The sequence below is a fragment of the Eupeodes corollae genome, chromosome 3 (genome assembly GCF_945859685.1).
Source record: "Eupeodes corollae chromosome 3, idEupCoro1.1, whole genome shotgun sequence".
Taxonomy (NCBI): Eukaryota; Metazoa; Arthropoda; class Insecta; order Diptera; family Syrphidae; genus Eupeodes; species Eupeodes corollae.
In genome coordinates this window covers 81,202,918-81,275,006 of record NC_079149.1, presented here as the reverse complement: position 1 = coordinate 81,275,006, position 72,089 = coordinate 81,202,918, and the positions used below count along the sequence as shown (strand labels likewise).

General features: G+C 33.7%; 4 protein-coding genes and 1 pseudogene across 7 annotated transcripts in view; 3 read left to right on the top strand and 2 right to left on the bottom strand.

Moving 5' to 3' along the window:
* Positions 1-20,740, bottom strand: part of LOC129949637 (insulin receptor substrate 1) — a 26,813-nt gene extending 6,073 nt beyond the window's left edge. The window contains exons 1-6 of the mRNA XM_056061209.1: positions 19,900-20,740; positions 6,633-7,047; positions 6,391-6,571; positions 1,525-1,650; positions 1,310-1,455; positions 852-1,137 (exon numbers count right to left, since the gene is read on the bottom strand). Coding sequence (XP_055917184.1) covers positions 852-1,137; positions 1,310-1,455; positions 1,525-1,650; positions 6,391-6,571; positions 6,633-7,017 — 1,124 coding nt within the window. The 5' untranslated portion in view covers positions 7,018-7,047; positions 19,900-20,740. The remainder of the gene's footprint in view (positions 1-851; positions 1,138-1,309; positions 1,456-1,524; positions 1,651-6,390; positions 6,572-6,632; positions 7,048-19,899) is intronic.
* Positions 20,741-28,169: 7,429 nt separating this feature from the next.
* On the bottom strand, positions 28,170-29,529 carry LOC129950642 (uncharacterized; annotated as a pseudogene).
* Positions 29,530-29,771: 242 nt separating this feature from the next.
* Positions 29,772-41,102, top strand: LOC129952109 (cell division cycle protein 23 homolog). 3 transcript variants are annotated; one of them, XM_056064548.1, is made up of 6 exons: positions 29,772-29,864; positions 30,940-31,725; positions 31,799-31,978; positions 39,872-40,036; positions 40,098-40,534; positions 40,603-41,102. In XM_056064548.1, exons 2-6 carry the CDS (start codon positions 30,957-30,959, stop codon positions 40,840-40,842), a joined length of 1,791 nt encoding a protein of 596 aa, XP_055920523.1. In that variant the 5' UTR covers positions 29,772-29,864; positions 30,940-30,956; the 3' UTR covers positions 40,843-41,102. The 3 variants fall into 3 exon arrangements, with proteins under 3 accessions (XP_055920523.1, XP_055920521.1, XP_055920522.1); XM_056064546.1 differs by having other exon boundaries at positions 29,808-29,936; XM_056064547.1 differs by having other exon boundaries at positions 29,817-29,920.
* Positions 41,103-47,960: 6,858 nt separating this feature from the next.
* On the top strand, positions 47,961-57,158 carry LOC129951987 (serine/threonine-protein kinase Genghis Khan). Of its 2 annotated transcripts, XM_056064390.1 has the most exons (7): positions 47,961-48,152; positions 48,241-48,442; positions 48,500-48,765; positions 52,619-53,758; positions 55,971-56,560; positions 56,622-56,764; positions 56,969-57,158. In XM_056064390.1, exons 2-7 carry the CDS (start codon positions 48,250-48,252, stop codon positions 57,019-57,021), a joined length of 2,385 nt encoding a protein of 794 aa, XP_055920365.1. In that variant the 5' UTR covers positions 47,961-48,152; positions 48,241-48,249; the 3' UTR covers positions 57,022-57,158. The 2 variants fall into 2 exon arrangements, with proteins under 2 accessions (XP_055920365.1, XP_055920364.1); XM_056064389.1 differs by lacking the exon at positions 56,969-57,158 and having other exon boundaries at positions 47,962-48,152; positions 56,622-56,869.
* Positions 57,159-62,778: 5,620 nt separating this feature from the next.
* Positions 62,779-72,089, top strand: part of LOC129952220 (nitric oxide synthase) — a 22,052-nt gene continuing 12,741 nt past the window's right edge. Inside the window, exons 1-9 of the mRNA XM_056064706.1 lie at positions 62,779-62,934; positions 64,790-65,225; positions 65,298-65,434; positions 65,660-65,822; positions 65,987-66,078; positions 68,786-68,927; positions 69,425-69,564; positions 69,981-70,155; positions 70,215-70,396. Of these exons, the coding sequence (XP_055920681.1) occupies positions 64,836-65,225; positions 65,298-65,434; positions 65,660-65,822; positions 65,987-66,078; positions 68,786-68,927; positions 69,425-69,564; positions 69,981-70,155; positions 70,215-70,396 (1,421 nt within the window). The 5' untranslated portion in view covers positions 62,779-62,934; positions 64,790-64,835. The remainder of the gene's footprint in view (positions 62,935-64,789; positions 65,226-65,297; positions 65,435-65,659; positions 65,823-65,986; positions 66,079-68,785; positions 68,928-69,424; positions 69,565-69,980; positions 70,156-70,214; positions 70,397-72,089) is intronic.

Below are 72,089 nucleotides of genomic sequence, written 5' to 3'. Positions count from 1 at the left end.
TGGCTTTAAATCAACAGAAACTTACGTTCTTGACCCTAACAACCTCTTTACAGCCATGCGTTTTCCTTAGGTCTGATGCTTTTAACCCTATTCGGGATAAAAGTTCTCTTTCCCAGCCCTAGAGAAGATAGAACACTAATAGTGTACTTATCAAGGTTAGAGGCAAGAAACAAGTCAAGGGTGTTTTCTGCTCGACCTATCACGTCCGATATTCGAGTGGGCTCGTTAAAGAGCTGAGTTAGGTGGTACAACTCAGCGAAGATCACAGCACACACTCCTTCGTATGTTGTCTGGCCCGAATGTTGAAGCCATGAAGACTTGTGTACATTGAAATCGCCCGTAACAACGATTTCAGTGCGAGGATAGGACGAAACAATTCTTTGGATGGAATCAGGCAAAGCATCACGAGACGTTGATACTCTGTCTAGATTAGGGCTTCGATTAAGGAAACAATAGTGAGTGATTTGCTTATTTACGGAAAATTACGGTAAGAGCTGATAAACAACATCACTCCTAATGTAGATGGCGATAATTAATTAATTAATTGCAATTCTATTTTCTTTAGCGCATCACTCCACGGTAACAGAAGCGAAACTAAAAACGTTTTTGTATTGCTTACTGATGTAAAGATTTAAAGACAACAGGGCCTTGAAGTTTTGTAATAGAATTTATGGCATGACTAGATATACGAATAGAATGACTTACAAGTCTAAACTGTTCCAATATTGAAAGGGACCTAATTTTATAATTTTTGTAAAAAAAAATTGTATACAGTTTTCAATTAATCACATGAAATAGAAAAACCCTAAAATTATATCATTAGTTTAAACCTTTTCACAATGAAAACATACTTATAAAAACGTGTTGATGGATAACACGGACTTTCGTCTGTAGATGGGCAGTGTTTCATACTATCAGTTTCATCGATACTCAATGTTGATCCATCACTTTCAGAGGCGTTATTGTTGATTGGAGGACTATGGCTACGTCTGTTGTATGCTAGGCTTGGCACGGTACTTAAGGACGACATCGTTCTTGAGGGAGGCATTGATGAATTATCGCATTTGTTGTATCCACCTTCTGTGTTAGCTCGGTTTCTCGAGGATGGGAGGCTGTCGCATCGATCGCGATTTAATGCTAAAAAATAGAAAATGATTTGTTACTTTAATATGTACATAAATTAAATTAAACTAAGCAAACATATAAATCTTTTATCTAAATCAAGTTTGTGATGCGTTCAACTAATTTACTTAACAAGTTTAATGACATGGTTTTCGCAAAAGATGAGATGAGTAATGGAAATACTTACTGCTTATCGGCGATGAAGTTATAGTTTTACCACCAGAATGAGTCTGCCTGCGTTGAAGAATATTAACTGGCTTTGATGTTTCCGTTGCTGATGATGATCTCTTACGCATAGGGCCATACGAATCATCTCCACTAGTAGACATAACACTTTAAGGTAAAATAAGTAATATTAAAAATTATATTGTTTTGATGAGGAATTTATTTATTATTATATACTTCAGAATCATGGTATGCATATTTTGAGCAATCAATGCGTCTTTTGTCTCCATCCAAAGCTCACCAGCTCCAATCATGCTATGTCTTCCAACCTCCATGTAAAAATAACACTTTGAATCGCCACATCTTTAAAAAATAAAAATTACGTTTTAATATTTGTATGACTTTGAGAATATTAAACTTCAAAAACTTATGTATCCTTGAACCAAGCACGCAAAAAAACAGAAAATTGAAATCTGTATGAAACAAGTAAACCTGCGAAACAATACAACTTTGTTTAAAGTAAAGGAGCTACGCACAGGCTCACAATACATATAAAAAGTGAGTTCACTAAATCGAAACTGGCTCCAAAAATCAAAATCAAATAAAAATAGAAGGCAGCCTAACGATTAAACACAACAAGATAACAAGCCATCGTGAACCTCGATTCAAAAGCAAAAACGATAAGTGTAGAAATGGCGATCTCAAGGCAACCTAGCCTGAGATCTAATTAGCGCTGTAGTGCGCCGTTTTGATAAACGATAAGTGTACTTTTATTATCTTATTTTCACAAATCTTAAATCGATTCCAATCGAAACCATATGGCCAACGAAATCTAGTGATGTCCTTCCAAGAAGAATTTTGGGACACATGATAAAGTTGGATCGTTCGTAAATAACTAAAAACACCTATTATAAATAAGCCGCGTAAAACGAAGAAGGCTCCCATACCCTACACTCGTATCCCGTAAGCTTGTTGGGCTGTGCCCTTTATGATAGAAACGATCATCAAAAAAGGGCGGATTTCCTGAGTTCGATCTCACCATAATTGTATTTAAGAAGCGGCTATAAAGTTCTCTTAAGAATATGTATATATGAATGCAGTCAAAACTAGGCCCAATAGTTTCCAATTTATCATTCCAATTTATACAGCTACTTAACACACAAAATAACTTTTACAATTGAACAGGCCTCAACACAGAAAAAAAATGAATTTTAAGAACAAAAAAAGGGAGACGATACCTCGGCGAATGCCTAGGGATAGATAAAAGAAAAAAGACATTACTAGCAGCAAACTTTTTGACGACCTATGTGACGTCCGTCTCGTCAATGCCATAGAAAAAAAAATGAAATTATCAAAAAGGTCAATATAGATCAGATAGGTGCTCCTAACCTAAAATTCAAGAACATGTTGTTTAGTAAAGTACTACCTCAAGTTTCGAAGTTTTTTGCAACATTTAAATCATAACTGGAGCTATGTACATATTTTGTTTTTGGAATTCGATAGTCATTTATACACAAAAATGCTATAAATGAAAATCTCTTTATGAAAACCAAAAAAATAATAAATATTTGTAAATAACACCAAGTCAATAATATTTCAAAAGTATATACTCTGTTCAACAATTATAATCAGCACAGGGAAAACAGGACGTTTTCCTCTCACTCTGATTGCATTGCTTTTATAAGCGTGTCACCTTTAAAAAGATGTGACAGGTTTTGTTCTCAAATGCTGTAAAACCCAAAAGATCCTTAATAAAATCCACTGATGGTAAATATGGTTTTCTTTGCGGAGGAGGAGTATCGCCGATAAACTCATCTCTATTATAAAGGCCGCTTCGGAGGGTTCCGAATGTAACGTCTTACACGGAGGTAGCTTGTTGGGCGAGTTTGGAGTCTAAGGCGGAGTCTGACAGGGCTGCGTACTGTCACCAATTCTGTTCTTATTAGGTTGGGTTAGGTTGGAGAGGCTGTCCAGATGTCATTGACGCACCTAGAACTCAAGGGTCCATTGTGATACCACTAATGAGGTTACTCATGGGAGAGTAATGAACTTAAACAAACCATTTTGTATTTTTATTAAAGTTAGAGAGATATTTTGTGTCAATCGTTGCCAGTTCAATGGTATTATCGAAGAAGGGATTACCGAGAAAGTTATTCCTTCTAATGGAGGGAGCTGGACATGTACATGGAAGGTACTTTGTCTGCTCAAGGATATCAAGCCTTTTGACCGTTGTCAGTCAATGCTTGGCCATATTTGCTTGGTTGCTAGGCAGGTGGTACTCTGTGACCATCTAGCATTTGTTGATTCTAGAGCATATTGTTTGAGAAGATATTTGCTTGTAGCAAGTGGTGTTCCTATGTTAAGTTTTTGTCTAACATTAGGCAGAAGTGTTCCGTTTTTTGCGAGCTCAAATGGTGATGAGTGATATTCTGCGGTCAGCCTTGACGAGAAATGGTGGGATAAATGGATTGTAACAACATACCTGATATTGACTACGCAGACAATGTGTTAGCTATCTCATAGGAGAATGGGTCTCCACTTAATAACAACAAGGATGGGTAGAGAAACAGAAATCGAAGTGCGAAAAAAATCAGCAATGGAAAAACTAAGATGTTTAGCCTTGGATCCTCCCACTCATCCTCTCTGATAAAAATTGCTCAACAACCAGTAAAAAAAAAGTCAAAAGTTTTCATTATCTTGGAAGCATTGTCTCTACTGAAGTCGGAACCGAAGAAGATATCGCTAGACGGATCAGGAAATTGAAATCTGTGTTCGGAATGTTGTGCAATGTTTTTTTTCTTCTTTTTTTTTGTATATTGAGCAACGATTTTCAGGAATCTACAGACCTTCATTTATAGGTTTCTACAAAACCTATAAACCCAATGGTACGAAACCTGGCCCAATTGTATATTCAATGAAGAACTATATAGGATAACGGGCCAGGAATCCATTGACACTATTATACGAAGGCGCCAGTGGCAGTGGAAAAACATATCTTCATACATTTAGCAACCATCAATTTTTTGAATGAATGAAAAATATGTTCAAAAAAACACTAAAGCACATGAAGCAAGGCACAATAAACTTAATGCAAGGCAGATAAAAAGTAAGTTATAATTAGAAGAGTAGATAAAGTGTAAGGCACCATTAAAAACAAGCAAGATTAAGATTTGCAAGAAATTACATGACTTGTACCAGGGAGTGAGTATTCTTTATTTTTAGTAACAACAAAAAATAATCAAACCAAATTAGTGGCCACCCTGGCAGTATAATGGTTTGGGGAGTCTCTGGTTTTCTAGGAAAATGTCTCTTAGGTTAGGTTAGGTTGAGGGGATGACAGTTGCTGTCTTTACCGTCACACTTAGATCAATACAGATCCCTTGTGATACCCGTGAGTGTTGCTACACAAGCTAATAAGAAAAACCTATGTGTTCAGTTAGTCAAGCCATTAAGAATGTTAGTACCGTACCGTACCGTGGCGTACTAGAGAGTTTCTTCCTTTTATGGGAGAGTGCGGGAAAGTGACACAGAAAGTGCGGAGTGTCTTCATGCACCTCCTCGTCACCGCATCCTCTACATAGATCATCTGAACTGTTTCCCATCTTTTTCATATGATAACCTAACAGATTATATTCGGTTATTATGCTTACAAGAGATAGAAGTGATCCCTTGTGTAGCTGCATAATTCTTTCCCTTTGTTCGTTAAAACAGGGCCAGATCTTTCTTGTAGTGCCGCAGGTGTCAAGAAGGTTCCACCTTTCATCGGCCTTGATAGTTATTCTTTTTGAGATTTCCTGTTTTAAATAACAGGTAGGGGTGCTAACTAGCTGAGCTTGGCTTACGTCAAGCATTGGCCCTAATCTTGCTAATTTATCGGCTTTCTCGTTGCCTAGTATATCGCTGTGGCTTGAACCCAGCAGAGTCTAATGTTGTGCTGTGCGCCATACCTTAAGCTCTTCGCGGCAGCATGAAACAAGCTTCGATGTTACCTCAGTTGCAGTAATCGCTTTTATTGCTGCTTAGCTATCAATGTAAAAGGTGATATCAGATCGTGGTATCGGCATCATTGATGCCTTTTTAGCAGCTGTTGTCACTGCCAGGACCTCCGCTTGGAAGAAGCTACTGTAGTTTGGAAGGATAAGCGAGGCGGTTAACTTGAGAGATTCAGAATAGAAGCCTGCCCCTACACCAGTGTCCATTTTAGAGCGATCAGTATAGATAGCTATTGATGACTCACTGGAGTATGGTATATTATCTATCCATTCCTCTCTGCTTGGGATGGCGGCCTGGAATGGTTTATGAAAATCAAGTTCGGGTATTTTATAGTCTGTTGTAGTACCCATAACTTTTTGAAGGATCTGAGCATGTCTTATGGAACTGTTTATCCAGACTTTAGTTTGACTATATCTCAGGGAGTATATTAAGGGAGTTAGATTGAGTATAACTTCCAGTCCCGCAGTTGGAGTGGATCTCATTGCTCGCGTAATGCCAGTGAACGCATGTCTTTGAACTTTTGTCAAAGTTTTCAGGTTCGTGCTCTTTTCTAAAGCTTTCCACCATACCAAATTACCATAGGTTAGTATTGGTCTAATTATTACCGCATACATCCATCTGATAATTTTAGGATTCGATGCCTTTATGAGTCTATCTTTGGTGTTCAGATCTACCGAGATACTTTGCGTGTTCAGAGATTTTAAGAGGGCAGCCTTCAATTGAAGGTATTTTAAAATCAGGTATTTTGCGCTTGTTAGTAAATAGCACTATTTCTGTTTTAGTGTTTTAGCTGGATTGACCGTCAGCCCACAGTTCTAGGGCTTAGTGGCTCATAACTCTCAATTAAGAGATGGAAGAGACCTGCATTTTGTATGTCGAATGTGAACGGCTAATTTGAATTACTTTTGGAGGATTTGTGTGAATAAAACCTTATCTGGAACAGTATTTCTTACGCAAATACTTGCTTTTCAATTAAATAATTGCTATTAAATTTATAACGTGTGAAGTTTTCTCTTACTTCATTTACCCCAAAGTTGTCAAAAATCTTACTTTGTTTGAAAAATTTCGTAAAAAAAAAACAATAAATTTAAAACAAATTTGTTAACATGCCTCCTTATTGATGTCAAAAAGAATTCAATAACTGCAGCTCGCTGTTCGCCAATATTTGTACGTTCTGAGCCAATACGTATCAGAGTTACCGACTTTGACGACAAACACACATGGTAACTCCCCAAAATGCCCTTTTTCTCAGCCAAACCTTTTCTTTGGACCACAACTTGCCATACATGCTCTAAAAATAAAAGAAATTAATAATGATTTTTATTTTCCAAATAGTTAATTGTTTTTCTTACCATAGTATGGTTTCGGTGGATCTGCAAATATATTTGGTCCAGTTTGAAGTTTGAGCATTGATCGAAGCCAATTATTCATTTCATCTTCGGAATCCAAAACAATACCAAAACCATCATCTTTTGTAGACAATGTTATAACAAAATCGTGTTTGGTGTCTAAACGGCGATTAATGTTTATACAGCTACTAAGTGTTATAGACCGTTTTGGATTAACTTTGGATTTGAATTTCTTTTCGTTGTCATAATATTCTAAACGTGCTGGAGATTTTCCGCATTCTTCGTAAAGTACAAAATACTTTTTTTTCATTGTTTTTAACTTCTTAAGGTATCCATGGAGTACAACACCATTGATGTTCAAAATCGGTTTGTTTGTGTTAGAAGACATTTTAAAACTTTATTTCTCACAGTGCTGACACTGAAAATAAAAAAAGATACATTTTGTTAATTCATTGCAAGCAGTGTCATAGAAGCTACAAATTAAATAACGTCGATGCAGATCGAATATCTCGTAACCAAGGAAAGTTAATTTTTCTGGAGAGACAAACAATTTTTTATGAAAATATTTACCACGAATAAAATTAACCTGTTTTTATTTTATACGTTTAACTTTGAAACAATTGTTCTTGTTGTTTACAACAGAAGTACATCATAACCTAATAAGTGAACTTTTCTGGGTTGCGAGGTATTTGATCTACAACTAATAGGCCCCATACACTACACATGCCTGCATGCGCAAGCACAAAAATGCGCAAACACTTTTTCCCCATACACTACGCATGCAAACTGTACAAAATTCAGTTTTGTGTTCACCGCTGAACAGAAAACTTTAAAAAATGTCAAGCTCCGACTCCGCTGCTGCGGCAATTTTGATTGCTTTAGCCCTTGACTGAGCAAATGTAGCACACACACCACTCATGCTTGCATGCACAAGCAAGAAAATATCAAAATTTTTTGATATTGCTCATGCCGCTTGCACAAACACACAGTTCACACCATACACTGGCAGTTTGCATGCGCAAGCACTGTATGCGCATGCAGGCATGTGTAGTGTATGGGCCCTATAAGATATGCGTATTTTAAGTGTTTTCTCAACTTGGTTTTTTCGACAAAATCATACTAGATCAAAACATTATCATACCATAGCAAAGCAAAATGTACTGCATGGTAACAATCTTTGATTGTGTTCCTTTTAGTGATTTATTGCATTTTATATACGAGTTATCGGATTAAAAGATAATTAGACTTGGTGATTTGAAAATAGACTGATTAAAAAATTGTATTTATAAGAAAACGATTGCGTAGTACCCGTGGCGTGATAGGTCGTTGGACTGTCATGCCAGAGATCTTAGGTTCAAACTCTGCCTGTGTCATCTAGTTTTTTTTTCACGGGTACTGCCTATTGCAAGAAATTGACAAAACCTCCAAGAATATTTCTTGTTATGAAAAGGCCTTTCTCCAATTAGCCTTTCGGATTAGGCTTTAAACAGTAGGTCCCTTCCATCCCTGACAACATTACTCGCACACAGGAATGGTAGTAACGGACCCAAAAACTAATTTATTTTAAATAAAACATGAAGGTTCTGCAGACAAATAACAAACTAAACCAAACATAAACCAAGTGAAAGCTATCAAAAAATCAAATCTAAGATAATGGATGCATATTTAAAAAAAAACACCCGGTATATTTAAAAATTTGAATCCAGAGGTCTGGGTTCAATTCCTGCCTTTGTATGATTAAATGAGCGATTTATTCAATTATAGTAATTAATGCTTTGGTAGTGTATTAAATAAAGATAGAATTCCAAAACATCATCCTGGCTAAAGCCAAGAGTACCCATCTGAACGTTAAGATTGGGCTCTATAATCTCCCAGCACAAAATGGTAAAAGAATCATGGTTATCAGTTAAGAAAACTAACTAAACGGTAACATATTAGGTTAGGTTAAAGTGGCTGCAGATTCAGAATCCACACACTTAGCTTTTGGTCTAAGTGTGTGGATTCTGAATCTGCAGAAAGGAACATTGTGATACCACATGCATCTAGAGAATTACTTCCTACCAGTGGAACCATTTTGAGCTTTTTGTAAAGCGAAGAAGCGCACGTTGGTAAATTGTACCACCTAGAGTTTGCTATCGCAAAAGCTGTTTCTTTTAGCAGAAGTTTACAAGTAGCTATCGGTATACCTATCTTCTCCCTTTCAGGTGAAATAGGTATGACGGTTCAATTTTTAGCGAGTTCAACATATTAACATCGTTACAAATTGAAGAAGTGTGTAAACGGTTTTGAAAACAATTCTTATTTTTCATGGAGTTGCTATTTTATGTGTTGGCTATAATACTAATCAATGGACTTTTGAAATAAGTCTGTAGGCCTTCTATTTACAAAAGTAGCATCCAATTCAAATATAAAAAAGATTGCTACCTGCTCATTTTAATTGTTTTACAGAACTCTTTTTTCCACTGTTAAAGAGTTAATTTAAGAAGTCTACTATTAGACATCTCAAGCCCTTTACACACATAATCAACTCGTAGTTTTAAGATTTCATAACGGTGGCAATCCTGTCTTGATTGTTATCATGCAATTGGTTGTTGAGCTTGGAAGATATTTGCATCTTTCAAGTATTTCTTTAATATGCATACAGTGGCGGCAAATTAATTAGAACCGTTTTTTTTATGAATATAATCTTTGGATTAGTTGGTAAAAATATTTCATTGATTCATTTTTTTAACTCTCTTTTAACAAACAAAGATGCATGTGATCTTATTTACAACAAAAAGTGTTTTCAGCTGTAAAATAAATAAGACAGATATTTTAGTTAGCATGTATTTATAACATTTTGAATTAAATTAATGTAAATTTTGCAACTTAAAACGTTAGTACTTGGTGGGGTTAGACTTATATTTGACTACGAGGTGCTCACATATTTTCGTGGCAATTCTGCCATGCTTCCTCAATGCACATGAAGTGTATTTTAGATCGTTTTCTTGTTCTCTAAACAATAGTTTCTCCGCTGCACCAGATAATATTCCTCCACTTCTTTTAAAATTTTGTAAATACAATTTAGTAGCCCCGCTGTGTTATATTTTCACCATTTCTTTGCTACAAGGTATATTTTTAGATACATGGAAACATTCTCTGATTACTCCTCTGCATAAATCTAAGGATCTAAGGGATCTGTGGAAAATTATAGACCTATTGCTAAACTTCAGTTAATTCTAAAAGAATTTGAAGCAATCGTTAAAAATAAACTGTATAATTTAGTTAAAAATCATATTTCCCAGCATCAGCATGGCTTTGTGCTGTCGACCAACCAATTATCAATATTTACGAATTATAGTCTTGGTTGTTTAGAAAATCGCTTGCAATTTGACGTTATTTACACCGATTTTTCAAAGGCATTTGATTGTGTGCAACACAATATTCTTTTGAAAAAAACTTGAGCTGCTAGGGTTTCAATCAGCTCTCCTTGACTGGATTAAAAGTTATTTGGTTGGATGTAGTCAATATGTTAAAATTGGTGATGTTTAATCAAATAAAATAATAAACTTTTCAGGTGTTCCTCAAGGCAGCCACCTTGGGCCACTTCTTTTAATTCTTTTATACAGTGTTTTTTATATGCCGATGATCTCAAGATTTTTAGCTGTGTAAGATTAGATGCCAGTAAAATTCAAAACTGATATTGACTGCATTGTTAACTGGTGTGCTTTGAATGGTTTATATTTCAATTCATAAAAGGTGCAAGTGTAAATTATAAGAAATTTTGTGAAAAAAAAAAACAGTATTGGGTTTTTGGCTTTTATTTGGATTTCCCATAGTTTTTATTTTGTATGACTTTTTACATTCAATTTGGAATTTTTTTATGACTGGGGTAATATTAAAGGGTAATGTAAAATTTGAATCCCTGCATATTCAGGATTTTATATATAATGCTCGGTGTGATCCAATTTAAATTTATTTGAGACTGTGATCTTCTCCAGTAAACAAAGTGCGCATCATGGTAAAAGTTAAGTAATTAACTATTGAAACTCGATCCGCGATTATGACCCTTATTGAAGAAGGCCATTTGGAAAGAGAAATCGCCACAAAACTGAAGATATCCAGTTCACAAGACCATACAGCTTTACTCTAGTACCGGCGGTTTTAAGGATAAGGTAATAAGGTAAGGACGACCTAGAGTTACGACGAAAACCGAAGATCTGCATATCATCACCATAAGCAAGCGTTCTAGGAAAAAAACAGCAGCAGAAATGCGCGCCAAGATCAATGAAATCCGGGACAAAATCATTATCTGTACCAACGATACAACGAAGGCTGGACGTTTTGGGCGCGTTGCAGTGCGGAAACCACTTCTACGACCCCAAAACAAGATCAAACGGTTGGAATGAGCCAAATTCCATAAGGATTGGACAGATAAAGACTTCAACAGAGTCTTATGGAGCGATGAGTCCTAGTTTGAGATATTTGGTTTAAATCGCAGAGTGTACGTCAGACGCAGTGCTGACCAGAAGATGCTACCAGACTGTTTGGTCCCAACTGTAAAGCATGGAGGCGGTTCAGTAATGGTGTGCGGATGTTTTCCTTCGATGCAGTAGGAAATCTAACACGAGTGATCGGACGAATGGAAAAAGAAGTCTATAAAACGATATATAAAACCTCGTAAGAAGATTCTCCAGAATTGTAAAAAAAAATATTGAATTTAAAGGATGAAAACTCAATTTAAGGCTTTTATTGGTTTTTTTTTTAAATAAATAATTTATGTTTAGTACAAAACTCTCTCTTCACTTTTTTCACATATTAACTTTTTCCCTAAAATTTCAGTTTAGGGGTTAAAACTCGATATTTCTCATATTTCAGAGGTGGTCTCAAACTTTTGACCGGTAGTGTACACTGGCAATCGACAATAGGGCTTGAAAGAAGGCGTCTGTGATCATTGGATTTGAACTCCCGAATATTGAAAGAAAAATACAAAGTGTGGTAAATCATTACACATTCGCAAACCAGATAAAGGTAAGCAACAAACTAATATTCGGTTTTTTGTTTTCTTTGCTGAGCTTGACATATGCCCCCATTACAAGTTTGTCTATTCAAGAGTACCGTTAAGTTTGTCTATTCAAGAGTACCGTTAAAATAATACATTTCTAAAACAATTTAGTGTAAGATCGTTTGGTTTTACTTAAAAAGTTAATCGTGGGGCGCAAAAAAAAAATGCAAGCCTTGAAAAAATAAACTTTGTTATTTTTCTCCATAATTTAGGTAAAACATATAAAAAAATCCAAACACTGTCGGTGATATTGATCGGAGGTATAAAAGACAATGAAGGATCGAATTAAAGAAGCAGATGGGTCAACTAAAAAAAAGTTACAACGAAAGAAGAACTTTACAGTAAGAAAAATTTAAGCAAATTCTGGTTAAGTGCATCAAAAATTGTGCAAGAAGTGTTAATGGAGCAAAACGAAAATATCTGCATCAATAGTACGCCGAACCATGAAGACAATTAGTCGTGATTAAACCAAAAATAAGGATGTAACTTGGTGGGATGATGTAATATTTGCTGCCGAAAGTTAGTATAACCTCTTTGGAACGGATGGAAGTTATGGTATGGCGCAAGCCAAATGAAGTGCTTAAAGCAGGAACACCAAGTGAAGCATGGAGTAGCACATCATAGTTTAGAGGTGCATTTCGGCAAGAATCATGGGAAATTTAGTATTCATCGACGGTATATTGAATAAAGAATACTATTTGCGGATCATAAAAGAAAATTTAAGGCAAAGTGCTAAAAAATTGACATTTTAAGGAATTTTAAATTTTACCAGAACAAAGAGCCGAAGCACAAGCCACATGTTGTAAGGGAATGGCTTCTGTATAACTATATAAAAGTTATCCAAACACCTCCAAAATCTCCAGACCTTAACCCAATCGAGAATTTTTGGGATGAATTGGACCGTCGAGTTTGCGAAAACCCTGTCTCGTCAATAAGTGCACTAAGGCAACGGCTTCAAGAAGAATGGAGCAAAATAGGCAATGGTAAGCAAGATTAATTAAAAATTTAATATAAGTAAGTAAAAAAAAACAATATTAATGAAGTGTTATTTTTTGAGCTGTCGTATTCTTTATTTATTTTATTTTCTTGATTTGCTATTTTATGCAGTACCCGTGGCATGATGGTTGGACTGTCATTTAATTTAAAAATGTATATATATTTAAATTATTAAATATAAAGTACTAGCTTTTAACCGCGACTTCGTCCGCATTAGATAGTTTTTTCGGATAGTAGTATTAAAAACCTGAGCTGTATTTTTTTGTACTTATGTTTGAATTGTGCCGAGATGCGATGAGGCCATACTAAGTGTGATCGTCATAGTTTAGGTTAATACATTTGAAGAAGAAGATAGGTTACTGTAATACATTTTTATATACGACGTTTTTGTTTTTCCTTCCTTGGCCTGCAACACCTGCAATTTTCAGCGTTTGCCCCTGAGCTTTATTTATTGTTATTTCAAATGCAGCTTTCAGAGGAAACTGCACTCTTTTAAACTGAAACGGCAAATCTGTTGAATTTATCGGAATGCGGGGAATTAAAACATTTTTTCCTTTTGCTATTCCAGTCTTGATTATAGCTTTTATAATATTTCGTCCTAGGCGAGTAATTACATAACTTTGGTGCGTCAAGGTTTCTTGCTAGCTACTTGCTCCGTGTGCATAACGTTGTCTACTGAGAGGTACTCGACGATATCTCCATCCACGTCCGACATAATTTGTTTGTTTATCTGACTAAGTGACATGAATCAATATTTGCGTCAGAATCCCATGACAAAGACGGCGGCGTACTTTGAACGCTGAACATCAGGCCAAAGAAAAACTACTTTTACAAGAAATACATGTGATGCATTTCAAGGCGCATCTTTTTATTATGACCTTATAATTGATTACATTAATCATCGATTAGTTCTATAGTGAAGCACTAAAATGATGGAAAAACGAAACTCCTGGCATGTGTTGCTCTAATGGTAAAGTTTTACTCCCATTACTTGGCGAGCCAGAAAAACCTCTAAAATCTCTGTTTTTATAAACAATGAATCAAGGCGATTTTTGAGCCGTATAAGGAAATATAGTTCGTGTTTCCAAATGACATCTTTCGGAGTAGACAATGAAGTTTTTATGCCTGGATTTTCAATTAAAGGACATATTTATCATAGGATTTTTCTTTATTGCCTACAAATGATCAGCCAAAATTCTTGCAGATTTCGAGGTTGAAGAAAATTATGAGGTCAACCGCAGGTGCCAAAACATTCAAGGATTTATAAGGGCTACTGTTTTGAAAATACAAAGAATGCTGCACAATCACAACCACCTCATTAACACTTTCAAAACAGCATTAGAAAGAATGCCATATACGTGTATGATAAGTTTAACATGCTCGACCACTTATTTTAAAAGGGTTGGAAATGCGTTGTTTTCCTGTAATACCTAAATTATCCAAATACATGTTATTCAATTTCTTGTAATTTAGGAGTGAAAGCGATCAGATTCCTCGGAAAGTAATTTTTCAAATGGGAATGCGTTGTTTTCCCGAGGTCAAAAGTAACTCTTGTCCTTTCTTAAGTCTCAAACTATCTCCTTACCAAATTTCATTTAAATTTCTTGAGTAGCTTAGGCGTAAAAGCGATCGGACCGACTGAATTTTTCTATGGGAATGCATTTTCCCGGGGTAAAAAGTAGCCTATGTCCTTTCTCGGGTATCAAAATATCTCCATACCAAATTTCATGCAAATTGGTTCAGTAGTTTAGGCGTGATCGAGTAACAGACAGATAGAGTTACTTTCGCATTTATAATATTAGTAAGATTAGTAAGGTTTTAAAGAAAAACTGGGTTTTAACTTTATTAAAGTTTAAAGTAAAAAGTACAGTGCTTCTAGGGAAAGAAAAAAAAACGGATATCAATGACACTCACTGTAAATGAATCAGTAATCTTATTAATTGCCTTCAGTCGTGTCTGACGCTTTTCTTTGAATTTACCTCTAGAGCACCAGTTTAAAAATTGAGTAAAATTAAAGCATTGGACGTAGGTACATAAGTTATAAATATGACACCCAAATTAATGGAAAACGAAAACTTCCTGAAGAAGAAACCCAATAAGATAGATAGGTAGATACATTTCTTTATTACCATATATAAGTTTTACATTCTATTAAAACTAAGAACATAAGGACATGGCAAAGCTGCCGTCTGCCTGATAGACATTTTTTAAACTAAAATACATTATACACTTGTGCCCACACAATTAAGCCACATCAATAATCATGCGATGCAACTAAAAATATTGGTTTCCTGCAACTCTTATACTGATTGGACCATAGCAGTTAACAAATTCCGTTATCTTAGGTTGTAAGCAAGGTCTACTCATTTATTTCGAATCTTTTGTAAAAAACAGTCGACTAGAGTGCTCATATAATTAAGCCTTTTTTTGAATTGTGGTAAAAAATAGTTTTTGGATCGACTTTCTTTCATAAATCAATTAAATTCATTTTTTTAGTGCATTTAAACCTTAAATTCACAACATTTTCATTAAAATGGGGAAAAATAAAAGTTCCCAACTGAGAGGAAAATAATTTGGGAAAGCTTTCAAAAGGAGAAAAATATTTTAAAAGTAACCCAAACACTAGGTTTTTCTCGGGACAGAGTCAGTAATGCACTTACTTATTTAAAAACAAAAATAGAACTTTTCGAGAATTTACCCCGAAAATACCACGAAAAACCACTCTTGCTGATGACAGGCAACTTGTTAGGCTTAGCAAGAAAGATCCTTTTCTAACTTCAACTCAAATAAGGGCACAAATGGAAGAAAATTACAACTTCGTGCTATCAGCACAAACGATCCGAAGACGCCTCAAGGAAAAAAACTTGAATGGACGAATCGCCAGACGAAAACCGAACCTGTCGAAAAAGAATATTTCTCGAAGACTGAAATTTGCCAAAGATCATTTTCAAAAAAGTTCTCGATTCTGGAATTTGGTAGTTTGGAGTAATGAATCAAAATTCAATGTGTTTGGGAACGATGGTATACCATATGTACAACGTCCACCATTAAAGGAATAAGGTCCAAAATACACAAACAAAAACCGTAAAACACGGAGGCTCCTCTGTAATGGTTTGGGGATGTTTCACTGCATCCGGCGTTGGCCCAATTGTAATAAGTGGAAAAATGACTGGCGATATGTACAGGGACATCTTAGATACTCACACAATTCGCCACTTGCCTGGATATTTCAACAGGATAAGGACCCGAAGCATTGCTCCCGGGTCGTTAAATCCTGGTTTGAGACCAATTCTATTAGTGTTCTGGAATGGCCAGCTCAGAGCCCCATAGAAAATCTATGGGGTATTATAAAAAGGGCAGTGGCAACAAGAAAACCCATGAATAGAAGCTCTTTGTGGCTTATTATCTAACAGGAGTGGAATAAAATAACACCCTCTCAATGTGCGGCTTTAGTTGGTACGATGACCGACAGATGTGCTGAAGTTATACGACAAAAGGCATATTCAACTAAATACTAGCTTTACTAACGGTAAAACATATCTTTGGCGTTGATTATGGTGTTATTTAAGTTCTTAATTGCAGACGGCTTAATTAATGATTATCAAGCAGAGAATCTGAACTCACAGTTATTTACGAGACTTAAATTATGTAAATTATGAATTAATTTGATTTTTTTTAAATACATTTATTGAATAAATACAATAACTTTTAAAATGATCATGCCTTGAACCTTTTCTTGAATAAATACATTTTTCCACTAGAATGGCTTAATTGCATGAGCACAAGAGTAAGTAAAATATAAAAGTTTTTAAATCTTCAATAAACAGTTTTTTACATTTTTTATTTATTTTATCAACTTATTCGACTTTTAAAGAGAAAATTGTTAAAGAAAAAGCGAATCTTAAAAAAGGAGTAGTTTTTGTTTTTGTTTTCATGATTTGAAAAACAAATATTTGTTATTTTTTTAACTTGGAGAATATTTCTTAAGGTTCAAAAACTATTGCGATATGACAACGCATGTTTACAATATTTAAAGAGATTTAGCCAACCAATTGATCCGTTAAGAATATCAATAAGCTCATTCAAAGTCAAAAAACTGGCTTGCAATATTGGGCAAACTGCTATAAAATGGTGAGTACCTTCAAGTTCTCTTAAATTGCAGAGTGCAGATTTGTGATAAATAGGATCTAAAAAGCACAAAGTTTAGATTAAGTATTTCGACTCTAGCCCTAGAGATGATACCGATAGCTTCTGCAGTCAGTTCCTTGCAAAAATAACTCATATCAGATGACAATTGGTGGTTCAGGTTCCTGTAAATGTTTCTACTTTCTGAAAAGGATGCTCTTTCTAAATATTGTAAATATATCGCATTATCAGTTTTAGCAATCAGGTCATGAAGTAAATTCTGCCATTCAATAACGTTATTTTCAGTTAAAAGAAGCGTTACATTTTATGCCGCAGCAAGATAGTCGATTCTTTGAAAGGTGTTGCGTTTCTTCGAAGTTGCCTCAACAGAATTGAATTATGTAGTCCGTTTTCTCTTTTCACTACTGTAGTCAGATATTTGGCATGCGATTTAAGATTTTGGATGTAAATCGGTGCTAAACCTGACTCTACATGTAAAGCATACGTTGGTGTTGCGTTAGGTAATCGGAATAGTCGTTTGAAAAAGAACCTCTGGATACTTTAGAATTCCTCATATTGTGCGTACCCAAATGCTTGCACCCCATAACACATACAAGTATTGACTGTTGCTTTGAACACTGGGTACTTCGATGCTACATCAATGTTGCTGTTGCTGAAAAACATTGGTCACATCAGATTTATAGCTAGTTTGCCTTCCCTACCTTTCTCCTTTGTATGTTTACTCCAGTTAAGGTAAGATGTTATCAACACTCCCAGGTACTTGAACTCCTTTACTACATCGCGATCGGTGCGCTCATTGTTGATGGTCCATGATTCCTCCGAAAGCCTTCTTAGGTGTCTAGATTCAAAAATCATAGCTTTTGTTTTACTTGTATTGATTTTTAGGCCCCAAGTTGAACAGTAGTCTTGAAGTCTGTTGATTTGCAGTTGCAGAGCACATGGTGTATCAGCCAATAGCACCAGGTTATCAGCATACAGTAAGACTTTGACTAAGGAGCCCGCAAAAAATTCACCTCCCGGAAGAATTTCAGTGACAACGTCGATATAAAGGGCAAACAAAATTGGGCTGAGATTACATCCTTTGGAAACGCCCGTAGACGTCTCAAACCATTCCGATAAGATGCTTCCATTCCAAACTGCCGCAGTTGTTGAATCCAGGAATTTGGAGTATAATAGAAGAAGTTCATAAATACACCTATAGACGATAGCTTGTAGATCAATGCTTGCCTATTTACCGTGTCAAAGGCCGCTTTAAAATCTACGAAGCAAACGTAGAGCCTCTTAGAATTCTCCAAATACTTTGATGCAATTCTAGACAGCGCGAAGATATGATCCACAGTAGAGTTTCAACAATTGTGCGGCGTTTCTTTCAACTTCACGTATGTATGTCATACAAATCCTTAAAATTTCGAGATGTTTGGTATCCTTGACGCAAATACCAAGTTTTTAGTTTTAAACATATTAAGTTCTTTCCACTTCTGCGCGCCACCTGATCCGCGGTCTTCCTCTACTGCACTGTCCTTTGGGTGTGGATTCGAAGACTTTCCGGGCCGGAGCATTGGTTTCCATGCGCTCTACGTGACCCAGCTATCTTAGTCGTTGGACTTTTACCCTTCTGGCTAAGTCTACGTCGCTGTACAGCCCGTAAAGCTCGTCGTTCCATCTTCTCCTCCACTCCCCTTCGATGCATACGGGACCGTAGATCAGAAGAAGAACTTTTCTCTCGAAGCGACCCAAGGTGTTTTCATCCGCTTTTATCATAATTCATGCTTCTGCACCGTATAACAGGACGGGGATGATAAGGGTCTTATATAGAAACACTTTGGCCCCACGAGAGAGGACTTTACCACTCAATTGCTTTCTTAGTCCAAAGAAACAGCGGTTAGCAAGAGTTATTCTGCGTTTGATCTCAGCGCTGGTGTTGTTTTCTGCGTTTACAGCGGTGCCTAGGTAGGCAAAGTCCTTGACTACCTCAAAGTTACGTCTGTCGATGGTGACGTTTTGACCAAAACGTTGGTGTTGTATATCCTTTATTGACGACAGCATGTACTTTGTTTTGCCCTCATTAACCGTTAAACACATTTTTGCCGAATCTGCCTCAATACTCACAAAAGCCCCATTGACTTCCTTACTCCATGATTTAAATGAGAGAGTTTCAGAGAAAAAACGGAGTCCTGAAACACACCAGCTTTTGTTCAGAAGCTTTCACACTTTTAGAAAACACGCCAGCGCAATGGACAATTCGCCTTTTTTGACATGGACTTGACAATAGCTTTTTTTATTCTATTCAGAATGAGACGCGAAGATTAGGGTTGTTAAAAACATCACGCATTGGTTCAACACGTGTTCCAAACAAACGAACCATTTAGTTTCGAGACAATTAGAAAAAATGAAATACATTTAAATGACTCGACAGATCATTTAAAATATTTTCCGGATGATATCCAACTATATAATAAGGCTCAATATTATGACTCTGAAATTACCCAAGAACCCAATTCGGTTGACAAAACCTCTTTAAAAAACAGGAGAGCATTGTTGTTTTGCATTGTTTACTCAAATTGTTCAATGACCTTAAGAAATTAGGAAACTTATAGAACGGGGGATTGAAAAGCTTGAAATGGAGCAAATAAGGACGGAAGGACGGAATTGAAAACAAAATACCTCCCAGATTATTGTTTTTCTTGATCTTCTCCATCTGATCTTATACCTGGAAGGTTGCGCGCTTTTATAAAAGAATTGGATTCGCATCAAATACCCATAACAATAATTTAGCACAAAACATGTTTAAAAATCATAGAGAACACGTTGTTTTCAATTTTTTTGTATAATTGCCTTTTCTACTCGCCAAAAAAAAGAACACTCATTTTACCAAAATTTATTTTGATGATAATAAAATAACAACAAATAAATACAATGGAAGGTCTTCAAAAGTTTCAATAACTTAGATATCGCTTAATACACGATCATAGTACCTATATTTTGTTTGTGTTTTTCTTTGCTCGCACCAAGAATATTTTCAGCAAAACAAATCTGATTAAGGAAAATGGAAATAAATACAAAATGAATACGAATTACTGTTACCTATTATGTTTTTCTTTTTGTTATTAATTCATTTGTCACAGCTTTCAGATCTTTCCACCCTTCGAATGTTGCTCATTTGTTTTGATTTTGTTTTGTATTATTTGGTTTCCACTCGTTTAGCCATATTTTAAGAAAATTTCAGATCAGGAATAGGAATTAAAAAAAAAATAAAAACGACAGCCAGCGTATTGTAGTGCCACAAAAGTTACGTATACTTTTAAGTTGGTATTTACATCAATACAAAGTGATCGTTATGAAGGTTAACACACTGCACAAACCCAACCCGATTCCGACGATATATTAAATTGAAATTCTTCTACTTTTTTAACAATATAGAACGAAGAAAAACAAAAATATAAAATACGTGGCAGATTGACCAGAATCCTATTTAATATATACTAAAATAAAAATCGTTCCTTTCGCCGTCGTGTCGTAGTCTTTCAGTGATAAAATAAAATTTAACCATAAAGAGGAACTAACGACGCAGTGTATAAATTACATATGGGCGTGGAAATGGAAACTGTTTACGGATACTTATAACAGAGTTATGCGGAGTTTTTCATTTCCATTCTTCGAAAATAGCATAACAAACACATTGCAAAAGAGACCCGAGTTAAAAAATTATAATTGCAAAACTAACAGAAACAAGCATCATATATACGGTTTATATTTATTTTTCACTTTTTCAGAGCACACACGAAAATTTATCTTTATTTAGTTGAAGATTGGAAAATTTTTGTTCAACCTGTCAATATTTTGATTTTTCGAATTGTAATAACCCCACCGATGCGTTTTAAAGAGAACGTCAGGAAACCAGGAGTAGAATTTTGCGTCTTAAGAATGTGGATTTGGAGCGAATGTCAGGGAGATGCGAAAAATTCCAGAATGGCCAGCAAGTGTCCACAGCATATAATCTTAACCCTCAATAATAAACACACACATACAAAGAATTGATTTGCTGGTTCGAAAATGATTGTCGAACTAAGCAATGGGTTGAAATTGAGTTGAAGTTTAACAACTGCGAAAATAGACTTCATACTAAAAAATTGTAAAAAAAAATCATCCAAAAGAACAAGACTCCAGTTTTTATATCTGAAAAAGATTATGTGTATGAAAATTTGTCCGAGTAAACAAAAATGGTCTATTTTCAAAAGGGTATGGTAAGAAAATGTGAGGAATAATTTATCACACCGATTACAGATTTTGCTAAGCAAGCTGGGGAGAATCAAGTGTCAAGTTTTGACATTTCTATCATATAGGAAAAACCAGCTCAGAATGTATTCCCAATTCTTTCATCAGATTCAGAAGTATATTTAATTTGTTTTCTATTTTGCAAATTGAATTCAAATAACAGCCTGTTTTTAGATTATGGTTTCAAGCTAAATGGTTTGTAGATGTTCAGGTAGAACAGGTGACACTATTGGTGAAAAACTGTTTTGTCTATTGTTGACACTGAAATCTTACAAATCTACAAATTCATATCTATATCGACTTAAAAGGCTTATGCTGGCCATACACGACCGAGCAAAAGAGCAAAACGGCCTCAAGAAAATCAAAATTCAACCGTGTGAGGGCAAAGTGAAGTAAATCTTGTCTAATAACACAATTTTAGCTTGCTGTCTAATGTCAAAATTTAACTAGCTTTGTGAATGCGAAATTAGACTATAAAGCTAATCAATCTGGAACTGTAATATTAATGACAAAGGCAAATATTTAAAAACATATGTTTTGACAACTTTAAACATTTTTTTTTGTTCAATAAAATCAAATACAAGATACAATTTTAGTGATTTATGTATATTTAAATATTGAACCATTAATTTTATTTTTACCTAACAGCTGATTGTGAAGCGTCAAAGTTGCAGAAATGTGTACTCTACATAAAGTCGGTAGGGAAGTTTTAATTTTGAGGTTGAATTTAGCAAATCGAATGCCAAGGCTACGTAGCCACTAGGTAAGGGTTAGGGTTAAAAAGAAGTTGAAATTTCCCCTTCGATGTAGTGTAAAAATTTCGGCTACGAAGGTAGTGTACACTCGTTTTGACGTTTCACAATCAGCTGCTCGGTAAGGACACAAGTTTCCAAAATGAAATTAATTTTTTGGAATTAAAATGCAAATATAATTCAATCTTATTATATCTTCTATTTGGTTTTATTAAATAAAAAAAAACTATTTAAAGTTCTGAAAACACAAATTTTTATAATTGTATTTGTCATTAATATAACATTTCCGGATTGACTAGCTTTGTAGTGCAATATTGCATTCATTAAGCAAGTTTAATTTTGACTACGTAGCCACTAGCTTTGTGAATGCGATCTATCTTATTTAATATTGTAAATCAAACCCTTCAGGTTTCATTCAATCTCATAATTTAAATAATTTAAATATAAACACAGCAATTATTTTTGTTTTGGATCCAATTGGCTCTGTCGTGTATGTCCAGCTTAAGAAGTGTGGCAGAATTATGTATTACCAATTAAACAGAATGAGATGCAGCTGTAGCTAAAAAAATCGCTGTAGTATAAGCTGTCAATAAAAACACTCACTAATGTAGCAAAGCTCTCCCACAATGGTGTAGCGCAAATGAATTGAACGTTCTCAAAAAAAAGTGAAAAGTCTAAGAATGAAATGGGTTTCCAACATCTGTCATCTCAAATGTAGTTTGTAGCGCCGCCAAAAGTTAAAGTTGGGTCAACTTGCGCTGCAGCTACAGCTACAGCTTTTCATTGTGTCGATGTATATTATTTTTGTATCTTTTAACTTTGACAGTGCTACAGGCAACAGCTACAGCTACACTATTCTGTTCAGCCAGTTACCTTTGTGATTGTGAAATCGGTGAAATCTATATTAGATAGAGTTTAAGGCTAGGTACACACATGCAACTTTTTCGAAAACAAATAGTTCGATCGTCATTTGCCCAAACATCGCGCACATAAGCAACTCCAAATTTAATCAACGAAATAAATCAATACAAATGAAACATTTATTCACCTTGACTAAATTTTTCTCTCTCTTGCAATTTCAAGACTTTTCACACGAAACCCAAAACCCGGTTTTTGCGAAAATATTGGTTTTCGCCGAAAACCTACATTGAAAACTCAAGTTTTCCCACACAATTTTGGTAAACCACTAGTTTTTGTAAGCCACAAGTTTTATATAAAACCTTTAAAAAACTAGTAGCAATTCAAAGTTGAACTAAACAAACAAACCTTTCGAAAAGATCAGCGCTAAAATTAATGTAAACAACACAGCTGATTCCTGTTGTCAAAATAAATATATAATTTTGAAATAAATTTAGTCGTGGTAAGTAATATTATTTATACAATTTCCTTACAAAATAAGAATTATTGCTTTTTATTTACAAAATATAGAAAATTTTCGAACGTCGAGAATAAAAGCCCGGTGACTATTTGTGGCACTAGCGTTCCTTTTATGGTCCTATAGAGTTTCAAACGCGCTTTGTTAAGCGAGGAACCGGAATTCAATATGGCTATTGGCATGACGACCCTAAGGAAGACTTGCTCATAGTTCAGTTCGTAATGACATTTCAAAGGGATGCGTCTTCGAACTCGTTGCCACAAATATGTTCGACTTTTGTTTACTTCCTGGAGAAAGACTTTGCGGTCACTATGTTCAATCACAAGGGTTTGGGAGATATGAGAAAGACGATAAATTCCTTTGTGAGAAGTATAAGTATGAAAAGAAATCTCTGGTGGAGGCAGCAAGCTGAGAAAATTTGCTCCAAAACATTCCACAATGTGGAAATGGTTGTTCCAGTGAATAAAACCACACAAACGAATCTGGAACTAAGAATAGATCTTTTCTGCTCTGGCCATAAGGACCTACACGAAATTGTTCAGAATTTTCTCAACCTCGCCTATAAGTTGCTTGGGCGGCCACAATACATGGTGATTCTGAAGTCACATTTGACCAACATAAGCAATAGGCATCATAAGAAGTATGTTGGATTAAGATTGTTGTGAAAGAAAATGTTTTAGATAAAATAATTTTTGTTTTAACAGTTTTGTTTTTTATTAATTTGATCGTATATTTTCTACACAATTAGCTTCTCTTTAGTGAATTATTCTGACCGGTTGAAGTGACCAAAAAGGGCAGCTGCAGCCAAGTGTACTTCTATTTCTTATTGGCTCATGTCGTGAGTCCATTCCACCCCTCCTCAGAACTTCAGTTGAAACTCTTCTTCTAGATGATCAAATGTTACGGCCTTGTAACCGCTGATATGCTGCTCTATCACAGCATAGGAAAGGATTATCGACTCAAGGGTGTCGACGGCAAAGATAAATCCTTAGGAGAATGTTAGACTTCAAGAATTTTCAAAAAATTGAATCTTGAGAGAATGCATAGTATAGAATATAGAACATCTTCAGTGTGTGAAAGCAAGTACTTGGATATTTTTATTTTATCCGCATCTGAAACGGTGGGTTTTGATATATTTAAAGTTTTTTGTATGTTCGTATCGAAACGTTTGTTAAACCACTCAATGAATGGATCCCATTCCTTCTTTTGGTGCTCGTATAGATCTTTACCTTCCTGAAAATCAACTTGATAAGTACCTATGTACATAAGTCTAAAGCTTGTATCTTGCATTTCCAGATTCTTTAATTCATTGCAGAGTATATCTGCGTCTCATTCTGAAATGTTTTTTTCACCAATACAAAATTTTACAGCCAGCCTGCGTTAAACAAATTTAAATGTCAAATGAAAACGTGTTAATGTTCGTGTGAACGATTCTCGGTTATTCGAAAAAAAAAAATTCAGAGAATCTGGTTTTGGGTTTGGTGTGAAAAGCCTTTAAAAGTTGCATGTGCTTGCCTGGCCTAAAGGTATCGATACTTGGCTTTATCGTCTATGGCCATCTTAAGTAGTATTCACATGAGCGCGACCAACGAACGACGAATGAATTACAAAATGTGAGTTTATATACGTTTGAAGACATATTTCCACACAAATTCTTAACAAAACGATAGCAATATAGTGTCTATTTGATTTATAATACATACTTTCACTTTTCAATACAATATATTAATAAATTTAAGAAAACAAATTTATTCATGTAGCGAGTTTATTTTCTCTGCAGTTGCAACATATATCCTAAATTTGTATTGATAACTCATGCTAAAGAAATGACAATTTTAGGTTTATTGACATACTTAAGCCTTTTCACACCAAATCCAAAACTGGGTTTTCGGCAAAATCTTTTCGAAAACCCGAAAATTGTTCACACCGAACATTTACTCGTTTTAATTTGACATTTAAATTTATTTAATATCGGCTGTCAAATTTTGTATTGATGAACAATTTGTGAGTAAAAAGTTTTGTTCTTCTTAAATTATCTGTGAAAATAAAATGAATTCTAACCAATTCAAATTGATTTTAACGTAACATTAGCTCGTCTAGAAAAAGAGTTTCTACTGAAGTTCTGGGGACGAGTGGAATGGGCTCAATACATGAACCATCTAGAACTAAAAGCTCTACTGACTGCAGCTATCCTCTTTGTTCTCTTCAACTGGTCCGAACAATTCACTAAGGAGAACCTAATTGTCTAGAAAATATATCATAGAATCAACAGCAAACAAAACTGTTACAATAAAAATTTATTTTATTTAAAACATTTTCTTCTTCTTTCACAACAAATTCAATCCAAAATACTGACTATTGCTTCTGTTGGTCAAATGTGAATCGCCATATATTGTGGCGTTTCGAGCAATTTATAGGAAGGGCAGAGAAGATTCTGAACGATTTCATGTAGGTCCTTATGGCCGGAGCAGAGAAAGTCAATTCCTAGTTCTAGATTCGTAAAAAAAATCACACTCATCCAGAGCGAACACTGAAGCTGTTTTGATGGGCTGCAATTTCTCCATGACTATCTCTTTCGTTTCTTCCTTTGAGGAATAACTGGCTTGGCGAAAGGATTAAGGATCTTCTTGATGTTGGCATCGCTGTCCATCACATGGCGATAGTCCACTGTTGTGGTTTTATTTACTGGAACAACGATACCCACATTGTGGAATGTTTTGGCACAAATTTTCCCAGCCCGCTACGACTTAAGGAAATTCTATGAATAATATTACTTACCACGACCAAATGTATTTCAAAATAAAATTCTTTTTTGACAGCTGTTTTGTTTACATTAATTTGAGCGATGAATGTTTCGAAAGGTTTGTTTGTTCAGTTCAACTTTGAATTGCTACAAGTTTTCGAGAGGTTTTATAAAAAACTTGTGGTTTATGTAAGAGAAAACTCGAGTTTTCGATATAGGTTCTCGGCCAAAACCTTTCATACAACCTCTTGAGCTATGTTTGCCCTCTTCCAATTTTGGCGGCCAAATTATGAATTATATTCAAACGGCATCTGTTGTTTTTTTTATTAAAAATTATTTTTTTTGCCAAAGAAAATAAGGACATCTAATTTTATTATAAAGTTAGACGATATAAACAAAATACAAACATTAAGTTATAAAGTTTCCCCGTATTTCCGCTGAACCAACAAAAAATCTTGTAGCGTTAAGGAATATAATGCCAGCACAAAGTTGGCTACAAACAGTCTATATCTTGTAGACAGATGGTTCTATTTATTTATTTATTTTATTTATATAGTTTTGCATCTACAATTATGAAGGAAAATAAATAAGGGTATTCACGATTCGATGCAAGTGGTCTTGTATCGTTGCAAAAGTGCAAAAGTTTAACATTTTCTTGCACTAAAACAACAAAATATACAGACTACAATTTTGTTACACTTTTGCACTTTTGCTATACCCGAACCCTATTGCAACACAAAAATACAACGGTGCAAAATTTGTCTGTTGTAGTTGACAGTTTGGCAGCTGTCATTTTATCAGAAATTTTGGTGGGCTTTAAGTTTAAATTGAATTTGAAGTTATTGCCGCATTTATGCCAACGACAAAAATCAGAAAAAAGAATGGAAAAAAAAGATTCAGATCTAAGGAATATAAAGAAGTGCCGTCGACGTGACAAAGCGGTAAAAAAATGAACGGAAAAAGAAATTTTAATTATATTAGATTACATTCAAGAAGCTGGAAACTTCGAGGTAAGATATAATAAAAATCTTTCAAAATGTTTTTTGCTCAAAAAACATTTTATTTTAGAAGCCAACAGCACAAATATTTTACAGAAAACTGTTAGAACAGAAGCCATTAGAGGCCACTTGGGAGTTGATCAGGTGGAAAATGAGAAGCCTGAAAACTTCATTTTCTAAAACTATAGAGTGGCAAAAATCAACTGGTGCTGGTCTCGTGGAAACAGAAAAGGGACTTGGTACTGTTCAAGGTGAGACAACGATTGAGATTTAGATACAATTTTGTATACGTTCCTAACAATTTTGTGTTTATTTCTTATTAGCAAGAGTTCTTAAAATCTGTCCCTACTACGACAGATTGAAGGAGATTTTTGGTGACAAAACCGAAGGCCGCACTTCTTTCCAAACATATGAGCTTCCAGATTTCGTTTGTTCAGACGAAGAAACCCCGGATCAACTTGGATATGAGATTATTGAGATAATCGAGGAACAAACCTCAAATGATCCAATTATGTCCATCGAATCTCCTCCTAGTCCATTATTTGAGCTTTCTTGTGTATAACCACAGCCACCAATACTAATCACACCAACTACACAAGAAAACGGTAAATCTGGTGAAGAGCCATTGAGTAATCCTCGTAAATGTGCCGATAAACTTCGGAAATTTGCCCCAAGAACAGCCATCGACCAGCTGTCCCAACTTCATGCAGAAAGACAAGCCTTCCAGGAAAAAAAATTAAAGTTAGAAACCGATAAACTCATTCAAAATGCCGATATTGAAGAAAAAAACTTAATCTAGAAAAAGAAAAAATGCAGAAAGCATTAGAAATAGAGGAGAGAAAACTTCAACTCGAAGAAGAAAAGATAAAAAATGATTTTGAGATAAAAAAGCTCCAAATTGAAAAAGATGAACGAATTGCATTGAGAGAAATTGAACTGAAATACAAAAATGGATAATATTTTCAAAATGTGTACCTACCTCTTGTTAATATTAATTATTTTTTAACTGATTTATGTCATAAGTTATATTAATGAAAAAAAGGTTTATTTTTTTTTTATTATTTTATTATTATTATATTTTTTTTGTCTTAATTTTAATAACTCACAAATGTGATAAAAAATAAAAAAGCAAATGAATTCGATTTTAAATTTCTTTTCACTTTTTTGTCTCCAAGAAAGAAAATACCTTAAAACAGAAAGATAGGTACTGCTTATTCAAACATGAGATAATACAATCCTTGCCTTTTTATCTCAGAATTTTTCTTATTTGTATTATTTTCATAAGGACAATCTTCTTCCTCTCCAATGTCTTCATTTTGAAAAGATCTACCCAATTCCAAATAAGATTCACTTAACAAGATGTTATGTATGATACAACATACTATTATCCACTTGCAACACATTTTGTGGCTGTTTTTGTTGTGAATGCGCATCCTTAGTTCTTTTAGGCTGCCAAATTTTTCTTTAAGTAGGCCGAAGCAATGTTCCACTCTTACTCGATATCTGCTGTGTCGTAAATTGAATGCTTTTCGTTTTGAACTGTCCAATTGCTCTGAGTTGCTTCTGAATGGTGTTATAAGGAAGTCGCTGAGGGGATACGCAGAGTCTCCCGCGATCCATTGGTGAGCCGAGACATAATTCTCTTTGTTTTTAAAAATTGAGCAGTTCTTAAAAATTTTGGCATCGTGACTGCTGCCAGGGCTTCCAACTACAACATCACGAATCCGTAACTTGTTATCACATACTACTTGAGCTTTAATTGAATATATGTGATTTCGTGAAAAATATGCTTCGTGGTCTACTACTGGTGCCTCTGCCAACTTTATTTCCGTACCATCAATATAGCCTATGCATAATGGTAGCTCATGATAAGTTTCGGCAACGATTTTTTTTCTCTCTTCATTGTTTGGCCAAAATATATACTTGGGTAGCTGTTTTATTACAGCTCGAAAAACTCTATTAGTTATTTTGCTCAATGTACCTCCATCTCCAACTCCAAAAGTTGTTGCAATTTTCCGAACAGATGCGTTTTCACCTGATGAACCTAAACGGTAGAGAACAATGGCCAGTTGTAGTCCAATTGAGAATTGTTTGCACGCATGTGGTTTTTGAAACTCTTCATCATCACTAATTAAGGAAAGCAAAAGATGGAATTGATGTCTTTCCATTCTCAACATTTGGCGGAAACGATCGCTGTCCAATGTTGATAAAATGTTGTCACGCCAGTCAATTGATTAAGGCCAGTGATAGTTAATCCATGACGAACAGCCAGGGCGAACAACAATTCTTCATAAAGTTCAACAAGGATTTCATCGACACCATCTTCGTTTTCACTTTCTGAATCACCTTTAATAAAAAATGTGTGGCATTATTTTTATCTTTATTTTTTTTTTTTCCCCATACTTTCAATCAACATTATTTTATCAGAAGCATTTTCCAATAAATATACAATTATATTTTCTTTTTCACTTTTTTTTGGCATCTTTTATGAACAGAACAAATTTATTGAACACAAATGTTTCAATTTTTTTTGTGTCATGAGAAACGTCATGATTTGACGTTTTTACTATGGTATTGCTATGTTTAGAAAAGGTGTGTTCACGATGTAAAAAAAAAACACAAATTTCGCAATTTAACATTTTTTGTTTCATCGGATCGTGAATACCCCTAATATATTATATATGCCACTATATAATACTTCTCTTACAAGAACGAAGATGTAACCCACCCATAAATATAATGCCTTATCTGTCACTTCTGGTTTTGACAGCTTCAATGCAACGTAAAGCTGTTGATGGAGTCGAAGTTCAGTTGAAGCTCCCTTCAACTACAAATGTCAAATGCTTTCTGTTTTCTGAATTTTAAAAAAGTTTTGTAAACAAATTTAAAGGAAGGCACCGGAGTTTGTAATAATTTAGATTTTAAATTCTTTAATATAGTAATAACTAGATAAATAAGGCTCGTAAGAAGATATTTTCGTAAGACATTGCTTTTCACACATGTTAATCTACGTAACTGCATGCGTTCTTAAATTGGGAAACTCTTATTACTATAATTACAGATAATTACATACGCTTTTGTTATTCATTCTATCCATCAACAACTTATTAACAATTTTGAATTCAATTTTTTTTTAAAAGCAACTATTTACAATGTTGTTGAACTAGAAGTTTTATACCAATTTATTTGCCTGGTTAAATACAGAAGAACAGCATGTTGTTGACATCAGCTACTTTTGCTTACAGGCCATGGGTCCCCATATTCATTTGCCGGTAGTTTGCTGAGTTATTCAGAGGGTAACATTTATTTTACCTCAATTCCAAGTTCTTTTCTGCATACTTTAATTACGAATCCTTTGTTTCGACAAAAGGTCTATCTCATTTTGCTCTCTTTTACCAGGCGTATCCAACGCACCCCACCAAAAACTAGTAGGATGCCTTCATTGTAGATGTTTCTCTTTAAAATGATTTAGAACTTATTTGTATACTTTTCGCGCCTTCTGTGTATTCGGAGATCTACCCCTGAGCCATTCAATATCCGCAGAAAGTACGCTCCAATATGGGATCTCCTATCGATCGCTCCGATTGAAACAATTCCATACATCCGGGGTTACCAGTAAAACAACCTTCTTGAGAAGTAGTTCTATGTTGGGTGGTTTGGGTACCGTTTACTACTTATTGAATGGCTTCAATAGTAGATCGGCCTCTTCTGAAGCGGTGCTGTGTCTCTGAATTTCCGTAAAGCTTGCAAGCAATTACAATGTTCTCTTTGCCTTTGCTGATCACCAGCAACGTTGCTTTATTTCAGCTCTTCGCCTTGCTTTTCCCAAGGCAGCTGTTCAACATATTTACCAACATGATGTATCATTATAACGATAATGAATATTAATGATTAATAATAATAATGATAACGGTTATATATGTTCACTTTTATTTTGTATACATTTTGATATCGATTGAAACTCCCAAAATTTTCTTTCAGACTTACTTATATCGACAATGGAAGAAGATATTTTGAGTGTATCTTTGCAGGAGGTTAAAAATGATCTTTGCAAAGCAATTGTCGAATGCAATAAACGAGGATTGTTGCAAAGTGTCAAATGGTTGGCCGAAATGAATCACGGCTTATCATACGTAGAGACTACAAGAGATTTTCACGAATCAGTTAGTAGCGATCTTAGCAAAGCGGATTACGACAACTACTATCTTGGCAAAAGTTACTTTGATTTGCGTGAATATGATCGAGCAGCATATTTTACGCGTGATTGTGAATCTCGTGTACCAAAGTTTTTGCACTATTACGCCACGTACATGGCAAAGCAAAAAAGGCAACTAGAAAGTGTTACAGACAACTCCAATCTCAGTGACAGCCCGCTTGCTAAAGATATGTCTGATCTTTTGGCTAGTTTGAAATATGAATACAGTGAACGAAAGCTGGATGGATATGGTTTATATTTATATGCAGTGGTTCTTAAAAATGTTGGCCTCAACGAAATGGCGATACATGTCTTTGTCGAATCAATACAAGAAACTCCGATGCTGTGGAGCTCTTATGTCGAATTAGCACCTTTAATATCTGAAAAAGAAAAGATTATTGCTTTGAATTTGCCAAATCATTGGATGAAACAAATATTTCTGGCACATGCTTACATTGAGTTATATCTTAATTACGAAGGGTTAAAGCAATACGAAAACTTAAGGGCGGCAGGCTTCCAGAATTGTATTTACATAACTTCACAAATGGCTTTGGCATACCACAACAAAAGAGGTACATTTTTAAAATTAAAATATTTTAATTAAATAAGATACAAATTTTGTATTTTCAATATCTTTTGTTTTAGAGGTGGATAAAGCGATTGAAGTCTTTCAAACTATTCAAGAAGTTGACCCTTATCGTCTAGATAATTTGGACACATATTCTAATTTACTTTTTGTAAAAGAACTCAAAACGGAAATGGCTTCCTTGGCGCATAAAGCTTTATCGATCAGTAAATACAGACCAGAAACTTGTTGTGTGATCGGTAAGTTTTATGTTTGATATTTAATTATAAATAATGTAGAAGCATATTTAAAAATGTTTAGTAGTAAGTAAGTAAGTAATTCATTTATTAACAGTTTTTAAAATAAATACATAAACATTTGATTTTGAATTTAAGAGCTTTGGCTTTGCCGTCAGCTCGACTAGCAACTTAAATTTTTATAACATTGGTAAACTTTGTTTTAAATTTCAGTTTTAATTATATATTGATTTTTACATACATATATACATCTTCTAGTTTAATCATATTCACTCATAATCAATTTTCTAAATCTGCAAATTTTCTTCAGATAGTTGACAAGATTTTTCCAATCTGGTCCATTCAATATTAGAATTGTCTCTTGTAGAGTGAGAGAGAATTTTTAAAAATATTAGAATCTCTTGTATCTGAAAATTGGACATACGCTTATAAAATGGAAGCAGTCTTCTTTGGATTTATGATTGCAGAGTGTACAGAACTGGTTGAAACTCTCATTGTATGGTCTACCGTTGAAACATAAGACTTCGCATCTAGCTTTGAAAATCAAAGAAATATCTTTGTAGCTTAAAGATTCATTGAAATAGTTATGGTTATTTAGATTAAATTGTAACTGGCTATATAATATTCGACTTTCTGATTCAATAGCTGTTTTTATAAATTGATTCCGAACCGAGTCTTTATTAAGCTGGATAATTTTATACATGTTTTCCTTAACATCAAGAATGTTACTTGTATTAATTTGCATATCTTCACCAAATGAAGTGGCAATTCGTTGCCATTTGTCATACCACCAGTCTTTGTTCCTTATTTCGTAAAAAGCAGCATTAATTTTGCTCAGTCGCTCATATGGAAAAATATATAATCCGCTTGTAGTTTCAATGTGCTTGTAAATAATTTTGGTAAGCCAGTTTCCAAGTAGATCGCATAGTTCGGCGTGTTGATTAGTAGGTTGAAAATTTGTTTGATGAAACTCCTCTGAAATTTCTCAATTTCCTCATACTCTTCCATTCCCCAAACTTGAGCTGCATAACATAAAGTGGACTTCACAACTGAATTAAAAATTTGATATTTGGTAGACAAATATACAAGGTTGTTTGACAAGATCTTTCTCCATGTTAAGTTTATTAGACTTTGTGATGTTTTGGCTTTAATGTCAAGGTGCTTACTAAAATTCAGTCGTGGGTTGAGGTTCACTCCAAGATATCTATATTCGTTTGTCAACTCCAAACTTCTTCCGTTGTACTTGCAATTACTTCCAACTTCAGTCCGATTGGATCGCGAAAAAATCTCTATTTTTGATTTTTCTGTATTAATTTCTAATCCCCATTTATCGCAGTATGCAGACAGTGGGTTTATCATCAATTGAAGATTTTCTTTCGATTCCGATAGTATGACCATGTCGTCAGCATAAAGTAAAGCATTTATCCGGATTCCGGCCATTCTAATTCCTCCAGGTAAGTCGTTAACTATGTCATTAATGAATAGTTAAAATAAAAGTGCACTAAGCGGACATCCTTGTTTGACACCAGAATCAATACTGAACCATTCAGAAAAATGCGCTCCATCCCAGACGTTAGCTTCTGTGTTTGTATACATATTCTTGATGACATGTACAAATCTGGTTGAAACACCCATCTGCGAAAGTTTGTATATTAAAGCATTGGGATTTTCCAAATCAAACGCTGCTTTGAAGTCAACAAACATCGAGTAAACCTTTTTATTTCTTGCCTTAAATGCTTTCAATATCGATGACAGAGTAAAGATTTGGTCAACAGTGGAGTAATTTTTCCTAAATCCAGCCTGGAAGTCTGATAATATCTTTTTCTCTTCTACCCACTTTTCCAAACGATCGACAAGAACTCCGCAAAATACCTTAGCTATAATATTCATTAAAGATAAACCTCTGTAGTTTGAGACGTCATTTAAGGAACCTTTTTTTTTGTATTGGGAAGATAACCGATTTTTTGTACGAGGAAGGAACTTCCGCTTTCGTAAGAATTTTGTTAAAAAGCTTTTCGTAAAACTGTTTCTATTTCAATCAAATTCTTAGTACAACACTATGACAAGAAAAGTTTAATATGCAACAAGAAAAGTATGTACAGTTGTGTTTATGAAAATAGCAGTGCTCTCCAAATAAAACAAAAGGTCTTTCAATATCAACGTTATAGTATATGTCATTAAACTTATAACAAACTAAAATATTTTATTTATAATAACGGAAAATAAGTTTAATAGATTTTTTACCGTTAGCTTTGTCACAGTAAAAACCGTTTTTTAAATATATGGCTGTTTATAAAAATTGCAGTGTATAACAAAGTACTGGATCTATAACATAAGAAGTAAGAAAAACTGTAATAAGTATATAAATAATGTTAGCTTACAATTAGTACTTTGTTGTATAACCATTGCTTTTTATGATGCTTCGCATCTAGAAGTTTTCGAGTCCACTAAAACCTGACACCTATCGACTGGTATTGCGTTCCACGAATCACGCACTGCTTCCCACAACTTTTTTGAATTATTGGGTGTTGTTTTATGAACTGCGTTCTAAACATCTCCCCACAAATTTTCGATGAGGTTAAGGTCGTGGGATTGAGCGGGCCACTCCTCACCGGATAACTTCTTCTGCGCAAACCATGTTTTTGACTTTTTTTACGTATGCTTTGGGTCATTATCTTGTTGGTATACCCAAACCAACAGCATTTCCTCTTCAGCATAGGGTAACATAACCTCCTCGAGAATTTTCACATACTCGGTTGCATCCCTTATACCCCCGATGGGATTAATAGGCCCGTATCATAATTTTGCCTCCACCATGCTTCTCTGGTTTTATAGTGTACCGTGGATCGTATGCTGCATTTTAGGGTCTTCTCACATATTCTCGACGACCCATGGATCCAAAAAGGGCGATGTTGCTTCCATAGCTCCACAGAACATTCCTCCATTTCTCTTGTGTTCATTCTCTATGTGCTTTGGCAAACTCCATTCTCTTTGCCATATGCGTTTTCGTCAAAAATGGTACCTTGCGTGGACTTCTGTCTAATATCTTCGCTTCTAAAAGACGTCTTCGTATTGTGACAGCTCTAACAGACAGCTCTAAGTAGTCATTATTTTTGGGGATCGCTTTTCTGGTTTATTTTGCCATATTAAGACGTTACTGACCATTTTTGCTGAACAGCCTAGGATGTCTTGAATATTTTGTTAGGTTTTTCCCTTCAAACGCAGTTTTCTAATAAGTTTTCGAATTTCTTCGGTGCAGTGTTTTTACCGTCCAATTGTTTATTTTCGAGCTAATAATTATTAGTTTTGTATATCCTAGTATGTTACAAATACTTAAAACTTTAAATAGTAAATGTTTATATACCGAAAAATAAAAAAAAATTAATTATTAACACTTTCTAAATATAAAATCAAAGGCACAGCTATTTTTAGAAACACTATATTTAGAGAGTTTGAAATAATGTGTGTTTACCGGGAAAAGTAGAGTATAACTTCAAGTCAAAAGTCTCTAATATGAAAATAAAAGACCGTTAGATGCAAGTCACATAAAACAGCTGTATATAAAACTATTACATTTTGTAATGAAATCTTTTTAACATAAAGAGATTTCTGTTGTTCTAATGCTTTTTATGAGACATTTAATGGATAGATATCATTTTTAAATTAAAATCCAACAACAGTACTTGAAAACCTCGCAATAAATGAAAGATATTTAAATTAAAGACAATAATATAGCATTAAAATCCCCTAATAATTATAACATCAAAATTTTGGTAACCCTGTTTAAAAGCCTGTACATTATGAAAATTATTTGTTAGTCCCAAGTAGCAAAGATTTGATTTTATTTTTTAATGGAATAAAAATTCCCTCAGGTTTACAATTATAAAGTTTGTCAAGGATGCGTTTTGCTCCACTTTTTGTCTTAAACATTTTTTCTTACTCAACCCTCTCAGATAGCAGATATTAGTTTTTAAAAAGGGATCTGGCAGAGCTTGCAGAAACGAAAAATGGTATCTTATTGGACAGCCCATTGAAATTTTAAAAAGATACAGGTATCTTGGAGTCATTATAACTAACAATCTCAGCATGGAACCTCACTTGAAAGAAAAGTTAGTAAAAGCTAAAAGTGCCATATCCGCAACCTGGAAAAGATGTTTTTCAAACAACATAGTTGATCACAGTGTAAAATATAAAGTATTTCAAGCTGTATCTGAATCTGTGATGTTGTATGCAGCACAATCTTGGGGTTACTATAGGTACGAAACCGTTGAGAAACTGCTAAGGTACTACGTCAACAAATGTTTCAATCTGTCAAATACAACGCCCAACTACATGATAAATATAAAAACAGGACTACCACCACTTTTTATTAAAACCTTAAAACTGTTGATTATGTAACGAAAGTTCTAGAAATGCCAGATGATAGACTTCCAAAAATAATTGCTAGAAAGACAATTAAAAGAAGAACTGTTTGGTTTAAAAAACTGGAGGAGCTTGCAACGTAGTGCAGAATAGAATTCAATCTCGTGAATGGAAATGGAAGGTACTGCACAGATGTTTTCCAAAACCTTATTTCAAAAGTAGATGAACAATACAGAGCTGACTGTATAAGCTTACCTACTGCATCAGTCCACAGATCTACATACAGCATTTTAAATCATAATTTGGGCGAAAGAAATTATTTTCACTACGAGGATATGATGGAAATTATATCGTCTATTTTCAAAATGAGAGGAGAGCTTATTCGTTCTAATTAAATGTCCCACCGTCTGACTTACCAATTTTCTGTAACCATTGCAACCTATCGGATCGAGAAGATGTTATGCATTTCATTGAAAGATGCCCTATTTTGAAAGAAATACGACAAAGTTATCTTGGAAGTAACACGTTATCGGAAGAAGAAGTCTTAGCACATCTCAACTGTGAAAACAATTTAAAGCAACTTTTTTTATTTTTATAAATATGCTATGAGCTATCGCAATCAAACTATCAATGAAGAGTTTTAACAACAAAGCAAATTTGTATTTTTTTACCACAATCATTTTTTTTATACATTATGTTCTAACAAATAGAATTTTAATGTCAATCAGGCAGACGGCAAAGCCATGCTTATCGATTTTTTATAAAATAATTTGTAATATAAACAAGAACAGAAACAATAAAAATCAATCTAATCGATTCTAATCTACATATGGAGTAGGTTAGGTTAAAGTGGCTGTCCGTAATGGAGAAGGACACACTTAGGCCAGGTTAATGGCCTGAGGCTTTCTTCTAAACTCAATGAAACCAGTTCGAGTCCCTTACGCAAAGTGAATGACTGATTATGTTAATATGATTGAGCTCCTTATAGAATAATTCTCATTGAATTCTCTATTGTAGGTATTATTGAAGGCGCAATGAGAGATTTAATTTCAGTCGTTCAGAGTACACATCTCCACCAACCTCTTAATTTTTTTAAGTATATGGCAGAGGAGTAGAATATAAATGGTTTACGTCTTATTTGTTTGAACGTATGTAGGCAAATTGATAAATTGGACGACAACATATCTGAAATAAATCAAGGAGTACCACAAGGTTCTATCCTGGGCCCACGTTTGTTCTTACTATATATTATCTGCAGCTAATTCCCAAGCCCGTGGCATGATGGTAAGTGCGATGGACTTTCATGCGAGGGGTCTTGGGTTCTATCCCTGCCTATGCCACCTAAAGTTTTTTTTCACGGGTACTACCTCTTGCGAAGAATTGACAAATTCTCCAAGAGTAATTCCTGTCATGAAAAGTGCTTTCTAAAATTTGCCGTTCGGATTCGGTTTAAAACTTTAGGTCCCTCCATCCCTGACAACAGTACTCGCAAACAGGAATGGTTGAGAGCTCTCAAACGGACTTTTACGCCATCCAATTTATTTTGTTATTTAATTCCCAAGCCCAACTCATTTAGTGTGAAATCTCTATGGTTGAACTTAAAGCCTGTATTCATAAACTAAAAGCTAAAACTCCAAACAAAGCAAAGACTTCTGAATCTATACAATACGATTCTTAAAACCGCAGTCATTCCCCAAAGCTGGAAAACAGACGCAATTCTTCCGATCTCTAAACCTAACAAAGATAAACCAACTCCAGATGCTTCCGACCCATCTCTCTCCTCTTATGTACCACTAAAATCCTTGAAAAAATTGTAGTAAAACGAATAATGCTAAACAACTTCTTAGCCTAAATCAAGTCGCATTTAAAACTAATCGTGGGTGTACAGACGCCCTGCTTTTTATAGATGACTATATCTCTAGAGCACTGAGCTCCAAAAACCATGCATCTATACTCACCCTAGACAACATTCTACAGGATAGGAATACACGTAGTGTTAAAGAAACTTAAAGATTGGGGCCTTGGCCCTAATATCTTTAATTACGTTAAAGCTTTTCTTATTAATAGAAAATTTTGTATAAAAAAATAATAACACTGCTACATACAGACTACAGAACGGAATACCTCAGGGATCTCCATTATCTTTCGTTCTGTTTTCTATTGCATTTCAAAATATATGTGACATTTTAAGCAATCACAAGTCTTTAAAATACCACTAGATTATGGTATTTGTATTTATGGCAACGCTCTGAAATCAAATCGGGATCATTAAACCATTCTACCACCAAGCAGCAAGATGTAGTATTGGCGCCTTCCACACTACTCCCATCAAAAACATCCCAGCAAAGGCTGGCCTCCCTTCTTTTGAAGATCGAAAAGAAAAAATCATATATAAACTATATTCTAAACTGGTATTTTCGTCGAACTCGATAATCGACAAAAAAGAACCGGAAAAGAAATTACAAGGCACCATTAGCCATTTTCACCATCCTTCAAACTGCTAACTCTGAATATTTAAAACAAGAGTTGTTAAAAACAAAAAAATTCTGCTCTATTTTAATCTTCTTGGCTCATCGACTGAACCTTTTTATAATGAACCTCGCAACTCAAAGGAAAACCCATACAAAAGTTGAGATATATCGTAAGATTTTTCTAACGATTTCATCTGAGCTCAAGTCCAAAAATTTACTTTTACTGATGGATCCAAAACCTCAGAGACTACAACGTTTGCAATCACAAAAGCAAGATGCTTTTTGGATTACTTTCGCAAATCGCATCCATTTTAACCGCTGAAGCCTTTGCTATTTTTACTGAGGCTTTAAAAGAATTAAATAAGCAGGTTATTTGTACAGACAGTCGCTTTTCGATCAAAGCTGTTAAAAATACCAACAACAACTCCACCAATCTTATCAACAGCATCCGCTCCTTATTAGTAAATTCAAACCAGCACATAAGACTAATGTGGACCCCTGGACACGTTGGTATCCGTGGCAATGAGCTCGCGGATAAAGCCGCCAACCTTGCAAGCAAGTCACCAACCTGCCTCTATAATATTTACACCAAGAATGACCTTGTGAAAAACCTCACACGAAAACTGATAAGCACCCAAATAAATGAATGGAGAATTTACAATCATCACTATGTAGGAGTGAATCCAACAAAAACAAATCCCTACAAACTGCGCTCGATGAAATTTTTACAAAAACTGTCGCAAATCGTATTTTTGACAGTCTTGATAATAGTGTTTACCATCATTGAAGCTGTAGAATTGGATTTAATCTAAAAGAAAAGAATGTTTCCCTGCTTTAATTTCCCACAACGAACGATGAATCCACGGGATTTCAATAGACTTTTTACGCCATTGTTGAAATTCTAAAAGAATCTTATAAAACAATTTGTAACTTCTTATCTCTCACTCCGAGGTTAAACCGTTATTTTACAGAACTATAATTAATGTTAATAGGGAAATTAATTCATAAGCATTTCTTTAAATATAAGTTACATTTTATACATAAAAGCATACATATTTTATAGGTAACTATTACAGTATACGTAGTGATCACCAGAAAGCCATCATGTATTTCCAAAGAGCCTTAAAACTAAATCCACAATATTTAGCAGCCTGGACGTTAATGGGACACGAATTTATGGAACTTAAAAATACAAATGCTGCTATTCAAAGCTATCGGAAGGCTGTCGGTAAGTTTTAACATTTCTCATATAAACACCATTTACAATTTAAAACGAACTAAATTCTCAGAGGTAAACAAGCGCGATTATCGAGCTTGGTATGGACTTGGACAATCGTATGAAATATTGAAAATGCATTACTATAGTTTGTATTACTTCAAAAACGCCCACAAACTGAGACCTTTTGACAGTCGGATGCTTGTCGCACTTGGAGAAACATATGAAAAACTTGAAAAAAATGAAAACGCTATTAGGTGTTATTTGAAGGCATGCAATGTGGGTGATATAGAAGGTATAGCACTTTACAAGCTTGCGAATCTATATGAAAAGCTTGGTAACATTGAGAGTGCAGTCCCTGCATACATATCGTATTGCGCGGATGAAAGAGCAGCAGCGGATAAGCAGAGCTTGTTCCATGCGTACATTACACTTGCAAATTATTATGAAAACAATGGTCAGTACGAGAAAGCTGCTCACTATGCCTACAAGTGTCTGGAATCTGATGAAGTAAATTATATTTACAATTATAAAGTTATTAAATTGTGTTTTAATGTTTTTGAACTTTTCTTTTTCAGAAAAAATCGGAAGCAAAATCTCTCCTTAAAACGATTGAAAACAAGCGATTATCCCAACCTGTTCAAAATAGAGCTACATCTAAAGAATTGTATTCCAATGATGTTATGATGGATGCGAGTCGAATATCCATTACAAATAAAGAAGATAAATCAAGTTCGGAAAATGTTAGCACTGAGATTTTAGATAGAAATTCTGATGATAATAACACCATGGACATGTCAACAATGTCAATGGACTAATTTTCGTTAAAGAACAAAATGTGTACAATATTTGTTGCGCTCAGATAAGTGACTAAGTGCCCTTTGATAATAAATAATTATTAATAAGTTAACAATTTGTTTCTCCGTTCATATACACTGTACTCTCTTTCTAAATTCTGAGCTAAGAATACTAAAGCAAAATTAAGTTAACCGTTATTATTCTGAACACATCATTTATAAATAAAGACAGAAAAAAACATTTTCCAATTGATTAAATAAAATTCGCCAAATAAAGTTAATCATTCTTTTCGTTTTTAATTATACGAAATCACTTATGCGGTAGAGACCTTTAAGATGTATAAAAACGATTATTGTTGAATTAAATTGTTATGATGCCAAAAAATGATGGAAAATTTAAGAAAGGCTTCAAGCATATTTATATTGTGCAGTTATATCAGGTTTTTTCGTTAGACGTATGGTTTTTAAAAAAGACAAGAGGTTTCCATTATTTTTTAAACATTCTAGGCAAGTAGAGGTCTAATTTTTAACCACTTTTTGCAGCAATGGAATCGCATGCTAGCAATAAGGGTCCGGATACTCTCTTCCAATGTGTCAAATGTCTCGGGGTTATCTGCGTAAACAAGCGACTGCTCATAACCGTAATAGCCAAAAAGATGTGCAACTTTTTTCATGCAGTGAGTTCGGGGTGACCCTCCATTACCGCAGCACGAATTTCCTTCTGATTTTTCTACAGTTAGGTAGGGGTCTCAATAGAACATGTTTTAAATATTAAGGCGATGAAACAACTTTAAGTCATAGAAAAAAATATTCTCTTTTCCGGACTTAACCCTACTTTTTTTGTATTGCATTTTTTGAGCCTAAAACAAGTTTTTTTTAATTGATAGCACGGCGCGCGGCGTACTTACAGCTAGGCATGTAACACCCCTGCTTGGGATCACTAGGATTTGGACACTAAAATCAAAGAAATATCAAAAAAAAAGAAAGTATGGCATTACTAAACAAAAAACAGGGAAGGTCAAAATCAACCATTTTTGTGTGTTTTTTATGTAAAAATGTGAACTTTGAAAATTAATTAAAAATAGAAATAAATATTTGATCGTTCTAAAATTGCTATAGTTATTATTTATTTGCCCATATCTATCAAATAAAAAAAACCTCGAGTCGAAATTCGTGCTGCGGTAATGGAAAGTTGAGCCGTGAATTCAATACATATTTTTATTGGACCGGTAAAGACCGGTATGGATAGATACATGTTTAGATACCGTATTGAACGAGTACCTGTAGATTGATGGTTAATGCGTACAACCAGGACCGTCGAGAGCAATTCTGGTCCCGGAACGGAAAAATCATCATATTTACCATTTTTTCCAAAGTTCATGCCTACTGATATCGTATGTTATAATTTCAATTACAAATAGCATAAAATTGGTTGGAATTAATGGAAATTATAAGTTGTTTTCCAAAGTAAATCGAAAAAAGGTGTTAATCATCAAATCAATCTCTGGGTATCGTCCAGTTTAGTTAAAATGGAGGATGGATAGAATATAATTCTACATGCTAGTAGATCAGATTCCGAACAGAAACATAGAAACATACATTCAATTCGATATTGCCAATGACATGTTAGTTACTCATAATACGGATGATTAACTATTAAAAAAAATTAGCATTAAGATCTATTACCTTCTATGAAAAGTATTTGAAATTTGTCTTTACAAAAAACTAGTATTTTAAAAGGCTTACACTAAATACTCTTTATTATTTTTCTTTATATTCTTCTGTTCTGGCAAGGACGCCAAATTAACGTTTGGCACTAGCTACGCTTACAGGTATGGTGGAAAACACACGGGGAGCAATAAAAATGTTTGGAAAAATCGTCTCCAAGTTCTGCTTCAAAATTGGCTTCATAAATGCGTTTCAGATGAACCTTGTAGCCGAGATTTAATTATAATTTCGTCCATAGTTGAAAACTGCCATAAAAATGAAAATATAGCATTCAAATTTTTCATCGTATCGTCCCGATGAGAAATTCCAGATATAAATGAATCAACTATGACGTAAAAGGCGTTTCTCTTAAAATGTTTTTCTTCGTCTGTTTCCATTTGCTCTCCGGCTCCTCGATTTTCTCCAAATTGTCTCTTTAATTGCCTCTTTCTGTTCGATCGAAAAGATTCTGGTACATCACCCAATCCTGCAACTGCTTTGCATTCAGATAAAATTTGATCCCATCCGTTCCAAATAATGTTCAATTCGGAGATCAATTTGTCGAGATTTCGAATATCAACGTCAAAAGTCAAGTTTTTGGATTGAAGAATGATATTTCTTTCATTTAAAGCACTAAAACCTTTGTACCAAATCTAAGACATCAGGACGCATTCAAATATGTGCATATATTTTAAAACTTCATTTACATCTCTTCGAGCTTCAGCAGTTAAATTATTATCACTTAAGGCTTCTAATGATGTTCGAAGGTTTTTTTAGATAATTGCAAATGGTTTCACTGCCTCAATTCTAGCTGACCATTTTGTAACGGAAAGTTTGTGAAGGGATCCGGGTACATTTTTCTTAAGAGTTTCCGAACGTTGGGCACGGCTGCTAAACAAGTTGAAACACTTTTAAGCAACACCAAAAATTTAATTGCGACAGTACAACATTTCGCTATATACACACTTTAAAGAAATTTGATATCCTTCAAATCTTCAGTAAACAACTTATTCAAAATATTAAATAATTATTATTACGGAAACCACAATTTAAAAACGTTCGTGTGGGATTTTCCGGTCCCCCGAAACCAAGTCAAGCAAAAACAAAAATAGGAGAAAGGAAACTTTATAAAATCAGAAACCGAAATAAATATTTGGGTTTTGTTTTTTGGGCCCCTATTTTTACATTAAAAATTTTCAAAATAAATTAAATTTAAAATTTACGTTAAACTACATAAATAAGAAAACCGAAACAATTCATTACAACTTTCTTTCAATAGTTCAGAGTTGCCCAATTTTCTATTAAATATTATGAAGAGTAAGCCAATAATAACGGGAGCCAAGATCGGCAAGCTTGTGAATGATAGATTGGTAGATAGCATGCAAACAGGGGCCCAATTGCGAATGCATGAATGATTTTAAATTTTCCGGGCCCCTAGAAAATCGTGGGCCCGGGGGGTACTCCCCCTTTCAATTCCTGTATGTGACACCTAAATTATTTTTCTCGGTTGTTGCCTTTTGTCAAGAATTGACAACTTCAAGAGTAATTGTTGTCATGTAAAGTACTTTTTCAAGAAAAACCGTTCGGATTCGGCATTAAAACTATAGGTCCCCTCCATCTCTGGCATGACTCGCACATAGGCTGGTTGAAATTTATAAGTGCCACTAGGCCCTCATCCTAAATGATTAATAGAAGAAAAAGTTATACATTTACGTAAGGATCGTAGCTCTTTCGAATTTATTTATTTATTGAATTGAGATACGAACAAAATTTAACTGTCCATTCTGTATAAAACGTATTAAAATATAATTAAAACTATCGTTTTTTTTTTACTAACAACAAAATTTAAAACTTGACTTCAATTTTTATATGTTGTCATTGGGCGCATTCACAAAGCTAGTGGCTACGTAGTCAAAATTCAACTAGCTTTGTGAATGCAAAACTACACTACAAAGCTAGTCATTCCGAAACTGTCATATTTTTGACAAATGCAAATACATATATAAAATAAGAAACATTTTTGATTTGATAACTTTAACTTATCTTTTGTGTTTTTAAATTCAATAAAATCAAATTTAAGACACAATTTGAATGATTTATATTTGTATTTAAATATTGAACAATTTATTTAATTTTGAATTCATGTGTCCTTACCGAGCAGCTGATTGTGAAATCATTCTCCACTAACTTTGTAGCCGAATATTTTACACTACGTCGGTCGGAGGGGAAATTTCAACTACTTTTGTAGTTAGATTTAGCCAATCTTAATCCCTTGACTACGTAGCCACTAGCTTTGTGAATGCGATCATTATGTTGAATCAGCTATACCGTAAGATATTTGCTTACCTATACCATTGGATTTCTTTTTTAATAGCCCAGCTGTTTTGGGTCAGTTGTTCGATTAAACGCAAAATACCAACAACAATCATTCGGATACCCTATCTATCTAAAATTGCACACCGCCATTTAATATAAAGTGTCTTTCATTCATGTCACTTAAAGTGACAACTAAATTTAAAAAAGTTGTTAACTGACAAATTGAAAGTATGATAAGAATGACCATTTAAAAACTGTCGTACTTGTGTTTATTAAGCAATTCTATAACAACGAAGGATATTTCATTTTGCATAATTGACACGTTTTAAGGCCCTTTTTAGTACGTCAAGGTGTAAGACAAGAATTATGTTCTTAGTTGTATAGATAACGATGCTATCGATGTTATGTGCAGCGACACTGTGAATTTAAGCAAAATATCAGTATGTGAAATTGGGCAGGTTCAGCCAACATAAGGGACTTTACTTGCAGTTAAATTAATTCTTTGAATGTAAATTTTGACCAAGCAAATAGTTAGTTTTTCAAGCGTCACGAATTTCAAATTCAGAACTTTACTTCACAATTCTCTACTTTAAGTTTTTAGAACAAAAAGTACCAACAAAATTACTGTCTTAAAAACACTCCTCAGGCAAGCTACAAGTCCACCACGATTTGTATTTTGTATTGTAAAGAAATATTAGTTATTAACTTCCCATAGGAATTTATTGGTCCGATTTGTCAAATTGAAAATTTTGTCATTTCTCGGTGTTTTAAGGTCCCTAGAGTCGAAATAAAAGATTTTTAGAAAGATGTATGCGCGTGTGTACGTACGTTCGTACGTCCGTACGTCCGTACGTCCATAATATTATGTCCGTATACCCGTATGCCCGTATGTCCGTATGTCCGTACGTCCGTACGTTCGTGACGTTTATTTCGTCATCCATAGCTCAAGAACCAGAAAAGACATTGACTTCAAATAAATTTCGTTATACAGATAATAAGGCAGAAAGATGCAGAAAGGGCTCTCAAGAAAATTGCGTGGGTGGTTATTTTTTACCATAGCAGTTTGAAAAAAAGGTGAACATTTTGGTTAACCCTAAATATCTTACGAACCAAAAACACTGGAGACTTGAATTAAATTGTATATAATATATTGTAATGCGATATCAAAGACGTATATTTTTTGAAAAAAAAAAATCAATTCAACGGTTTTTTTATAAATTAAGAAAACTAAACAATCTGAAAAATGTTGAGAAAAATCGAATTGACAGTTTTTTTTACAAAAAATAAAAACCTAAAAAAAATTAATAAAAGTTGGTAAAAATTGATTTTCGACACAAATATCTTTTCAAAACTTTGAGATATTGGCTTTAATTTGCTTTTATCTTTCAAAAAATATTGTTTTCAACATTCAGTAAAATTTAAAAAAAATCGAATTAACAGTCTTTGTACAAAAAATTAAAAACCTAAAAAAAATTTAACAAAAGTTGGTAAAAATTGATTTTCGACACAAATATCTTTTCAAAAATTTGAAATATTGGCTTCAAACAAATTTTTTCTTATTAGAAATATTGTTTTCAACATTCGATGAAATTTTGAAAAAAAATCAAATTCACAGTTTTTATTACAAAAAATAAAACTCCAAAAAAAAAAAACAATACTAAAACTTGGTAAAAATTTACTTTCGACTCAAATAGCTTTTCAAAAATTAAAAATATTGGCTTAAAACTTATTTTATTTCACAGAAAATATTGTTTTCGATATTTAGTAATTTTTATATAAAAATCCAACAGTTCGTTTTTTCATAAAAAAATAAAATCTACAAAAAATAGTACCCAAATTTGGTAAAAATTGATACGAGTGCATATAGACAAACTTTTAAGCAAGACAAATCGACAGACGGGATGGTAAAATATCAGTGTGGGTTGCATCCCAGCCTCTTTTTTCTTTTCCAAATTGACAAGGAACCCTTTTACAGAAAGCATTAAATAAAGTTGTGCAGAAAATAAATAAATCATAGAGTAATAAAGTTCAGCTTTCAGTTGAAGGAAAAAACATTATAAACTATAATTTTGATAGAAGTAGACTTGACTTGATAGTTAGGGAGATTTTTCTTGACTAGCTTTCCAGGCAGCTTTCCATTAAAGTTGTCTTAATTGGAAGGACATTTTTTGGCAGCTGACCAATTAAATACTAAAAAATTGCCTAACTTTCAAGTTCCTTATGTCGTCTGAGCCTGCCCATTGAGTCCATTGAAACGTTGTTGTTATATGGAACATGGAAATCCGATGTCAAAATCTGGTCCAAAAAGGCAAGCATTCGTAAAACATTGTCAGTGATTTATTCGGATGATCCGGTCCCCACAAGCTTTACCGAACGTACAATTGTTTAAAGGACCAGCCACACAAAATTGGATGCAGAAATAATGCAAACGGAATTGTGTTGAAAGCGCCATATACATAGGTAATAGAACCTTTGGAAGGCCAAGAACAACCCAAATGTCATCTGTATTTAAAAAAAAAACTGTATCTCTTAATAATCATTTAAGGATGACGGGGACCTATAGTTTTTATGTCGAATCCGAACGGCTTTTTTGCACCTTTACTGTTTTTCAGTTATTTCATTCATTTAACAATTAAGAACTTCGAAATCAACAGTTTTCAAAAAAATAACCATTAACATCACTCATTCATATCAAAACTACAAGTGTTGCCTTCACCATTATTAAAATATTTTTGTCAAGTTATTTTTTTTGTGCAGACAGTTTTGCTTAAGTTCAGCTAGAATGGGTTTTCAATAGCAGGATATTAGAATTTAAAATCACCTTAATGGCTCTAACAACATATACAAAGTCTAAAACTGTATCCGGGATTTTGATTGTAGCCCATTTATTGACTGGACTCAAATTTAAATACAAAACTGAATCAAAAAAAAGAACAAGTGAACACTACTAACACAGACTGTTTATTTCCACGGACCTTTTAACCCTTAAAATGCATCCCCTTCAATACTAATATACTGCTTGCAATTGATATTGGAGGTAAATACGAATCATGCGCATGCTATTTGCCAAGGCATATTTTGGATTGGAATTGATTAGGACAACAGAAAAACATTATTCATTGTTCATTGTAGTATTCTGGTTCTCGTGTTTGTTTTCTTTTAAATAACTAATCTGGGAAAACAATTTGTGTTTTTTAAACTACATATTTCATTACTTAATAAACATTTAAGGAATACAAACTATAATATTCTTAAATCTAATATGAAATGATATTTTAACAAGTTGAAATAATTTAGATTTCAAAAGTGTAAGTTGTGCATATACTATATACAAAACCAAAAGTGGTTTTAGAATGTTTTTTCATACTCATTAACATTTTTGTTTTCCTTAAATAGGCGTTGGACATGGAAGTCTCAAAAACATTACAAGGAAATCCTGCTTTAGACAGAAGCAAGTCATTGACGAATTCCGGAGACTCTACTTCTGAAAAATCGATTTCTATAGACTTTCTAAACGATGCCCTACTAGTTCTATACGATGAGTGCTGCAATTCTAGCCTGTGTCGCGAAAAGACATTTTCCGATTTCATTGAGTTTTGTAAGACTGAAAATATGGAATATTAAATAAATGATTTTATTTTGTGCATTTCTGTAGCAAAAACAACAGTTGGTCTTATTAAACAAAATAGACCCTCCATAAGTGAATTTGAGCTTCTAAAAATAATAGGACGAGGAGCATTCGGAGAAGTTTATTTAACCCGAAGAGATGAAGAGATTTATGCTATTAAAATTCTAAATAAATGGGAGATGCTCAAACGAGCAGAAACAGCATGTTTTCGAGAAGAACGAGATGTACTAGTATATGGGGACAGGCAATGGATAACAAATTTGCATTTTTCCTTTCAAGACGAAAAAAATTTGGTGAGTTAAAAAAAGTCTATTATTAACTTTCTTCAGAAATGTTATTGTTTAAAGTTTTGAACAGTCTTTAAACTATGATTAATATCTTTTTTTATGTTCCTTGTTAATCGAAGCATAAAAAAACTGTGCTAGCAGATCGGCTAACATATGTACACTCCGCTTCAACATTGGGCAGGTTCAGGTGACATAAGGGACTTGAAAGTTAGGCAAGTTTCTAGCATCTGATTGGCCAGCTGCCAAAAATTGCCTTCCAATTAAGTCAAATTTATTGGAAAGTTAGTCAAGAAAAATCTACCTGACTATCAAGTCAAGTCTACTCAAGTAAAAAAGTCAGGTGATCATGTTTTTTCATTCAACTGAAAGCTGAACTTTATTACTCTATGATTTATTTATTTTCTGCACAACTTCATTTAATGCTTTCTGTAAAATGGTTTCTTGTCAATTTTGAAAAGAAATAACTAATATTTGTTTACAATACAATTTATAAATCGTGATAGAGTTGTATCTTGCCTGAGGAGTGTTTTGTAGACAATAATTTTGTTGGTACTTTTTGTACTATGACCTTTTCATGAGGTGCGCATATTAAAAGCTTGGACAGAGGACCAAAATTTGCACTTCCTTCAATGACTCCCATAGTCACCTGGTTTAAAAATTATTAAATATACCTACATAAGGATGGTTAGTACCACAGCAACACTTAATGAAGGTGAACGTCAATTTCAAGACAAAGACCTTATTTTCGAAATTAATAAAAGTAAAATTGGAAGTATACTTTCTACCAAACTTAATAAAAACTGGTTTAAGTCCAACCCAATACCAATTTTAATTTGTGTACCTGAATGACTCAAAATCTATTAAATTTAATAGCGAAGTGGTCAATTTGGTTGACTGATGCTTGCCTGTCATTTGACACCCATCTAATTTTATGATAGAGTTTGTGCTTAAATATAGTGCCATCAATCACAAGGCTATTGCGGTTGAAGAAGTCAATAAACCTCTCACCATTATCATTGCAATTGCCGACTCCGTGAGCACCCATCACATGCCTTAGCCAGTTGTTGTTACCAACCTTAGCATTGAGGTCTCCCATAACCAAAATTATATCTCCGGGGGGAGTGTTGTTTTAGGCGGATCCTAGTTGGCTATAAAAGAATTATTTCTCTTCATCAGATGCGAGCTCCTTCGGTGCGTAACACTGTATAAAAGTGACGGATTGTACTCTAATCTGAAACCTAGCTTTGATAAGCCTTTTCCCCAAGGGGCTCCCACAAAATAAGGCTTCTGGTAAGGAGTAACCCAGCTCCAGGATCTCGAGCGTTTCCTGGATCATGAATAGAGTAGGGCAGTACAGTGTTACGTGTCGGGCACTTGTATTTGCCCGATCCCAACCATCGCACTTCGCTTAACCCTAAGATATCTATCCTGTGCCGCATTAATTCTCTCTCTAATTGGAGGAATCTAGCATTGTGCGGACCTTTACTTCCTGCGTCCAGAAGCTTCCACACATTCCAGAAACCTATCTTTGTCCGGGTACAATAGACAAAAGTGGTCAAGGAGTTATCATTAATTATCCGAGTCATTATTTCGGTTTCTGTAGCGGAATGGTCTTCAGCTGCGAAGAGTGCTAATCTCCGTAACCTATCCTGAAGAGTCAGGAAACTTCGCCCTTGCAATTTTTGCTAACTTATGTAAATTGGGATACAAAAATCATTGCCCGGGGGCCACCACGAGGAGTTAAAGCAAGAACTTCAACATGGCAAGAAAGTTGCATTGTTGGCCTAAACCAAGTTTTAGGCAATCACCAACTACCCGATCTGCCATGCCGGAGGCACCTCATAAATTAATGCATTTTTTCATTAATGAACTTACCCATAGTATCTAAAGTGTGACGCGTACCGCGTAGGTCTATCATACCAGGGGTGTGAGGTGACATCGGCTAAGATGATAGTTGACAATAACTACTTTGATTGTCAAAAGTGATCATCCATATTTCTTTTCATTACGTAAATTGATCACTAAAAATATTCAAATAAATTGAAACACTGACATATTTATTTGATATTTCGATTAGCGACTGTGTCAATTGTTTAACTAGTTTTAAGAGTTTTTACCCAGAGATTGGGCAGGTTCAAACAACATAAAGGACTTTATTTGCAGTCAACTGCATTCTTTGAACGTACATTTTGATCAAGGCAACTAGTTAGTTTTTTAAGTGTCATAAACTTTAAACTCGGAACTTTACTTCGCTAACCTCTACCTTCAGTAGAATGCTCGAAAACTACAAAAAATATAATTGTGTACAAAACACTTCTTCAAGCAACCTATAATTTCTTATCGACTTCTAAATCGTATTTTAAGGAAATATTACTTTTTCCTTTTTCAATTTGACAAGGCACACTTTACCATAAAACATCAAATCGAATTGTGAAGAAAATAAATAAATTGCAGAGTAGTAAAGTTCAGCTTTCAGGTAGTTTAAAAACCATGATAAGGTGTCATTTTGGCATAAGTGGACTTGACGTGATAGTTTAGGGGATTTTTTTGGAACAAACATTTCAGTCATCTTTTCAGTAAAAGGTGTTTTTATTTTAAGCTCAGAGCAGGGCATTGAGCTGTCAGTTTATCCAGTATGTTTCATAAAGAAGTCGGAGAGCTCTGATCAAACTATGCCCAAAGCGTACTTGGTGTGGTATGGCTCTGCTCAAGCTCAGTGAGTTACTTACTTAGGTCCTCAGACCTGTTTAGTCCGTTGGGAACCCCTTAAGGGGCATAGGGCCTCTACTACGCCTATGCGCCATAGTCTACGATTTCCGGAGATGTATTTCAGCTCCCTCTAACTCTTGCATAGTGACGATGATTCCGCCTCGACTGTCCTGCGCCATGTGCTTCTCGGTCGTCCAGCTCTTCTTCCTTCTTGAGTGTGCGGTTTCCATTGCATTGTTTGGCGTGCAATGCAGTCGTTTCTTTTACGAAGCGTATGTATAATCCATTGCCACTGTCTTCGTATTATAGATTCTATAGGTTCCTGACCTGACATTCTATGAAGGACCTCATTTCAAATGCGGTTTGGCCAGAAATTTTTTAGGATGTTGCGAAGACATCTATTCACGGATGTTTGCAGCTTTCTTGTTATGGCTGAAGTAACCTTCCAAGTACCGCACCCATAACGAAGCACAGATTCGATAACTGTGCGAAACAGTCGGAGCTTTGTTCTTAAGCTGATAGAGTTATTCCTCAAAATTTTTGACAGCATATCGAATGCCGATTTTGCTTTGCCGATGCGGCAGATGACGTCTTGTTCGGTTCCGCCTTCGATGGAAACGATACTTCCAAGGTATTGAAAGCTATCCATTTTTTCCATTGGATCCCTCCGCTACCTGACAGAGCTGATCACTGTACATCGCTTATCACCAACAAAAACAATATTGGCGACAGAATACAACCCTGTCTGACTCCGCTTCAGTGCCAAAAAGAAAAATGTTTACAGTTGCCAAAGATACTGCATTCCAATTCATATTGAGTACATACGTATAATTCAAGGCATGACTAAAAACACACATTTTTTTCTAAAGTTTTGTTTTTACTTAAAAATTTTAGTTAGTGTTACTTACGAACTGCAGTAAAGTCTACAGCTGTAAAGTCTACACAGCTCTGTTAGTTATACTCCTTCATTTTAGTTTTTGTTCAGTACAGATGCGTCTTACCATTTAATTTGAGGAAACTACTTAATTCACATTTATTTAAATTTTAGTTTGTTTCTAACTTTTAAAAACAGATTATTAAACACAAATAGTTTTATTTTATTTCTGAAGTACATAACATACATTTAATGAATACATAATATTATTTTTAGTACCTTGTAATGGATTACTACAGTGGAGGAGACCTCCTAACATTGCTGAGCAAGTTTGAAGACAGATTGCCTGAGGATATGGCAAAGTTTTACATAGCCGAAATGATTTTAGCTATAAGCAGCATTCATGAACTTTCATATATTCATCGCGATGTTAAGCCAGATAACTTCATTTTAGACTCAAGTGGTCATATTCGTTTGGCAGATTTTGGATCTTGTTTGAAATTGGGTAGCGATGGCAAGGTTAAATCGAACGTTGCTGTTGGAACACCCGATTATATTTCACCAGAGATTTTAAGAGTCATGGAAGATGGCCAAGGATGGTATGGTCTAGAGTGTGATTGGTGGTCCTTGGGAATATGTATGTATGAAATGCTCTATGGTAAAACTCCCTTCTATGCTGAGAGTTTAGTTGAAACTTATGGAAAAATTATGAACCATGATAACAGTTTCGATTTTCCAACGGAGGAATATACAGATATGAAGATTTCTGAAAATGCCAAAGACTTAATGAATCGCTTAATATGTTCAGCTGAAATCCGCCTTGGACAAAATGGTATCGAAGATTTTAAGTCTCATCCTTGGTTTGCTGATATTGATTGGTGTAATATAAGGAACCAGAGTGCGCGTTATATTCCTGAAGTCACTAGCAAAACTGACACATCAAATTTTGACGTTGATGATCATGACTTTAGATCACCTGACACAGTTCCTCCAATAGTCAATAAAACCTTTTCCGGACTCCACCTGCCGTTTATTGGATTTACTTATACCCAAAATATCCCAACTTTAGACTATCTTCAAGACCAAATATCCGAAAGTGATCAAATGATGGTTAGTAACTATTTAAACAGCAGCGATGCTACAGGCCAAAATGATAAAGGAAGTACCGAGAAACAGATTTTGTTACCTGCTAATGGGCAAATGCAGTCTATGGAAATCGAAAAAGAGTTTCAAAGTCTGCGACAGCAAATCGAGAACTTACAAAGGGAAAATAGTTCGATTTTGGAGAAACTGGAGTTACAAAATGTTGAGTTAAAGGATGCAAATTCACAGAGAACGTTAGCAATGAAGGAGTACTCGGAAGTGACAGACAAATTGTTTGAATTAAGGAATCAAAAACTTAAACTTTCACGGCAGGTATGTATATATATTTTTTTGCTGATATAAATCTTATTAAATTTATATGCCATCTTACTTACATACTAACTTACTTAATGTGGCGCTACAGCCCTGGGTGGACCTGGGCCTCAACCAATATGCGTCTCCAGCCAGCTCGGTTCCTAGGTAGCTGTCTCCAGTTTCGCACGCCAAGTTGGTTAAGGTCTTCACCCACCTGAGTACGCCACCTGAGTCGCGGCCTTCCTCTACTGCGACGTCCCTCGGGATTGGATTCGAAGACCTTCCGGGCTGGAGCGTTGATGTCCATTCGCTCTACATGACCTAGCCATCTAAGCCGTTGGACTTTAATTCTGTTAACTAGTGATTTGTAAGAGTTATTCTAGTTTGTCCATGGTGACGTTTTGTCGAGGACGTCGTTGTTCAATGTCCTTTTTTGATAGCAGCATATATTTGGTCTTGCTCTCATTGACCACTAAACCCATCTTTTTCGCTTCCGTCACAATGCTTAACTGACATCAAGCTTTGATCTTCCAATTAGGTCAATGTCATCTGCGTATCCGAGTAATTGAATGGACCTTTGGAAGATTGTGGCTCTAGTGTTGACGGTTGAGTTTTGCACAATTCTTTCCAGAACGATGTTGAAGAAGTCGCATGACAGTGCATCGCCTTGTCTAAAACCTTTTTTGACATCAAATGCATCGGTAAGATCTTTTCCGACCTTGATAGAGCAGCGTGTATTCTCCATCGTCATTCTGCACAAAAGGATAAGCTTGACAGGAATGCCAAAACTAGACATTGCTCTGTAGAGCTCTTCCCTATAGATGCTGTCAAACGCTTTAAAATCGATAAAGAGATAGTGGGTATCGAATTGAAGTTCCTTGGTTTTTTCCAAGATCTGCCGTTGTGTGAATATTTGGTCGATAGTGGACTTTCCTGGTCTGAAGCCACACTGATAAGGACCAATCAGGTTGTTGACGAACGGCTTCAGACGTTCACGTAATACGGCAGAGAAGATCTTGTATGCAATGTTAAGGAGATTGATGCCTCCGTAGTTGGCGCAATTTAGAGGATCTCCTTTTTTCTGTATCGGAATTCGATTCGTCATCGCCGTTAAATAATTTGGAGAAGTGGTTTTTCCATATTCTCAACATAGACTGCTGTTCTACTACGATCGTCCTTACAGGCTTCGGTTCGTGGCTTGTACCCTTGTCATCTAAAAGATTTTTTTAAACCGGTATGACAAACCTTCCAAGAGCAATTATTGTCATGAAAAGAACATTCTAAAATTAGCCGTTCAGATTCGTTTTAAGACTGTAGCTTCTCTGAAGGTTGAGAGTTGTAAGTCACTAGGCCTTAGTTCTTAACCGACTGTTGCGCCACCTAATTTAATTTTAAATATTCAGGTTCAATATAAGAACTTCTGTCCTTTTTTCGCAACAATGTTCATATATTTATATGGGGCGTTTTAGGGTACTTTGGGCACCCTATTAAGAGTTAGGTTGTACTTATAACGTTGCTATTGTTTTTCGACTAAGACTTTGGTCTTTCTACAATTTGAAGAGATTGGACTTATTGTTCAAACATAATCAATGATTTTACATTAACAGGCTATACGATCATATTCATTAATTTTAGCTTCGACAGGCCTCCGCTTACTCATTTAAGCTAATTTCGGCAACCAAGAGTGGAGTTAGACTTCCTTGAACACCAACTGAAAACCCATCATCCCCTCTATCTTTTTTAAGTTCTTAATTAAAAATGTTGGTATTTCACATAATTTTGTAGGGTCTGTAAGCCACAACTTGTTCGTGTTGGATTTTGTAACCTTCTTATCCCTCTCAGCTTAGGTCGTGTAATCGCTGTTGAATCCTTCGATTTATCCAAATGAAAAGTGATTCTCCTAATTACCGTTAGGCAACAGAATACGATTTTATCAAACAAAATAGAAACACACTTGATGTTTATTTCTAGGAAAAGAAACCTTAAAAATCCAGAAATGGGATCTTAAACAATTTGGAATCTACTTCCTATATTTTTTTAAACAAGACAATTTAGAATATCTTGAGTTTTTAGGTCTTAACACGATTTCAGTAACTAATTTTTATGTTCTGCATCTATGGTGAAGACTTTGGGCCACTCTATACATATTTTGGAGTCCGTGTCTAAGATATCTGTTTTTAACTTTTTTTTAAAGGTCAAGAATATGATATTAATGTTTTTTCTCTTCAAGGTGAGAGACAAAGAGGAAGAACTTGACACAGCAATGCAAAAAATTGATTGTCTCCGAAGCGAACTGAGGAAATCCGAAAAAAGCAAAAGGGAACTTGAACTCCGAATGGAAGACGCACTGGCAGGAGCATCAAAACAAAGAAAACTGCGCGAAAGGTCTGATGAATGCTATCGGAAGCTTAAATCTGAGGTATGGGCAGCGAACTCTATGGATTTTGAAAGCCCATCATCCCTTGGATATTCTTCAGATGTATTTCGCTTAGAAAAAGGAAATAATGATGACAACTCTTCTGAATCGTACAACAATCCATCAACTCATTTAACTACAAGCGTTTCAACATTGAGTGGAAAGTTAAATGAAACTAATAATTTCTCTGAAATGTTTCGAATAGAATCACAGAAATCTAACGAAGATGCTGAAGCTAATTTAAAAGAAACAATACTTGAATTAAAGAAAAAGTACAGCAAAGATAAAAGTATTTGGCTTGAAGAGAAACAAAGGCTTTATTCAGAAATTGATAAGGTTAAGGACAGTCGGAGCGTACTCCAGTCTAAAAACAAAGAAGTCGAAAAGAAGTGTCGTGAATTATTGTAAGTTTATTAAAATAATATTTCTACTGATCTTAACATTGTTATTCTTTTAACTACATAGGTCAAAGCAGAAGACAATTTTTCAATGGGAAAAACAAATAACAGAAATAATTCAATGGGTCTTAGATGAAAGAGATGCTCGCTCTTATTTGCAAGTTCTTGTTAATAAAATGACAGAAGAACTGGAATATCTAAATCATTCTGGTAAATTGTCTTCGATAAAATACATTCATATCATGGATAAGGACAATCGCCATACATCTCAACAATTAATCTAATAAATAATACCTGAATGATAATCTGGATTAACATTGCACGTTTTTTCCATTACCAATCATCTTTTGTAGTTGTGAGATTTAGAGCTAAATACAACATGATCCTTCCAATTTTAACTGAATTTCCTTTCAGCATTGGAAACCTCGATCTTTGTAAACCCCAACAAAGCTTGTGGGACTAATTGAGTACTATAATACCTGTGTATATGTACTTATTGTTCTGTGGGTTAGTAGAAACATTTAGTTGAAACCACAGAATTTGTAATTCAAAAAATGTTAACATATGTGAAATAAAACTTAAAAATAAAAAAAATTATAGACAGCAAAAAGTTTCTTTTAGTTATTATTTAAAGATATATATATGACGAGCCCAAACATTCTTAGGAACAATTTAACTACCTTTTTGAAAGTAGCCTATTAACTGAAACAAAATTATAACACTCTACAATATCGAAGTCTCAAATATAGTTTGAATTACTAAACTTATCGACGAAATTTATTAATAATTTTGAGTAATTAAAATTTAATTTTCTATGTTCCATGAACTTATGTCTAATATCTATAGGCTGGGCATTGGAATGTATCTGAACTAACAATTTTGATTTTATTAGACTTAAAATTAAATGGGACGAGGAAATCGGACTCAAAAAGGAAAAAAGTAAAGGGTATCTTTCAGATGGGATTTGGAAATGTTAAAATCGAAGACTAGCATATCAGCGTTGCCGTGGCGAAGAATTCTGGACATTGGTTCAAAGTGCCCTTAATTAGTGTGGTGATGAGGGATATAGAAAAGGGAGACAGGGTTGGTGTTAAGATGAATATCACTCAGATTGCTGGGGAATCTATGTTGCCCATTAACAATTGTTGAGCAAATAATATATCAGCGTTTTTGCGTCTAATATATAATGGTTGCAAACCTATCAGTTTCAGTCGATCAGCATATGGTGGCAAGTTGGATGTATCATCCCAGGGGAGGCCACGTAAGGCAAAGCGAACAAACATTTTCAATTATGAGTAAATGGTTTTAATAAAAGGGAGACCATACTTGGTATGCATATTCGAGATGAGGACGGACTAGGGAAATATAAAGTGCTTTAGTTACATAGGGTTTGGAAAATTCTTTTGACCATCTCTTAATAAAACCGAGAGATCTATTAGCTTTATTAATAATTTGGTCAAAATGGGAATGAAAAGATCTCTAATAGAATCGACTACGTTGACGGCGTCATTAAAGAAGCAGTATACTCTATATGAGATGGGATTTGTTTGCGCAAAAAGGTCATTTATTCACATTTACCTGCATTTAACTCTATGAAATTATGCAAGCACCAAACATAAAAGATATTAAGATCATTTAGTAAGGAATCAGGTGGAGTTGAGATAAACTTAAAAATGTTCTTATCATCCGCAATTTAACACAGACATCGTTGACAGATAAGACGAGGAGAAGGGAGCCAAGGTGACTACCTTGTGGGACGCCAGAAGTTGCATGTATGGGACTGCAAATTGAATTACGGAAGAGGACTCTATAAGTTCTATTGGCAAGGTAGAGGCTATCTAATTTATAAACATAGATGGAAAGCCTAGGGCTCTAAGTTTGAGATAAATTATGTTATGGGATATTTTATCAAAGGCTTTGCTGTAATCAGTATATACAACATCAACTTCATTACCATTCTCAATGGCTGACAAAATTTTTGCTATAAATTCAATTAAATTAGTCGTAGTGGATCTACCTTTAAGAAAACCTTGTTAAGCGGGGGAGAATAAAGGTTTGCAATGGAAACAAACGGAATCATAAACTAAGCTTTCAAAAAGTTTTGGGATGTATGAAAGTTTCGCAATAGGTCCATAATTGTTAATTTTAGTTTTATTGCCTTGTTTATGAATGGGAAATATAAATTAATCTTTCCATATATGAAGAAACACACCTTGGGAAAGAGAGAGTTCAAAGAATGCAGTTAGAGGCTGTGACAGAGAATGCATGCATTTTTTTAGAACAACTGATGGGACACCATCGTTTTCTTTGAGGCTACGATTTTGGCAAGCACCATTTTTTCAGTTAATGTAAAAGATGAAACCGAGGTTTAAGTGCAACCATCTATGAAGATGTTTAGTATACGATTTGCTAAAGTATTCAGCAAATAGATTTGATATAATTGTTGATCAGATTATGTTGGAGCAATTTATTGAAGGTGGAAACCCATCAGATTTTCGTTTGACATTTATAAACTTGAGAAATTTCCTTGCATCAGAAACAAGGTTATTTTCCATTTGGTTAAGGTATTGGTTATAAAGGGTTTCCTTTAATTCTGAGAAAGAATTATAGACGAGAAGATAGTTGTTGTGATCGGTATCAGATTTGCACTGTAAAAAAATCTTCCAAAGCTTGTTACGGGTAAAAAATGTGGAATTTGGATATGCTTTTGTAATACTATATTAAATATTTTTGTATACAGTACCAGATTGAACAGATTCTGGTCATTGGACGCCTGCGAACACGCAACATAGGTGTTTCTCCATGGGCAGCTAACAAGTGAGAAGAATGGATTTTTAGGTTCAACCCCTCTACTTTTTGTGTTGGACTATTCAAGAACTTGAGATGCAATGAATCATTAACCAATGCAATACATTCATAAAACCTACCTTTCCAATTAGCAAGAGAAGTTGTACTAAGGTTTAGATTAAATCCGTGCTATTTCATACCATTCTTTAAACGGCGATAAATTCCTTCGGAATGCGAAATCCATCATTTGCTTATGAAGATTTTCATTTTACCTTTGCATAACTTATACTATGTAATCGGCATTAAATTTAAGATTTTTTATAAAAATCGGAATGATCCCTGATTCCACATGTATAGCGTAAGTTGGTGTATAGTTTGGAAGTTTAAATATTCGTTTAAAAGAGAAGCGTTTCACTATCTTAAATTCATCGAGATCTTGGTAGCCAAAAACTTGACTGGCATAGCATAAGAATGAGTTTATAGTAGCCTATGTACTTATTGCAGAAAATTTTGTTCCATATAAGGTTTATTGCAGTTTTTGCCGATAAGCATTTTTCCTTAACATGGGCCGGAAATCTAGATTGCTACAAAATAGAACACCTAAATACTTGAATTGGTTAACCACCTCTATAGGTTCACGATCCAAGGACCATGCTTCTAGAGGGTTTCTTCTTCGACGGGTGCTTTCAAAAATCATAATTTTTGATTTTGAGGTGTTTATATTCAGGTTCCATTTATCACAAAAGTTTTTAAGTCTATTAATTTGTAACTGTAATGTGGTGGGGTTGTCCTACAAAACAACAAGGTCGTCCACATAAAATAGTACTTTAATAAGTAGATTTCCAAACCTAACACCCCAAGGAAAATCACGGGAGACATCGTCAATGAAAAAGGCGAACATAATCGGGCTTAAGGGGCAACCTTGGGACACACCGCAATCAGTGTTAAAGAAGCTGGATATGGAACTCCCATTTGACACAGTAGCCCAAGTATAGGTGAGGAGAAGTTTAAAGAGTCTTAAAAATTTCGTCGATATACCTAAATTTGATAATTTATAGATTAGACATAAAGTTTTTGTTTGTTATCGATGAAACGTTTTGCTATATTGGAGAGTGCGAAGATTTGATCCACAGTTAAAAGACCAGAGCGAAAGCCAGTTGGGAAAGTGCTTACCAATTTGTTTTCTTTTAATCACCTCATAAGCCTGCAGTATAGAATTTGGGTAAATATTTTTCTCAAACAAGGAAGAATCGAAATGCCCCTATAGTTTGCTGGTGAGCTTGGATCTCCTTTTTTAAAAATTGGACACATTTGTGACATTAAAAATTACTGAGGTATTTCTTCTTTTTCAAGAAGCTTATTAAAAAAATCAGGAAGAAGATTTAGGAAAGACGGGGATGAGTTTTTATAAAATTCAGCTGGAATTTCATTTAGCCCGGCTGCCTTGTTGTTTTTTATGTTTTAAAAGGGTTGCTTGCAATTCATTTATTGTAATAGAGTCATCTAGTTTGCTTGTTTTGTTGACGCGTTAGGAAGTTCCTTGAAATGGTTTGCTAGTAACTCTACATTAATTGTAGCTGCTGAAACATTTTTAACGCCACCTAACAAACTCACTTTTGACCAAAATGATTTTGATTCATTACATTTTGATAAACTTACTGTTAAACTAGCCACAAAAGTTGTTTGTCCATTTTTGCATACTCGCTTATACGTTTTATTTGCATTTAGGTAGAGCGATTTAAGGAAATTAAACTTTGTTTTCCTTAAAATTTGAAGCATTGCAAAGACATTTTGTTTCCTATTGGGTGGCATGGCTAAACTCTTAATAACTTCTATTATTTCGCCAGCCGACTGCTCACAGGACCAGGATACATGGCTTGATAGACTATTTACTTTCGCATCAAGTTTACGCTTGTAACCTACTACCTGACTATCAACCCATTTATATTTTCGGACTGGTTGGCTCAGCGTGGAATCGGAGCTTTGAAATTTCATAAATGTCACTATTGGAAGGTGGGCTGAATATCTTGCGGTTTGTACCTCAAAATCCAAACTGGAGCTTACTCCATAACTCGGTATAAAGTGCTATGGGCACATCGGGCAGCTGAAGTGATTTATAGAAACTCTACTCGGTATAAAGTGCTATGTTCTGAATTCATGAATGCGTGTACTACTCCCTCATATCTTCTGCTTCTTCTAATATGTTTGGATGTATTTTTAAAACCACATCGTTTCTTGGTGCTAGAATCGCCCTTTCAGAAAGAAATTGATCGTCATGTATACATTTTATTTTGTAAATCAGGGTAAACAATTACTAAAAGTTCAGAATTACTATGTTCTTAATTAGAAACATTTTCGGATTTTTGGAAATTGGGAATGCATCTAATCCACCAAATAAAAGAAAAAACGTCTGATGATAGGCAATGGTGAAAGGACGAAAAGCAGAATACGTATATCCAATAGATAATTATAAGCTGCGTATCTGCTCCAATAAGGTGGGAATGAGATATTTCACAGCGGCCTTAAACACTTAGCAGCCTCGTAACTACCTTCATACAAAAAAATATGTTTTAATATTGCTCCATTATGACAAGAACGACAAACAAACAAGCAAACTGACTTTGCCTTCTATAATATTAAGTATAGTATAGAAAGGATTTGGCAGCCAAAACAAATAACAGCTTATAAATATCATCGACCTAATAATCTGTCTTACTATGCACTTAAGTATACTAAAATTCAAATTAAGTAATTACACGTAGTAAAAAGTTAAAGTAAATATAAGTACAAGCAAAGTTAAAGACAAGATTTTTTAGTATTTACTTCCTTTGGCATGAATGCAAATAAGTTAATACTACTACTAAAATCGCTAGTAAGTGCTCTAAAAAGGTGTTTAATGACTTGAAATCGTTGTTTTCATTTTAAATCTAATTCTTTTTTTTGTAATATCTGCCTTTCTATACCAAAAAAATATAGTACATAATGTACAGTTCTACAAACATTGTTTTCATCTTATGGAAACTTATGTCTATGCAAAGACTAATTTATAACCCTTGAACTCAAACTCATCTCAATAAGATGAGCATCTTTTCTTAAAAAGATGTTGCTCTTCCTCTTTTACATTTTGAGCTAAATGTTTGTATAAAGGCATAAAGAATGATAACTATGTTAAAAAATTTATAGTTAATTCATAAACGGTTTTTAGACTGAAAGATTTTCGACTAAAGTTTTTAAAAGTCACTTATTGTTTACATTTTTTGTTACTCATTTCAGTTGATTTTTGTATCAAAACAAAAAAATACAAATCTTATGTATCAAGGCATCTATTGATTAAAAAATTCCTCAAACAATCATGCGCTAACAATGCTATATAAAAAGTATTCAGGAATTTAATTGAAGGTACATATTATAATGTGTATAAGCTGCATTTCAAAATGAACAACTATACGACAAAGAACCTTTTTCCTGTGGCTTTTTTCTTAAAATTTTAATTCAGTTAAAAAATATGTTAAGTCAAAGTGGTTTTGGCCCAAAGGAAAACCAACTCAAAAGTATCTTTGGCAAAATGCCGCTTGAACTTAAATGATTAATTGGTAAGATTCCATATGATGATATACAACAAGAAGAAATTGAAATCATTAAATTTGAGTTAGGATATACATAAGTGCAACAATTTATTGTTTTTTTTTGTCTATTTTAAAAGTTATAGGTTCTAATACTATATTATATTAATTTAAATGTATGTTATTTCTAAACCTACGTACTTCATTTTTAATTGAAATTGTAAAGTTTATTTAGAAAAGATACACATTTTAGAGTAAGTTACAGTGAAAGAAAATCAAAATATTTCTTCTTATTCGTGTGTAACACTTGCTTTTATATCCTCTTAACAAACTGCAAGAAAGGTTTTTTATGAGTTAACTAACTTATTTTTGGATAGCCAATATTTTTAGTTGGTTAAATATAAAACAAAATAAATTAAAGTTTTCTTGATTTATGTAAAACAAATAAACTTGTCCTGGGGTTAGAATGATTTGCTTTAAATATAAACTTCGGCAAAAACGACAATATCAGTATTATAGAGATTGTAGACTTACAGCTTCCTCTTGAATTTATCAACTTTTTCTCAAATACTGAATGTGAGGACTAGTAAAGAAGAGAGTTTATTATATAGTTTTGTCTAATTTTCTAAAGCTATGCAATTCTGATTTGCAAAGTTTCCTGTTTTTTAACTTATCATAGGAAGTTGTTGTAATGGGTCCGACTTGCCAAATTAAAAATTTCGACATTTCTCGACATTTCAAGGTCCCTAGAGCCAATAAAAGATTTTAAGAAAGATGCATGCGTGTGTACGTACGTTCGCGACGTTTTTGCGTCATCCGTAGCTTAACAACCAGAAGAGATATCGACTTCAAATAAATTTTGTTACACAGATAATAATGCAGAAAGATACAGAAAGGGTTCTTAAGAAAATTGAGTGGGTGGTTAGCAAAAAAAGGTGAACATTTTGGTTAACCCTTAATATCTCAAGCTTTAAATTTTTGGAAAAAAAATCCAATTAACGTGTTTTTTTATAAATAAAAAAAAAATGAAAACAAAAAAATGATCTGCCACCCAGAAAATTTTACGAATGAAAAATGATTTCATCTCCAAAACAATTTCGTGCAACCAAAAATAACGTTTTTAAGGTTTTTATAAGAAATAAAAAAAAACATTACGCAAAGTTGGTAAAAATTGAATTTCGACTCAAATTTCTTTTCAAAAATTTTAGATTATGGCTTCAAACTTATTTTGACTTGTAAGAAATATTTTTTTCAACATTCGGTAACATTTTGAATAAAATCGAATTGACAGTTTTTTTTTACAAAAATTGATTTTCGACTAAATTATTATTCAGTAAAGTTGTGAGAAAAATCTAATTGACATTGTTTTTTACAAAAAAAAAAAATGAATTAAAATTGGTAAAAATTGATTTTCGACTCAAATACCTCTTCGAAACTTTGAGATATTAGCTTTAAACGACTTTTAGCTCCTAAAAATATTGTTTTCAACATTTGGTAAGATTTTGAGAAAAATATAATTCACAGGTTTTTTTACAAAAATAAAACCTAAAAAAAAAACAATACTAAAATTTTTTTCGACTCAAAAAGATTTTCAAAAATTAAAAATATTGTCTTCAAACTTTTTTATTTCAAAGAAAACATTGTTTTCGATATTCAGTAGTTTTTTTTTAAAACCATTATCTTCACTTCATTTTTTTTAACGAAACCTCCAAGACTTTGAAACGTAAAGCTTCTAGTTTCGAATATCGGGAACCTTTAAATCTTATTTATTTCGCAAGTGAGTCTTGTGGTTGCAAAAATTGCTACATCGTATCTCGCATAAAAATAGTATTAACAAAAATCAACGATTTATTATTAAACATTTCTTATATTTCTTTTCTTAAAGACTGATTAAACATTGAGTGACTTTGGATGCTAGACAAATTTAAAGAATGCAGCTCAATTTATGCTCTGAGAAACAGAAAACTAACAGCAAGGATATAAAAACACAAGGGAAAAAAGTTACATTTTCCCTACAGAAAACAATGGGAGGCCCTAAAGAAAACATTAAGGAAGCCAGCAACACAACAACAACAGTTTCAACAAAAATGGAAAAACCAAGTTTAGCTTTGAAAATTGAAAAAGCTCAGAATATATCAAAAAAATATAAAAACAAAATATGCGAGATTGACAGTAAAATATCTAATAAACTTAACGTAATGGAAGAGTGTACTCTGGCCAGCCGAGAAAAACGAGGGAGTATCGCAAGGAAGCATATCCGTTTAAGAAATATGTCGAATTTTTCGGATGTCTATGACACTCTTAGTGATACAGGCAAAGATGTAAGTTTGTATTAATTTTATTGATCCAACAATGAAGCTGGTCTAACAGTGACCATGTTCAAATTCGACTAGGTTTTGGCATGTTCAAATTCGACTTGTGTGAGCAGTATTGTATTTGGAAATACAGCATCAAACAAACTTCGGAACTGTGAGACTGTGCTTGAACATGCAAAGGACTTCTTTAATCAATACTTTACGTCTATCAATAGGTAAGTGTTTCAATTCTTTGTTTAAAATTACTTGTGTTGATACGCATAGTAAAAACATAAAATTTCAAATAATGGCTCTGCAACTCATATACTTTATTTTATTGACAACATCTTGAAACATATTGGATGCTTTTTCGTACTAATATCTGTGGCAGTACTAATTTCGTATTGACATCGCTGTTGAAAGTTTTTTTTTTTAAATAACTATTTTATCTTACGTTGCAGATACATGACCAATGCTCACACATCACGTTGGGAACAAGTTCAGAAAATGGTGAGAAATCATGGCCATTATCATTTGACCGAAACTGAATTGATTTATGGCGCAAAATTAGCATGGCGTAATTCCTCACGATGTATTGGACGCATACAATGGTCTAAATTACAGGTAAATTTCAAATTGAACTCCTTATGATTTGTGAAGCATGTACAGATTGGCACTTGGTGAAGGATGTTTCGGTGTCATCTCAAGGTTTCCTTTGTAGGAGTTTAATACAATTAAAAATCATATTAAAGTACAACCAATAAAATTATTTATTAATATTTTAATAGGTTTTTGACTGCAGATATGTAACAACTACAAGTGGAATGTTTGAAGCTATATGTAATCATATAAAATATGCCACAAACAAAGGAAATATAAGGTGAGTCCAGACAAATATCGTAAGAAAATATATTTTTATAAAAACAATAAGGCATAACATTTTTACGTGAAGGATTGTAAATGATACACTAGAAAACAGAGGGTAAGCATGGACCATTTCCTACTATACGTAAATGGCATGGACATTTTTCAAGATAGAAAGTAGCAAACCTATTATTTCTCTAAGATAATCAAGCCATCTTCGTTTTTGACTTCCCATAGAAAGGGCTCTCAAGAAAATTGCGTGGGTGGTTTATTTTTTACCATAGCAGTTTAAAAAAGGTGAAAATTATGGCTAACCCCAAATATCTCATGAACTAATGACGCTAGAGACTTGAACTAAATTTTATATTATATATCGTAATGTGATAGATACCAAACCAATATGTTTTTGGAAAAAATCCAATTAACAGTTTTGTTTATGAATCAAAAAAATTATCACCTCGAAGGTGCAAGGAAAAATAACGTTTTTAACATCTGTTAAAATTTTTGAGAAAAATCAAATTGTCAGTTTTCTTATAAAATGTAAAAACCCTAAAAAAAATATTACTCAAAGTTGGTAAAAACTTTGAAACATTGGCTTTAAACTGATTTTTTTTTAAAACCTAAACAATAATTAACAAAAGTAGGTAAAAATTGATTTTCGACTTAAACATCTTTTTAAAACTTTGAGTTTCGGCTTATATCTAATTTTATCTTATGAGAAATTTTGTTTTGAACATTCGGTATTTTTTTTTTTTTTTTGAGAAATCGAATTGAAAGTTTCTTAACAAAAAATAAAAACCCTAAAAAAATATTTTTTTAAAATTGATTTACGACTCAAATGTGATTTCAAAAATCAAAAATATTTGTTTCGAACTTATTCTATCTCACATAAAATAAAAATCCAACATTCCGTTTTTTCATAAAAATAGTACGAACATTTGGTAAAAATGATGTTCGGTATCGATATCACGTGAACAATAGAAGGTATTGACTTCATTGGTAAAAATTGGTTAACGACTAAAAAATCTCGTTAAAAAATGCAAAATATATTTATTAAAATATTGTTATTAATTTTTTAATTTGTTAGAATAATTCAATGGACAACAAAACACGAAAACCTACAAACCATTTAGGCAAGACAAATCGACAAACACGATGGGAAGTTATCAGTGTGGGTCGCATCCCAGCCTCTTTTTGGTTATTATGTATAGACTCTATACAAATATAAAATGTATTAACAAATGAAATCAATTGATTGAGGGAGCTGCTTACACCATAGTTTGATCTACTAAATGATAAATGTATGGCACAATTGGTACTGTAGCCTTATACTTGTAACTAAAATACAATACTGACTTAAAACTGTCCAATTAATAATTCCAACTATAAAACAAAATTGCAAATTCCTTCTATGATTGGTGAGTGTTTGAAAATGTATTAAAGCGAGTCTTTGAAAGTAGGAAAAGTGTGTGCTCATTCTATTCATGTAAGAAAATAAAGGCAAACACGTATAAATCTTCTCTAAATTACTTCAGGTCTTGTTATATGAATGGAGAAGTAAGGTGAACATACTACACAACTATGTATATTCAAGTATTTGTATTACAAATGAAAGAAAAAAAGCCTAAAAACGGAAAAGAGAAATCAAGGAAATCGCGACCGAATCTCTTTATATATGCTAGGACCCTATTAGCTTTCTTAGCTATGTAGTTTAAATGCTCATTAAAGGTTTATTTGCAACCAAGAATCACCCTTAAGTCAGAAACGCAAAGGATCTACTTAAAGGTCATGTATTAAAATCAAAGGGTACTTTTTTGCGTGTAAAACTCAGGGTTTAACACTTGTCAACATTTAAAACGAGACGATTTTAATTACACCATTTCCTAAATATTAACAATTCTTCTTGAAAAAATAAGTTGGCAGAAGTAGATTTTATACTTTTGAAAGGCTTAATTTCATCAGCATGGATATGGATGAAATAAATAAAGTTGGACCTAAATGACTTTCCTGAGAGAATTGAAAACAAATTAATCTGAATATTCATTACGAATTACAATGCTATATAGTCTATATTTTTTAAATACGATGACATCTTATTTAAGAAGTTGTTGTTTAAACCTTGATTGTTAAGCTTTAAAATAAATGCTTTGTGACACAACTTGTCAAATGCTTTACTAAAATCAGTAAATACACAATCGACTTGTCCAAAAGGCCGTGAAGTTGAAAAGTTTAGTAATTGTAGATTTCTTTTGATGAAGCCATGCTAATTATCACATATCTGTAGTTCATTACTTCATTTTTAGGACTTTTCTTGTGCACAAGTATAATAAATGTACTTTTTCAGATATAAGGAAAAGGTGGCATACTTATAATCCATATATCTATATTTTTACTTTAAAAAATGTCACTAATATGTAAAATTCAACATGATTCAAAAATACAGTCAAGAAACTGATCCTTTGCACGGGCTCTTGGAAGTTCACGGCGCGGCGTGAAATGTTTATTCAAAAATATATTGTTTAAGTTTGCAGGTACATGTAAACCAGGTTTATGTTTTAATATTCTAAATAATAGATTTTGATACAAAAAGTTTCATGGTGCAAGTTTTTGAGAGTCAAAAATCGAATCTCAGTGTCTTTTTTATATTTTTAGTACTTTTAAACCCCTGAGTGTTTCTTAACTACAACTTATTTATGTTAACTTGAATTTTTAATTCTTTTCAGGTCGGCTATTACAATATTTCCTCAGAGAACAGATGATAGCCATGATTTTCGAATTTGGAATAATCAACTTATATCGTATGCAGGCTACAAGCAAAATGACGGCAGCATTATAGGAGATCCAATAAATGTTGAAATTACGGAGGTGAGTTTAGTCATCAATTATTATTGATACAGATTTTTTGTATGCACAACCAATTGTAACTCAAAAAAGGTTAAAGGAACTCAAACAAAATCAATACAAAGCCGAATAAATTCTTTAAAATCTTAATTTCGGACCATTACAAAAATGCTATAGAATTTCATAATACGCGCAAAATGTTATCTTGATAGAAAATAAAGATTTTATTATAAAAGCTTAAGGCTTACACGGTTAGGAAAAAATTAAGGCAGTGTTTCAATAGTTTCTTTGGCTGAGCTGGTAAATTTTCAATTGCTTATACTAGCATAATACGCACAGTTGTTATTATTTAAAAATATTAAATAATAATATTTTTGATTAAAAACATGTTTTAAATTATCGATTACATAGTTGTAACCATTACATCATACACTGGATGTCAAATTTATATGAATTTAATTTACTCATAGATATTATACTGTACACTATAATAAACTAAATATGTATTTGTTTTCTTTCAGATTTGTTTGAAACTTGGATGGAAAGGGAAACAGACCGAATGGGATATTTTGCCGCTAGTGGTTTCAGCAAACGGCCTTGATCCAGATTACTTTGACTATCCACCAGAGCTTATATTACAAGTTCCAATAGAACATCCAAAGTAAGTCTTCTGGATTATTAAAAAATGTATTCCATACAAATCATTTTAAGGTTGTTTTATTTTTACTAAAATTAAACACATATCCAGAATTTTTCTTGTCATCACTTTTTGACGTTTTAAAGTTAAAATACTTTTCAAGTTGATGAACTTTGCATGTTATACAAATTGCCCGAAATCAAGGAACCATTTTTGTTGTATCAATGTAAATTGTTAAAAAATTCCTAAGAAACTTTCAAAACGGTATGTTGGCCAACTGCTGAGTTTCAAGTTTTAACAGACTGTAAAAAAGTAAAACCAAACTATTTGTTAGAAAACTTTCGACAAAATGTTTAAGTTTCATAGGATTAAAGCCTTCTCAATAGAACAAAATAAATAAGTTTTCTTATTGAAATTAATTTACTTGTGCTTTTATTTAGTTTCAAATGGTTTGCTGATTTAAATCTACGATGGTATGCGCTTCCTGCTGTATCCGGTATGCTCTTTGATTGTGGCGGAGTACAATTTACCGCAACAGCTTTTAGTGGGTGGTACATGTCTACAGAAATAGGTTGTAGAAACTTATGTGACGTAAATCGACGTAATATGCTTGAGGTAAGACACAACCAATATCGAAGTTTAAGTTTTTGTTTTACCATGTCTACGCTTTTTAGAAAGTCGCTGTTAAAATGGAATTGGATACACGAACTTCTTCATCTCTATGGAAAGATAAAGCCTTGGTGGAAGTTAACATAGCAGTACTTCACTCATTTCAAAGTAAAAATATAACAATAGTAGATCATCATACAGCGAGTGAGAGTTTTATGAAACATTTTGAAAATGAATCAAAGATAAGGTTTGTATTATTAGCGTGTTTATAAAATCAGCCTTTGAAAGTTCAATAAACATTTATAAGTTGATACTTTATAGGAAATTGACTTTTTCAGAGATCAGAAATAAACCCTATACACTTTTCATACTCGTACATACGCAATTGGTTTTGCTGTCAGCAGCCAAAACCTATTGAATTTTTTTTTAAGTTTTTGATATTTTATGAAAAAAATAGCAATTAAATATTTAAAACAAATTGACAATTTTTTTTAAATATATGTTTTGAATATTTTTAACTTCCCATAGAAAATTATTGTAAGGGGCCGTTTTGACAAATTGAAAATTTTGACATTTTTCGACGTTTTTGTACGTCCGTATGTCCGTACGATCGCGACGTTTTTTCGTCTTCCATAGCTCAAGAATCAGAAGAGATATTGAATTCAAATAAATTTTGTTATACAGATAATAATGCAGAAAGGGCTCTCAAGGAAATTGCGTGGGTGGTTTTTTTTTTACCATAGCAGTTTAAAAAAGGTGAACATTTTGCTTACTTACTTAAGGTGACGCTTAAATTCTGTGTGAACTAGGGCCTCACCCAACAAACTTCTCCATCTAGCTCGGTCCCTACCTAAATGTCTCCAGTTTCGCGCTCCAAGTTGGGTGAGGTCACCTTCCACTTGTGCGCGCCACCTGATCCGCGGTTTTCCTCTACTGCGCTGTCCTGTGGGTGTGGATTGATTAAACTTAAATATCTCACGAAGCAATGAGTCTAGAGACTTGAATTAAATTTAATATTATATATTGGAACGTGATACCAAACAAATATATTTTTGGAAAAAAATTAATTAAAATTATAAATCAAAAAAACTGAAAACAAAATTCACCAAGAAAATTTTACTAATAAAAACTGATTGTATCCCCAAAACAATTTTGTGCAAAATTTTGAGAAAAATTAAATAGACAGTTTTTTTTTAAATAAAAACCTAAAAACAACATGACTTAAAGTTGGTAAAAATTGAATTTCGACTCAAATATCTCTTCAAAAACTTGAGATAATAATGGTTTCAAATTTATTTTATCTTGTAAGAAATATTATTTTTAACATTCGGTACAATTTTAAGAAAATTTAAATCGATAGTTTTTTGTACAAAAAAAAAAAAAAAAAACAAATATCTTTTCAAAAAGTTGAGATAATGGCTTCCAATTAATTTTAACTTAAAAAAAATTTTGTTTGCAACATTCAAACAAATTTTGAGATAAATCGAATTGACAGTTTTCTAACAAGAAATAAAAACCTAAACAAAACAAATTAATAAAAGATGGTAAAAATTAATTTTCGACTTAAATATCTTTTAAAAACTTAAGAATATGGCTTCAAAATTATTGTCACTTATAAGAACTATTGTTTTCAACATTCGAAAAAATTTTGAGAAAAATTGAATTGACAGTTTTTTTTACAGAAATACTAAAAACCTAAAAAAAATGAATAAAAGTTGATAAAAATTGATTTTCGACTCAAATATGTTTTCCTAACTTTGCGATATTATATAACCTTTAGTGATCAAATTAACAGTTTTTCTACATAAAATAAAAATCTAAAAAAAAAAACAATATTAAAACTTGGTAAAAATGTACTTTCCACTCAAATAACCTTTCAAAAATTAAAAATATTTATTGTAAAAATACCACCGTCCGTTTTTTTCAATAAAAAAATAAAA

Excerpts from the sequence above, each read along its gene's own strand:
- LOC129951987 (XM_056064389.1), top strand. The coding sequence starts at position 48,250 with ATGGAAGTCTCAAAAACATTACAAGGAAATCCTGCTTTAGACAGAAGC. Across the intron at positions 48,443-48,499 it reads TTCCGATTTCATTGAGTTTT|CAAAAACAACAGTTGGTCTT; the intron begins GTAAGACTGAAA and ends GCATTTCTGTAG. Across the intron at positions 53,759-55,970 it reads AACTTAAACTTTCACGGCAG|GTGAGAGACAAAGAGGAAGA; the intron begins GTATGTATATAT and ends TTTCTCTTCAAG.
- LOC129952109 (XM_056064548.1), top strand. The coding sequence starts at position 30,957 with ATGGAAGAAGATATTTTGAGTGTATCTTTGCAGGAGGTTAAAAATGAT. Across the intron at positions 31,979-39,871 it reads AGAAACTTGTTGTGTGATCG|GTAACTATTACAGTATACGT; the intron begins GTAAGTTTTATG and ends CATATTTTATAG. Across the intron at positions 40,535-40,602 it reads AGTGTCTGGAATCTGATGAA|AAAAAATCGGAAGCAAAATC; the intron begins GTAAATTATATT and ends TTTCTTTTTCAG.